We start from the raw sequence: 72,089 nt of genomic DNA on the forward strand, positions 1-72,089 counted from the left end.
AATTTAAAGATTAAAAACAGAGGTCTACCTCCTTGGGTGCATATTGAATGGATTGCTTTTGAAAGGACACATCTGTTCCTTGCTAGATAAGGGTGGATTTACCCATTGTATACAATCTAGGGTGGAAATTGTAATATTCCTTACTATCTCCTACAGCAACAGGCTGCACCACTGGGATGATGCATCTCCTCTCCTGCTCCCAAAGGCCACTGCATGCTTCAGCTACCCCAGCTGCTGCTAAGACAGCTCTGTCCTCTCCATATCTTCACCTTCTCCACAGTCTGGGCTTGGGCTTGACCTTTGCCTCCTGTTGTTCTAAGAGAGTTTAGGGTTAGGTGAACTCTGTTCCATCTTGTGTTACCCAGTGAGTCTCATAATTTGTCTGATATCAGATTCTGCTAGGTTTTCTTTATTCTTTGCTTGATGAGACACTCTTCCTGTAAAAAATACCTTATTTTAGCAAGGAAATGTATTTTTTAAGGTGTGGATACTTCTGTGTGTTTAATTATGGGGAGAATAAGACCAGAGAAAGGGCCATATATGTGGAGTAGGGAGTATTGAGGTACCCAGGATTTTACTCCTGGTCTTTGAGGAAATTTTTCCTACCCACCTACCTTTAACTCATAGCCTTTTATATTTCCTGGACTTAGGCAAAATTAATGCCTCAAAGGTAGTGGTCAAGACCTTGGGGCTGATTTGAGCCAATTTAAACACAGATAGAACTGATATCCTCCAAAATTCTTGTGCTACTTTGGGCTACAGACTGTTACTTAAAAGCTGAAGTTTTCATCTGAAAATAAGGGAAGGTTCTTGCACCTAAGCAGGGGTACAGAAAGGATTATTACTGAGTACTGTTTTCAGAGCACATGGCGAATCCAGCACAGCAGAGGCAGCGGCTTGGAAATCTTTAAAAGATGGTAATTACATGTCTGCAGATGACTCAGGATGCATAAATCTACCTTCTAGCTTGGCTACCTAATTATTACAGTTCCTCACTTTTAAGCCAGTGTTGTCCAAGCACTAGACAGCTGTGGTGGCAGTAGGTGCTCATATTTTGTATTGATACTTGGTGCCTTCTGTTACCCAGTGCTAGAGGCCAGCTTCTGTATTGAGCACAATATCCAGTGCAGTATAATACACAGATGTAGGGAAGATAGAGAAAATACTGATCCAAGGCAGGTGTTAAAGGGACATGCTCTTTGCTATTATTACTTAGTTCACTGAGGACTAAACTGAGAACTATTATTTAGTTCACTTGGGACTTTCACCAGTAAAACAGGGAAAATATAGTGAGAAGTTATTGTGAGAACACAATAATATGTCAGCTGTTGCAGGGGCAGAGCAAAGGAGAGCAGCAGGGTGTGAAGGATGGATATCTTTTCCTCTCCATTCTCATAGAGGTGGCTTTAACTTTGTGTCTTCCTTGAGACAAGTTTCAGAAAACCTAGAACGTTTTTTCTCTAGGCTTTCTGCAGAACAGGAGATTTCAAGCTGGGAAAATAACTGAGTAGGACCAGTGCATCTGGGATGGGTGTCTGGTCTTTAAAGGAAGAAGAGCTGGGTCCACTGAATGATGCATTAGCTATTTCAGTCTGAAATTTCACCAGTTGCTCATGACCCTTCTCACACTCCTGGAAAGGCATGGGTTATATTCACAAGTCTTGGTTTAAGGCTTATGGGTACGCAGTAGATCTGACATAAGCTGCTCTGCTATGCCTCAGATTTCATAATCGCAGAACAGTTGGATTCCTGACTGGCTGCTCTAGGCAGGAATTTTGGGTTCCAGTTTACGCCGGACGTGTCAAAGACGGGCTGGCACTTTGAGATGTTGATTTCATTACTGTCTCACATAAGGATTTCTGGTTCAGTTATTGTGTTTTGTAAGTGATCTATACAGCCCAGGATTAACTTTAATACCCACTAGAGTAATTATCAAAGCATGTGGTATCCTGATGACACACTTATAGCTTCACAAGGACGGGTAGATGCTCTGTTGACTGTAGGCCAGAAAGTTAAAATCCTCAGTCAGCCAGCTGTAAAGAAACTCCCTGTGTCTCCTCTCTTTGAGCATACACATAATTTTCAAGTTTTGACATTGGCCTGTTAGGAGAGCTTGGTAGAAACAAAATTTGGGGTTTTAGCCATAAAGCAGGCACATAATGCAAACCCTTCATCTTTCCACAAGTCCAGTCAGGAAGGTCTGAGACTCTTGAGCAGACTTCAGTGTTGTTTTCACAGAATTCAAACACCAACCCCTTGACTTCCATGACAGGAGGGTCGAGTCCAGGTGTTTGAGGACATTCATGGTCACTGAATCAAGGGAATCAACTGTCTTCAGCTCTTTGGAGCTGTTGGCACTGACCCATGAGGGGAAAGCTACAAGGGACAGTGTGCAGGAGTGGGACAGCTGGGGCCAGTGCTGTGGTGGGGATGATGCTTCATCGAGGTGGCTGAGTGTCTGGGACAAACCAGTGCCTTTGGAAACTTCCTGTTGGTTAAGAAATGTACACATTCTGCATGAGCTTTGCAAGCATGCAGGGAGATGTGAGAAAGGTGTATAAACATGTACTCTTCATGTGCCGTCCATGCACCTCAACCCTTGTGTTGACTATCTTGGTAGATTCCTCCTACCAGAGGCTTTCCAATTTTTGAACTTTTCTTTGTTGTGGGTCAAAACAACTCCATGCAAGGCTAAAGACTTGGGCAGTTGGAAAGCGGCCTGTTGGAAAAGGATCTGGGACTGCTGGCTGAGAGTGGCTGAGCATGAGCCAGGCTGTCCCCAGGTGGCCAAGAAAGCCAAAGGCACCGGGCCTGGATCAGCAATGGTGGGGCCAGCAGGGCCAGGGCAGTGATTGTGCCTCTGTACTCAGCACTGGTGAGGCCACATCTTGACCCCTGTCCAGTTCTGTCCCTCACTAAAAGGAAGACATTGAGGGGCTGGAGAGAGTCCAGAGAAGGACAACGGAGCTGGGGAAGGGTCTCTAGACCAAGTCTGGTGAGGAGCAGATGAGGGAGCTGGGGATGTTTAGCCTGGAGAAGAGGAGGCTCAAGGGAGACCTTGTCACTCAATAACTAACTGAAAGGAGGATGTAGTGAGGTGGGGGTCAGTCTCTCCTCCCAGATAACAAGGGGCAGGTTGAGATAAAATGGTCTCAAGCTGTACTAGAGGAGGTTTAGATTGGATGTTACAAAAAATTTCTTCACTGAGAGGGTGGTCAGAACAGGCCAGTGGAAGCGTTCAAAAAATGTCTAGTTGGGAAATAGTTTAGTGGTGGCCCTGGCACTGACAGGTTAATGGTTCACTGATAATATAGGGCTTTTCCAACCTTGATAATTCTATGATTCTGTGATTCTGTACAGTGCTCTGCAGGAACAAGAGCATTTTGTCATTAATCTTTCAGCATGAAAAGAGGAAGTATCAATGAGCTCATCTGAACACTGGGCTGTCATTTATTCCTTGTCTTCTTTTGGCACTTAAGGGTAGATAGAAATTTTCTTGTCCTTCCGATCTTGCTCTTAAGAGGTGAGGGGAGGCTTGATTCTGTCTGTTCTGTGGCCTGTGCATGTAAACCTGTATCTAGCAGGTTTGTGGGAGGTTGTCCCCATGGTGGCCTGTGAGGGCATGGAGTGTAGCTGGCACACGGAGGCACGCTCCCCTGGGAGCTCGGCGCAGTGTTTGACAGTAATGGCGATTGATGGCGTGTAAGTAATGCTGAGAGTTAACAGTGGGGCAAGGTCCAAAACAGTTTGGAAACCACTGCCTTGGAACGTGAACTGAAAAATGAGGAGCTGTGATTTATCATTTCCTTCAGAGAAAAAACATTTTAGGCAATTCTGACATGAAGCAGTTAGCTGTATCAGATACTTGTGAAGATAATCTAGTGTTTGCTGTCATATCTCTCTTCAGCAGATGGTAAAGGCCAGGTACTAATTAAGATGAAGCAGGAAAAAAAAAAGAAAGAAAAAGATTTAGGCTGACAAAATGCTACGTTGTGTAATAAATAGCTTCATATTTATTATTTCTGCTAACAATTATGGACTTGGAATAAGACCACTCATAAGGAGTAGATCATGCCTCCATCTGTCTACTGCTGTGCTATTACTCTTGCATTTATAGCAAGTAGTTCTGGACTTGTTAAAGACAGAGCAGGGAACATGATGGGTAGGACCAAACTTCAAGAGCCGTTCATGAGGATAATGGCTGCTCATGGGGCCAAAATACTCATCCATTGGCAACTTTTCTAGGTCCTCTTTAGAGACAGTGCTTCTTTTTTTTTTTTTCTTTCCTAGGAAAGACTCTGCAGCCCTCAACCAGATTTGAAAAATGAAAACTAAAATGAACTTCATGAATCAACAGATCAGAGATACCAAGTTTTTGCCAGAGAATATCTAAAAAATGAGCACATGAAGGAAGAATGTAAGTTAGTTAATCAGAAATATATTTCATTTGAGAGCTTAATTCAAAATTCTCTGAAATTTGTCAATACAAAAGCGTAAACACAGGTTTGACTTAACCTTTCACTACCCCTGCCTTTCTCCAGAGGGCAATCTAGGATGAGGGCATGATCTATGACTTTTGAGGTGTGGAAATACAGTGGTTCTGAGGTGCTGCAGAGCTCTTTGAGACGAGGTCCCTAAAATGGGACAGTGCAAAATTAGGTTTGTCTGCTTTGGGCTGCATTAAAGAAGAGAAATATAAATTAAATAATCTGCTGAAAACATCTCAGAAACTGAAAGGATATATTTTTCAATGGGAAAAATTAAGAAATGCCCCAAAAGTAAAGTTAGAACCACTTTTCAGTGTTTCTAGTGACCTACCCAACAGATATTCACATTTTGGAAGGTATAGGAGTAAATTTTGATTTAGCTCAATAAAATGCTAACAGATTTGCCTTGTCATTAAATACATTTTCTTTTTCTTGGATCTTGAGCCATGTTTTAAACAGGTTATTCTTCTCTTTATAAAGAATTGTTCTTGTTTTTTTTTTCCCTTCCTGGCTTCCAGAAACAAATCTGATTTTTAAATGGTATTTATGCACATTAATAACACTTAACATTGACTCATTTGGGAAAAACTTGATGTACTAAGAAATATTTATCAGATGTTATGCAGATCTAGATCAAATAAATATTTTCCCTTGTATAATAAATTGGTTTTGTTAGTATAAAATACATGTCTTTATTGCACACAGCTGGTCATCCTTTAGTTGTCCATTTCTGTGGGCAGTTTTGGTAGCCTCTTCAATGGGTTTCCGGTAGTTTCAGGCTGGAACATGTGGAATTTTTTAAACTGCACAATTATTGGATTATTTTATGTTGCTTAACTAAGCCATTGAAAATACCATGTGGTCTGTATTGATTAACAAAACACATGATCCCTTAGCTTCCCGTATATCTTAATTTATCTGTCTTAAAACATTGGCAAAGCACACAAGTTGTAGTTTCCACAGAGCAGCAGTTAGCTTTGACAGAGAAACCTAGGTCCAGAGTTGCTAGCAATACTAGCTCTGCAAGGAATCCCTAGCTGGCCGTGGTCCTCGTGTCCCGCCAGTCTCCTCATAGGCTTTAAAGGTATAAATAGAGAGACACTGGCATATCTCTCTTCCTGCCCTTCCAAGCTTCCAGAAGGCATGACTCCTACTATGCTTTGTTGCTATAGAAAGGTCTGGCTCAGGGTTTGACAGCTCAAAAGGCTGCATAGGAAAACATGTCTTTGGTAGGGATTAGAAATGACCGCCAGTCTCCCTACCCCAAAGAGATCAGAAACCTAATGGCATTGATAGACAAGACCTCGATGCCACAAGTGACTTTGGCTGGAGGTCCTAAACAAACTCTGAACACCAGATGCTTTTAGAAAAGACATGTCCTTTCTTCAGTGTTGTTACTGGCAGCCTCCTTCTTCCTGCCCTGTTACTAAGTATGGCATAAATTGCCACATTGCTGAAGTGTTAGTAAGGCCATGGAATGATAAAATTTTAAAGCTATCAGAGAGGAAAATGTTTCTATTTAGACTGAATCCTATTTGAAATTCTGCATTTTCTTCGCTGCGATTTTTGTCTTATAATTCTTCATCATCTTTTCATGCTGCACTACAGGGCTGGGATCAGTTTTCAGCCAATAATAACAAAGAGGAAGATGTTTACAGGGAAGTGTGTAAGGATCCTTCTGAAAACTCTTTCTTTACCACTTCCTTTGCTTTTTTTTTTCTCAAGACTTTCTCTGGCTTATCTGTGCATTTTCTCTTCCTCTTCCTCCTCCTGGCACAGATTCTCTTCTTCAACTTCAGGGAACAAGTAATTACTGGTAAAACCTCTGATTTGTTTTTGGTTTTTTTAATAAGAAGGCATCTTATAAAAGATATTTAATGCACTTCGCATTAAATCAAATGAAATTTTTGTTATATGAAGACCTGACAGTTTAGTACATCCACTTTTTGGTACTCTGTTTAGCAGGTCAAAAAGCTGTGAGTTTTCAGTCTTATTCCTCTTATTCCTGTATGAGAAGTTTCCTCCCTTTTGTGAGGGCTCTCATAGTCAGGGAGCTTTCTGTGATTATAAAAGCCCTTTACAGGCTAGAATCTGTTTAGTTAAACCATTGAATATTGTGTGAAGAGAAATGGATATTGTGAAAAGAAGAGATATCCTAATTTCTCAGTTCTACTGACCATCAGAGTAAGGCCCCCTTGTTGAAGAGGAATAGTATAAAAGTACAGAGGAGAAAATCTGGCTGCTCCTGGAGAGTGAAGAGGTGGCTAAGCCACAATCTCAGCACTTTGCTGTTGTCAGCTCTTGGTTGACATCACTAGCAAAGTAAATTTAAAGAAGGAATTTGAAAGACAACCGTGAGGCATCTTTGTAGCTGCTTTCAGGCAGCTGCTCCCAAGTGCAAGCACCAACTTGGTAAAAACAGAAGGTATTTGTTTGAAAATCTAGCAATAGATTATCACAGCTGGAAATGGGGCCATTGAAATCGCCCATCTCCTGTGTTTCATTTGTCCTCTCAAATATTAGGTGGGAGCTCCCAGGTAGGTTGTGCCAGTCAGTGACTGGCCTTGCGAGTGCAGATATGTATCTATAGTATATGTTCTATATATAGAACATATAGAGAACAATGTGCAGGTGATGTAGTCTATAAAGATGACAGGAAGGAAGCAGCAGAAGCTGCCAGTAACCATGGCTGCCTCCCATTTACTTATTTCTGCTTCTATTTTTTTCTTCTTTTCTGTGTGTCTGAAATTACTAAAGGTGATTCTGGGAAACAGGAGACTAGAGGTTTTTCTTTTAACATAGTGAGGCACTCATTATAATTGCATTAGTGTTTTTGATAAGTACAGGTGTTGATGACTTGGTACTTCCTCATTCTGGCAGCATGTTTAGCACATATGTTATCCTGCAGATGTCATTTTCCATCTTGGGGTTTTCTTTTTCTTGTGTGAAAGTGGTAGAATGGCTGTGGTTTCCCCAGTTTCCCCAGGCTTCTTTTCTGACTTTACGGTTAAAGCTAGATTATATCAGCACCCAGATGCTTTGCTGGCAACATTTTTCCAATGCATTCTAGGATGGACAATATAAAAGCCAATTTGTAGTCTTACTTGCTGCTTAATCATTCAGTATGGATAGCCCTGAACAGAATAATACAAATAGAAACTAATAGGGATAGCAAAAATGTCACCACCTGTGAAACTCAAAAAGGGGAGAAAGTAACTTTTATAACATTTACAGTAGTATGAATGAAGCGGTTCAACTTAAATATTTTCACCAAATTAGGGGTCTTCCAGATGTATACAGAAGCTTAAACAAAGTTCCTTACAATTAAATGATATAATAGAATATATAATAATATGATAAAATAAGATATATTATATAATATGATAAAAGTAATTGCAGACTCCCAGAAGTTTGGTGACCCCAGCAAGTGACTTCTTTGTGTTGCCAACGGTAAAACTGCCAACTGGAAGCTTGCCAGGCTACTACTGTGCAAGGGAATGACTTTTTTCTATTTAATTTTTTTTGATAAATATATATTCAGTAGTTGCCATAATAAAATTCTGTCGAAGTCCCAGTTGTAGCATCTGCTTAATGCAGTCTGTCCTGTGCCACCTGCTGTGCCTGCCTGATGGATGCCATGCTTCCATTCAGGAGTTCTCCCTCGTAACTACAAATGTGTGAACAGAAAAGCTTTTCCAAGTGCTCTTATTTACAGTCCTGGAAAATGGACTGAGATCAACACACAAGGTCATGAAGTGCCTAGGGAAAACAGTAGCACTTATTTCCAGAGACATCACGGTGGCATAGCTTCTTACTCACTCACAAGTTGCATGTGACATTGTCATTTAAAATGCTCTGGTCTAACCAGAGCTGGTTAGCAATTCAAGGTATGTGCCTTTAATGGAGCTGAGTTGTTCATGTGCTCTGTAGAGCATAGACTTCTGTTGGCTTGGAACAACACAGCATTTGGTAGTTGGTTTCTATTTCATAAAAAGATACACATGCCTGAAAGAGTTGACTAATTTTGTGGTTGAATGGAATGAGTGGAGTAAATAAATGTTCTCCTACTGAAGAAAATATAGCAGAAAACCAAGAGTCTAGGTTTTGTGGCTTTAGAAGAATAGATCTTACCCACAAAAATAATCGCACTGGCTTCATTGGGAGTAACAGAATGTCACTGAATTACTTCTAAAAGAGTAAGATAATCAGGACCAAAGGGCATACCTGCTAGTTTTGCTTAAGGAGGCATTCTCTAATGCAGCCACAGGAGGAGATAAAGCCCCTCACTTCCTAGAACAAATAATACCCCCTGAAGTTGCCTTATTCCAAATTCAAGAGTCTGACCTGAGAGACCGTTCTTGCAGGTTTAGAGAAGCCATGTGATCCCTGGCCATGGCTCTGTGTCCCTGTGGTGGATGACACATTACAACATACAGTGGGTCATGCACGTAATGTCTCAATCTCTGAGTGCACATAAATGATAAACACGTTGGACAAAATAGGTGTCTACACAACTCCTAATATGGAAGAAATTCTTAATGTGAAGGGAGTGTCATAGCACCAACACAGTTTGAACAGAGCTATATTAAGCCAAATGGTGCTGTAATAAGGAACCAGTGACTTCCCTGAAACGATGTTGTAGAGGTGTTGGAGCATGACTGGCTCAGAGCTTAGCTGCTGCTGCTCCAGAAAGGCTGTTCCTGCCAGTGGCAGATGTGGATCCTTCTGGACTGTGGTTTGGGTTGCTGTGGCAGTGATGTGAGGGTGCTGGCTGTGAGGAGAGAGCCTGACCACAGGCCAGTGGCTGCTCCTCTTGCTCTCAGATCTGCAGGTACAGACTAAAGTCACAAAAAGGCCATTCTTGTTCTGCTGGAGGGTGCAGTCAGCTGTCTGCTCTGCCTGTAGCTGGTGTCTGTGCTGTTCACTGGTGCCATAGGTGTGTGAAACAGATGATCAATGCACACAGTGTTTTGCACAGCCTGTTCTCTAACCAGTGCAGCATCCCTGGCTCTGTGGCAGGCTTATTTGTCTCTCTGGATCTCAGTCAGACAGATGCTTGTTTGCTAAATGGATAAACTCTCTGTCTGCAAAACTGGGAGGGAAGGATATTGTGGACCAAACAACCTGCCACCACTCTCTCCTATACAATGAGTAATGCTCCCTCGTCTTGTCTTGTGTTCAACACTCTATTCGTCTATGCTATGTGCATTCCTGTTGCTTAGTATCATTTGTTTTTATTTTGGTCTTTCTAGGAGAAGCTGTGTAGAGTTTGGGCCCAATCTGGCTTCCTCTAAAGTCTGAGAAAATATTGGCCTTGAACCAGCAAAGCACTTACAGTCCGATAATGCTCCTATAAAATTCAATAGCAAGACTCCCACTCACTTCAGTGGTGTAGCCCAAAGTGCTGGGATTACTCACTTGCTTGAAGTTATGTGTGTGCCTGAGTGTTCTGTTGCTCAGAATCTGAACCAATAAAAGCAGGTCTGAAAACAGGAATTTCCATGGTTATTTCATAGGTTTTATATCAGAAAAAAATGAATTGTGGGATATTTCAGGAAGTGAATAGAAATGGAAACTGGAAATTCTTTCCCAAACCAGAAATTAAAAATGAAATTGAATTCTTTGAAGAGAAGTTAGTGGAAATACTTGCAGGGCTCCAAAGACACAGCATGACTGTGGAGTCCTGTCTGCTGTACCTGACAGTATTCAGCTCTTTGGCTCCAATAGTATCAAGGTCTATAAAGAAAAGTAATTTTTCTTACTGTTTCCTGTTATTTTAACCTCCTCTCCCTTTCCCTTGGTCCACAGAGCAGATGCTTTTTTGGTGTGTTTATCAAAGCATCAGCCCAGCCTCATGGCTTGTCATGGCTACCACGGAAAGTCATGCAGAACTGTAAACTTCGGCATTGAAGAGGTTGGTGGAAAAGGCATTCACTGTGGGAAATGGAAACATAATAAGCTATGGATTGCTCCAGACCAGAGTCATTAAGGAAAAAGTGTGGCATGTGACTGAGAGAAGTTGATTGTTACATACTGCTGCTGTTTAAATCCTGCTTCATAACATTTTCACAGCGAGGAATGTTACATACAGAGGTGTCAATGAAGTTTTGCCAATTAATTCATCTGAGGTATGGTTCTGCTCACAATAGATAAGACTTCCACATAATCTAGTTTATGGGTGTTTTACAGTATAGTGTGACCACATTTATTAAAGAAGCTCTGTATAAAATTCTGGTTTTGCATAATCCAATGCACAAAAATGCATTATGTATACATAAGTGTCTACATCCACTACTCATATGTACAACAGGGTGAAATTTTGAACAGCGATACAACTATTGCATCTAACTGTGGTACCTCTGGCTCCATTTCTGATGAATGACTGCATGCCTCTCAAGGAGAGGCCCTTGACTCCTGCACTGTTGAAACTCATGCCCATAAAATCTGAGGCTCTCAAAAACTAGTGATTCAAAGAAAGTTCAGGATGTTCCAATAATCATCGTATTTTTTTCGGCAGCTGTTCTACTTTACATTTCGCCTACAGAAAATGTGTATTAATAAAAAAGGAGCGAGAAAGGTCAGCATAAACAAATATGCCTAATCTCTAATAACAGTACTAACGAAAATAAAAGTCTACCAATTCAGGTAAACTATAAAGAAAAAGGTTGCATGTTTGATGCTATCATTCACTTGCATAACACCACCATTATAAGCTGCATATACAGTCTGCTTTTTCAATGGAAATGCTGAACTTCAGCCCTCAGAAATTTAGCCTCAATGAGCTAGTAAGACACCCCATCAAGCTGGCAAGCAGGAACTCGTGGTTTTGGGTCCTAGCTGTATTTCTGACAGACCTGGCTGGGTTTGCTGAGAGGAGAAGTGGTGGGTTTGGCTGCAGCTCTTCCTCATTTACTTCCTTAATGTTTCCTCACCTGTTAGGATATAGCAGAACTCGGAGGAACCCATGGGACTTCTCTGCCCCAGGGGCTGTGCTCTTAAAGGCAAAGAAAGCCCCACACATAAATTATGTGTACTAATACACTGTTCATCCCACACTCCCCATGATGTCCATAATCACCCAGCAGGGCTCACTGTGTGTTTCAAACTAACATCAGCCACTGAGTCTAAATCAACCTGCCCAGTCGCTTTGCACTATCTCAATATTGACACTCAACCCATCGTGCTGCATGACAGTGAACAGCTGACAGAATAAATCAGGGATCTTGGATATGATAAGAACTCACTTGACCTTACTTGACTTGACCTATAATATCTTGTTGGCATGGCAGGAGTAGGCTTTCTCTAGTAAAGTAATCATATCCTCTCTAATTTTTCTTCATCCTATCCAGAGCACACTGTTGTGTGTGCATGGAGTGAAGGGATTTGTGAGGGAGGAAATACCTCTTCCTTTTTGAAGATTATTCTAGGAAACTGCAGTATCAATCTTTATTCAGTAGATTTTTTTTTTCTGTGAAAAATGTTAGTAGAAAAAAGAACATGTATAAATGGAATTGGAGAGAGAGTCAGAAAAGTCCTGTGCTTTATGCCTGAGTATGATCATTATTTTGTACTTAGGAGATTGGAGAGGTGTCATTAATTCCACAAATTATTAAAAAACATTAAATTTGCTACGATGAAAATAATAACAACCACGTAAGAGGACAAAAAAAAGAGACAAATTTCTCAAAATTGCCCAGTCCAGTCTGCCTTGTATTAGAAATCTGACTCAAAACCTGAAGACACATGAGGCCTTTGCTCATATAAACTTCCCTGTGCCAGAATGGAAGTTGTTGGGAGATCTGGTGAGCTAGACCATTAGGCATCTATTTCTGCACCTTCAACAGGCAGATATCAGATAGATGAAAGGGATGCTAATGAGTGTTGCTCAGATAGTATTCTTGCACATGAAAAAAGATAGTTTAAGTTCATTACGAGTTGATTTGTGTTTTCCCACACTGATTTGCTCTAAGTCAAGATTTAATATTTGCAATAGGGGCAACAATATATAATAAGTATGGATTAGGTGATCAGGTGTATGCAGAATTCTATGCCCTGGAAAACCCAAAATCTCACCTAACATAGAGTATATTTCAGTTTAGCCACTGCAGTTCTTCAAAGTCTATTCAGACTGAGACATCAAATATTTAATTTCTTTTAATAGAAGCTCCCATGAATGCTGAAAGAATTTATAATAATATAGCCAGAAATATAATTTTCCCACCCTGATTCACAGTGGATTATTAAATAATATATGCCATTAATCCTCACATTGAAATTTTTTACTGAGGTTCATGAGCTGCTGGACTTAATTCCAAATATTTGAAATTATGGTAGTTACATATTTTATATGTAAAACTTAGTATATATATAAAGTTTTATATTCTTCCTTTGTTTTTAAGCTTTGTATGCTTAGAGTCATGCAACAGGTTTTCCTTTGTATAATGAGTATATTTATCTATTTGCTATTTAGCAATCTTGCCAGCATATGTAATCATTTGACATACAATATTTAAGCTTGAGTTGCACAAGTGCTTACATTTTCTGGAAATAAGATGCAGGGTCAATGTACTTCAACACAAGATCTGTCCTCATTTATCTGAAGTGAGTCTTAGGTGCACAAGTGTGATTTTAACAAATTAGCCATACTGTCCTGAGAAATTCAACCCTACTTTTAAGAATTCAATCATTTAGTTCATCCAAAGTGAAAAAAGTATTGTTACCGTTAACAGTATTGTGACTTTAACAGGCGCAGAAACATTGCCTGTACCTTGTCTAAAACTTCTGGAGGTAAATGTAACATTCATTAAATAGATCACATCACAGTTACAATGAGAGCTTACACTTTCAGGTATCTGATTTTCTTTCAGGCACTTATTGATTCAACAGCTTTGCTTTCTGTGATTTTTTTTTTAAATCTATTTTTGGCTAAAGCAATTCAGGTGTCACCCTAGGATATCTATTTGGTGCAGTGGTAAAGAGAATGATAGACTCAAGTGAGTTTTCTGCTGGCAAGATTCCACGAGCTTCAGTGCAGCTATGCTTGTTTACATGCATTGAAAATTTGGCTCAGTGCCTGGATATGTGATAGAAGTTATCTACCTGCTCCTACTTTTTCAGATAGAAACATCCTGTGTGTATCTTGGCTTTCTTCTTTCATTCCACTTCAGTCAAAGGGGGCCTTCAGATAAGGAAAGTCTAGCAGACGTGAGTAGTGGAAAGCATTAAACTGATAGGACTTTAGCAGGAAGCTGCCTAGCAAAGAGGACTTGGATATATTTTCATAGTGGCATAAGGATTGAACAATCGCAAAACTGGCTCTTCTATTCTGGAAAACATGCTGGTTGTAATGGTTTCATTTGCTCCACTGTTATAAGCTTGTTTTTATGCCATTTCATGGAAAAAAACAAAATCTTTGCCTCCTGTCTCCTATCTTTCCCCGGCCACAGTGCCACATTTTGATGGCAGGGAACACTCTCTAGAAGGCTGCTCTGCCTAAAAGGTTGTTGTGTCCATGCCCCAGCAGTGTCTTTTCAGTGTGCTCCCAAGTTTTCAGGATTTTTCCAGCATTTTCCTTTTGGGTTTGCTATGGCAAATTGAACAACGATATCGTTCTTCACATTCTGCCTCTGGTTTTAATTTCACTTTTTTTTTTTCCCTTTTTGTTTAACAAGCAAGGGGTTGCAGTACCTCTCAATGAGAAGTAAGACTCTTCACTCGCAAGTAGCATGGAGTTTAGAGGAGCGTGCCCTCTCCTGTCACATGTCAGGGAACATATATTGCTAAATTCCCTTTCAATGCAATTTATTTTGGAATGATGCATCTGAGGTTTCTGTGGAACTTCTTGGACAACTCATTTATAGAAATGCTGCAGGGTGTAAATCATTACTAACTTTCCAGGATTTTTTTCCAGTGAAGCAACACTTAAAAAATTTAAGTAGTATTTTCAGATGCAAAAGAGGTCTCTCAGTAATCCACTTTCATGCCCTAAGACTTTAAAAGTCAACTTTTTTTGAATTACTTAGATCTAATGGGAGTTCTTATTTTCTGCCATGTAACCTGAATCTCAGTATTTTTCTTCTAAACCTAAATATAATTGTCTGTTATGTTACGTCAACTTCAGCTGGTTTCACAACAGGGAATTTGGGTGCAGGTGCTCAAAGCAAACGTAAAAAACAGAAGTATGATGTCACCATACATACATGTTGGAGTCACAATTCAGAGCTGTATTTTACCACTAATGTCTGTGGTCATCAATTCTGATAGACATGTAGTTCACTTTTTGCAAAAAGATGACCACGTCCTTTTATTATTTATTTCAGATTCAGAGATAATATTGATGAAAATTAATTTCACTGCTGTAAGAAACATTTCTTCACAAGAAGTGATATGTTTTAAGGACATACATTTAACAACAAATATCACTATAAAATACGTCTTTCTTTTTTTAACTCAGACCTTATGACAGGTTAGCTGTAACTCAACTCTGTTACATGTAGTAAAATATATTCCTGTTTAAAACCAGTGACAGTTATTGCACAGGTGTGTGTGTGTGCTGTGATCAAAAGGGAAAATTGTACAGCTGGCAAGAGAAAATTGAAAAGGATCACAATGTGTTTGGATAAATTGTCCCAAATCATCAATAAATGCTATTATTTTATGCAACAAAATTCAGAGAGAGGGCACTTGATTTCAAGCAGTTGAAACCTGCATTACAGGTAGAGAGCTCTTTTCAAGGATGGCATATCTGATATCTACAAGAATAAATAAATTTTGCAGTAGTCTTGGATAGTACAAGGGTAACTCTCTTATTGGATCTACCTACAATAATTTGACCTTGAAGACCACAGCTCCTATTAGATGGTGTAGGAAATGGAAAACTGCACAACCCCCTTGCATGCATTTTTAAAAAGGAAATCAGTCCTTGTGAAGTGCTAAAACTCCACCCATATGTATCATACACACCCAAAGTGCCAAGGCCTGCTACTAGAGTCCTCGTACAGGTTGGGATTTCCAGAGAACTCTGGAAGCGCAATTCACATCATCCGAGACACCAGCAGGAAAGCAGCTTTGCTGGGAGGCAGAAGATGTTCCCCAGCTGATGGAGGAGCCCATGCACTCCTGTGCCTCCCTCTGGTACCCTGCTACCAGCTCCAGGGCATGACATATGCAGGAGTGCCCACACTGCTTGAGCGTTCTGCCTGGGTTTTAGAAAGAAAACAGAACCCTGATGAGAGCTGCCTGCTGGTGGGAGGGAGCAGGGTCAGGCTCTATTTGGAGCTCTGACATGGGCGGATGCCGCAGCTCTGGAGAGGGTACAAGAATTCGGGCCACGGTCCTGCAATTAACATTTCCAGCTCCAAGTGGCTCCCGCTCTACATGTGCTTTCTTGGATGGCCCTTCTGAGAGGTCTAACTCTGCATGTGCCCAATGAAAGGAGGCTTAGCACCCAGCTCTGGGTTTTGAATTTCACAGAAGGAGCCAGATGCTAAGAGGCCAGGTATTTGATGCCTGATCTGCGGGGGTTAACTCTCTTATTGGATCTACCTACAATAATTTGACCTCGAGGATCACAGCTCTGGTTAGGTGGCGTAGGAAATGGAAAACTGCACAACCCCCTTGCATGCATTTTTAAATAGTTATGTATATAGGTCCACAGCAATTCTTTGTGCAGGCATGCATGGGGATTCCTGTGATAAGCCCTCAGCAAGCTGTATACATCAAGCAAAAGGTTTTGGTTTGGAACGCCACAGGCAAATTTAATGGTATGCTGCAAACTCCTCTTCACCGCTGGAAATATTTTCTTCATTTGTCCCTAATTCTGAACCAAGTAAGACTAAGAACTGTGTTGCATAGTGGAGAAGTAAATGCAGCTTAAATTAGCTCCCTTTTTAAACTTCACTAATGAGTTTTGCTTTGTGATTATCTGCTCTTTTATATTCTGAAAATGAAATTAATGAGACTTTTTCCCAAGAGCTGAGGGTTGGGCTGACAGAATGTGACTTTAATAGGGGGAAAAGAACAGCAAAATCTTCACATCACCACGTGGCTTTCTGCTCGTCCACCCACACCTGGAGGCAACTGTAGAAATGAGAGTCTGTCAAATTGCTCCTCATTTTTGCACTTGGCAGAGTGCTGTTTCCTCTCTGTTACTGGGGCTGATAGTTCTGGTTTTTCTGTAAGCCCCCTTCCAAAGTGAAGTTTGGAAGGGGGGTTGTGGTCTGAGGCCTTTTCCAAGGTTGATAGGAAACAGAAATAAAATTTCTGCTCCACTGCTGGGAGGAAGAGAGATGTAGGTTTTGCTGCAGGAAACCCGCATGCACATGGAGAATGGTCAAGAAGTCCCACTCCCATCAGGAAAGCATGCAACTATGTCGTGGCTTTTTAATACTCTTAGAGGCATTAGAAAATGTCCCGCTGATACTTCCCTTTGCAGGACCCCCCAGCCTCTCACTGGGGGCTGAGAGGACAGCGCCTGAGTGCTCTCTGGGGCCTGCAGCCAGCCTGTTCAGGTCACCCGAGGCCACTTACTGAATGCCCATCCAGGGCACCAGGGAATGCACAGCCTGCACCAGAGTGTCCTTGGCACAGGAGGCACACATAGACTGGGCAGGGCTGCACAGGCCCTCCTGTCACCATCACCACTCTGAGCTGCGCAAACCACCCCCCTGACACGTGTGCTGGGCTGGGAGGTGTGGTACTGACAAATGTGCAGGGCTCCATGCCAGGCACAGGGCCAGGCACGAGCTGATCTGGGCTACAGCACATCAAAAGTAAGGCTGTCCTCTGGAGGGGCACCATGGAACACTTGAGGATCATCTGGTATCAATGCAGACAGGGGGATGAATGTCTCAGGAGCTGCCCTGAGGAGATGAATGTGGGACTACTGGTGGATGAGGGGATATGAACTTGCAGTGTGAACTTGCTGTCTAGAAAGCCAAAATTGTCCTGGGCTGCTCCCCGAGCAGTGTTGAAGGAGGCGATTCTCCCATTCTGCTCTGCCCTTGTGAGACCCCACGTGGAGCACAGCATTGAGGACTGGTGTAGCTAACATGAGAAGGATGTGGTCCTTTTGCAGTGAGTCCAGAGGCTACAAAGATGATCAGGGGGCAGGAGCACCTCTTCTCTGGGGACACGCTGAGAGCACTGAGGTTGTTCTGCCTGGAGAAGAGAAGATTCTGGGGAAACTGGATAGCACCTTCCAGTACTTGAAGGGGACAATAAGAAAGACAAGGACAATATTTTAGCAGAGCCTGAGGTGTTAGGATAAAAAGTAAGGGCTTTAAACTGGTGGATCATCAATTTAAATTAGCTATTCATTAGAAGATTTTTACAATGAGTGTGGTAAAACCTGACACAGCTTGCCCACATATACAGTGGATGTCCTATCCCTGGAAATATCCTTTATCACTTGTGATGTTGATAAGTGTACACTTTGCTTGAGCATCTCATGTTCAATGCAAAATCTGCTGCCCAGGTCAGAACAGGCAGTTCTGGTGGCACTCTTGAACAATTTTTCCTTGGATGGGTCCAGAGGTGAAAGAGGAAATTTGAATTCCCAGGAGTTCTGTTCTTGGTAGACAGACAGGATCTTCACTTTTTCAACAGGGAACACTGAGATTTTCTGCCTAAGAGATTTGACTTGACAAATGTAGAGGTTGCCATTATTATTTCTATTTAAAACTTCGACATGGTGTCAATTTGCAGCATGTATTTTTCAAGGCGAGATGTTATGAAATTACTGAAGTGATTCACAAGTTTAGCTTAATGTAAAGCAGCATTTGGTTAAATGTTTGACATGTTCTGTGATTAAGGCCTTCTGGAAACAACTTTAAGGCTTGTAGATGTGATAAAATGGATGGTATGGGAGTCTCAGTTTGCGACCTTCCAACTCCAAACAAAGGAGGACTGTGAGAGGCTTTGTCAGACTGTGGGGCAATGAACTGTCTGATTTGTTTTGTTAGCCAGGTCACCTAGGTCTTATTAGCTGAACTCTAGGGCTATAAAATCCTGGGTATCTTTTTGAGCCAAAGACATAAATCTGTGAGACAGTACTCTAGCTAGGGGCATGTCATACTAAAATGTTACAGCATTACAATATACTCAGCATTATTTTCCACTCCTTTTTTTGTGTTTCCTAATATTATCTTTGGTTGGGTGAGTATTATTTGTGAAGTTCAGCACAATGATTTTCAGATTATAGCTGTACTGGACAAAGCAATAGGTACCCAGAGCTGCTTTGTCTACTGTGGTTTCTAATAAGCTATATATAACTGCACCAGAATAGGTTTTGTAACCCAGGCCTAATTATTTGGAACTGGTTTTGCACCATCAGGTTCTGCTTTGCACAGAACATACACACATAGCCAGTAGGCTTTTTAAAATACTATTTTCACTACATTTACCTCTTTCCTCCATTTTGCATTTTGTTGCTTTTAGCACCAGTGACAGGACTCAAGGGAATGGCATGAAACTGAATCAAGGCTGGTTTAGAGTGGATACCAGAAAAGGTTCTTCACCCAGAGGGTGTTTGGGAGCCCTTGGAACAGGCTCCCCACAGAAATGGTCACAGCTCTGACACTGTTTAAGAAGCATTTGGACAACAGTCTCAGGCACATGGTGTGATTGTTGGAGTGTCCCAGGGAGGATCAGGTGTTGAAATCTATGATCCTGATCAGTGCCTTTAAATTCAGTTATTCTATGATTCTGTGATTCTATTATATTAATACAAGTCCTTCAGTATCCTCAGATACAGGAGAACATGAATGCAGAATGGACAAAAGGAACTGGTTTTATCATTGAATCTTGACTTCCACAGGGCTGGGGAACCACATCTGAAATTATTAGCCCAGAAGATTTTTTTAGTCCATGTGTCTGTCTCTATCAGAGACCACAAGGCACACACCCTGTACTGAATTTAGATCTTGTAATAGTACAAAATCAATACCACATTCAAATGCCTTGGTCTATACTATTTTTTTGAAAGACTTAAGGGAAAAGAATAAATATGTCAAATTTCATAAAAAAGTGGAAGCTAGTACTTTCATGACCATTTCAGGCAACTAGAAGAAGCCTCAAATGAATGTCATTATATAAATATTCAGTATTACACAAAGATGATTTGAATTGAATTGAATTGAATTCTTTCTCTTCTTTTTGTTCTCCTCATAATCAGCATACCAACAAAGTAACTGCAAAAGGATTCACAACTGAAGCTTATAATTATTCTGCTGTTTTCCAAAATGAGTATCTATCTATATCTATCTATCTATCTATCTATCTATCTATCTATCTATCTATCTATCTATCTATCTATCTATCTATCTACATATCTATCTTCCATACTTTTTTTAATCTTTGCTAGAGCAATAACTTCAGCAGTTGTAGCACAGATGATAAGAAATAAAGAAGAGAGGGGGTTTTGATTTTCTTTTCAACCATTTGGGGAGCATGTCACAGAAGTTCCTTGACTTTTACTGAATTTTTTATTTAAGTGGGTAACTAATTTTTTTAGGTTTCACAAAATGGATACTGTCATGCAGAGTCTGAAATATTCACTCACTCTTCCAGCTCCTATGTTAGACCATTTATTCTTTATGTGGCATCTAAAAGATTATTTTTTACACATGGTCTTATTCACATCCTAAGCAGCAGTGGAATGTTTTCCATTAGAAACCAAATCTTCTGATTAGCTTAGAGCTTATGGTACAATTCATAATACAATATAATTATTGAGTTTGTATTTAGATTTATTTCCTGAAGTTGGATAATGATAGCTATCTAAACCTTTCTTCAGTAGGCTGAAGTGCATCATAGAAACAGTTGCATAAGCTGTTTTGCTAATCTTTTTTTTCTTGAACTGCAATTTCCCCTGTTTCTTTTAATTTTAAAAGATAGAGGATTTACAAGTTGGAAAACATGGATCTCACAAGTTTGTGGAAACTCAACCTGACCAATAAACACATTTGCTTGCATCATATTCAGTGATTATTGTGATGTTAAGGAATGCTTTAAATCTTGTTGCCAACATAAAATCATAAGAATTATACTTATTTGCAGCAGATTTATTGTTGGCCTATTGTGTAAAGATGAAATCTTAGTGCAAAAGCCACAGTAATGACACTGCTCCAGAAATAATGCAAAAAAGGAAAGAATCTCTTTAACTTCAGTGAGGTTTCGATTAGGATCTGTATCCATTCCAGTCTTTAGAAACAAACATAAAACCATCAGTAACAACCTCTGGACTACTGATCCATGGCAGTAGATGAGACATTTTGGTGAAAAAATCAGGAGATAACTCAGTTGCAACAGTTACAATGTATTTCTATAGAAGATGTATGTAAGATAGCAATAAACTCATTTAGAAAGATTTTTTCTCATATTAGCAGCCCTGGTTGTCAGAAGGTGTGCAGAATTTTGAGTTGGGTGCAGGATACGTGACAGCGTAAAGTTGCTTGTGTTGCAGAGCACTAATCTGCACTGTAATTTTGAGATTTTAATTCTGAGGCCTAATTCCAGATGATTTTGGAGTAAGTAGGAGGGAAGGATTTTGAATTCATCTTTGAAATGATACTGGTAAAAGAAGATGACAGGGCAGTAAAAATGAAAATTTCCATTTTTCTGATAGTCAGAAATTGATTAATGCTTTGAAATAAAATTTTAGATTAAAAAGGGGATCAGGATTCTGCACTCTACCTCTCTGAGCAGCTCCTTTCCTTACAGGGGTAAAACCACTACATAAGACCACAGGATCAGAATTAAAGGTTAACCTAAAGTGGAGGCAGCCTCAGAGAATCACTCTCTTGTTTACATAAAAATTCTAATTTATCCAAAGAAGAGACATAGCAGAGCTGAGTCTTATTTGTAGCAATCATGATGACCCATCAGCAAATGCCCACATTTTCTCCTTTCTCAGTGTTTGCAAAATGATTTTTTCTTGGTACAGCAGCAGCTGGTTCTGGATAACATCAGGTATATGGAAGAACTTTATACACCTCTGTTTTGTAGAGATCTGCAGCTACTGCAGGGACCCCCAGGAGCCAGCTCTGAGCTGGAAGCAGACAGACCACAATTACAGCCCTGGGTTAATGTGAACCCACGCTAGCATGTTATCCTGATGCTGCTGGAAGTCAGGGCTGGCTAGCTGTGGAGCAGCAGCACACTGGGGTGCTTGGACTGAGCTAGCATAACTGGTGCTGCACTTCCCTTTAGCCTATACCAATGTGGATCCATGGCAGATTTGTATTTCACTGCTGAGGATGGAGATTCCTAAAATCCACGAGGCTGTCATGTGAGGATGCTATCCCGCAGAGCCTCTCAAAATCTTTTTAACCTTAAAAGATAGAAAAGGACACAGATAGATTATTTCAAAGTAGAAGAAAGCTTTGTTTCCTTGGGATTATTTCCCCCTCAAGCTGTGGATGATAGAATTTTGTTGATAAGGATGACTGATAAGGAAATTTTCTGTTCAATAATCTTTCAAATCTGACATGTAATACCTTTCCACTTTGGGAAAAAGAACACACAAAATGGTTCTGTGGCTGGACCTGATGCTTCTGCTATTATTAAAACCTGATTTTGTTTCTGAAAGCAAAGAAAGATAAGCAGGTGAAGGAGGCAGAAAAGAGCATAGAAATAACAAACATGGACTCTTGATTTTCTGACTGAGAGGAACAGAGCTACAGTCACTACAGAACTTGGCAAACTCAATATTTCACTCAACACAGCTTTTATTTTCCTCTGAAGATACTGGATGAGGCCATCTAAATTGTTAAGACACACTCTGGGCTATCTAAATTGGACTTTTCCAAAGCAAATGGCTACAAAATGAAACATAGCAAAGGGTGTGAATCATAGCAAGGTGTGACGGAGAGGTAGTCAAGAGAGTGCTAGGCAGGGTAAATGTAACAACAGGAAAGAAAACATCATATCTAAGTTGAGGTCTAGGGTTTTTCTGTCACTGAAAGCTGTAATGCCCAGAGGTCCCTCTTCCTGCCATTTGAAGATTAAGGAAGTTATGTATTCTGGCAGTTCCAGTTATTCTTTGATGCCAAAGACTTTTCTTCTGGAAGGTTTCTAAAGAGATATGGTTTGAATAGTCAGTAATTTCATTCATCGTTAATTACTTCCAGTGCTCCCTTTTGGGCTTACTTATTTCTAGTCCAATTCCCATGTTTCTCTCCTAGCACTTTTTTTGATGCATCTCTTTGGTAGCATTTTCAGGCCAGTATATTAGATTAATTCAGTATTTCTCACTATTCCCAAACTTTATAAAGAGCATCCTGTAATTTAGTTAGGTTCTTATGGGATATGACTGAAGTTCACATGTAATCACCCAGCACTGCTGGTTTTTGAAAACAAGGAGTTTATTTGTGAGAATTATTTTGTATCCTGAGACTGTCTTGTCTCTAATGACCAATGTTATGCCTGACATCTTCTTGGACAAAATGAGATTTTTGGTGCTTTCTTTAGTTGAAGATGTGAACAGCATATTGCCTAAACTCTAGTAGCATATGCCTGTCTGGGCTGAAAACCCAAAATCTTGATGAGGATGTGTAGCTTGCTAGTGATCTTGTTTTCTACCATGGTGAACCTCAAGCATACTCATCTAATTTGATGCGCAGACTCTGTTCAGCTGTAGTGTCTTTGTTCATCATGTCTCTTGTTCAATAGCCATACCCACCTCATTCCAGTGTGAACAGTTTTGTTCAAATTGCAGGTCATACCAACATTGTTAAGGGTTATTTGTCAAAGGTTTTAATCTGTCTCCTAGAGCTTTGGACTTTGATCCTGGTGAAGGTCTGGTTTGTGTTACTGACCCAGCTTGTTTTCCTTTCTCCTTTCTCCTCTTGATTTGTCTGTATGAGTATTTTGTCCTTCAGTTTTACATCACCCCCAAACTCTTCAATCAGTTGGCCTTCTTTCCACACTTTGTTTCAGCAGACATCTTTCATGTTTGTTTTTATCTGCTAGTACTCCTTCCACGTTTTAAGCTTTGTTTCATAGTTAGCTTTCTCTGCCAGAAATAAATGAAAATTGATGAACACAGCAAATGCTTTAGAAGAGTCTGGACTCCAAAGCCTTTCTTTTGCTGGACCTCTCTGCTGGCAGATACAGAATGAAACACTATAAATGTTTTACAAAATTTCTTATTTTGAGGATGCTTTAAATTTGCGGTGATCATAATGAGAGGAGAGAGAAGCAGGAGGTGTGTTTAATTTATTAGCACTCAGTTATCTATCAGTGATTGCCAGAAATCTGCTTTATTCTATGTTCTGTGTCTGTACTTAAGGATAACAAGAGCTCCTCTGTTTGTGTTCCAGGCTGGACTGGAATGTAGAGATATGGAAGTGGCTTTGCATGTGTTAGCTCAGGTACTGGAAGGCACCAAATTTTGGGTTAATGAACCCACTTCCTGTTGATTTGTATAGAATAAAAAAAACTCATATTTTTTTCTCACTCACTGGTGTCCTTAAATACTACAGTTACAGAGAGAACAGCGAAATCTTAACAGAGGAAAAAAAGACAATGAAGAGAAGATAATGTGGGTTTGTTACAAATTACTCACGACCCATTAAATTATGTGTTTGGTGGTTATCTTATTCTTGCGTGAAGTTTTCCTCTGAAAAGCTCAGGTATATGGTGGAGCTATAGCTGCCATAATGAGACTCTAGTCTGTTCTGACTAAAGTTAGTTTAGACAAATATAGGCAGTAATTGCTATTTATTCATTGCCAGGATATGCTTATGTGTGAGGACTCTGTACTCACGGGGGTTTAAATGTTTCTCAGAGTCTTCATTATTACCTTTTCGAAAAAATAGTCTGAAGAGAGTCATGAATGCAGTAGAACAGCAGGTCAAAAATACTGCATCAAAGACCACAGTAGAAGCAGACTGAAATCAATCAAGTGAAGTTCTAAAAGCAAACAATAGCATGTTTCACATAAGAAAAGACAAATATAGAATCAGGGAAATCTTTTGGGATATGTATTTAGCCCATAGACGAGTATCTGGGGGTTATAGCGGATAGTGATTTGAATAGGTAAACAGTGCAGTACTAATGAGAAAAATAGCTACTCTTGTACTTCATTGAACTACCAAGAGTATTACATGTGAGGCAAGTGTTCCTAGCTTGCTGTAGTCAACATATGATTTATAATCCTGTGTTCAATTCTGGGCAACATGTTTTAAAAAAGCCCCAGACGAGCTGGAGAGAGATCAAAGGAGAACAGCTAATGTGATAGATGTTTTGGAAATGAAGACCTGTGTGGAAAAGAAGAGAGAATATGTAATGCAGAGACGACTGATGGGAACATGGGACCTGACTATCTCACATCAAAACAGTTTTACAAGTAGAAGCAGCATAATTGTTCATGTTAATCCATGAGGATGGTAGAAGTAATTATTGATGGAGCAGGAACGAAAATATAAATTGAGCAGGGAGGGTTTGTTAGAGGAATAGAACAAAAAAGACAGCTGCCAAGGGAGGGTATGAAACTGCTGTTGTGGGATGCATTTCCAGTCACAGCAACTGTCCATCCATCAAGGACAGCTTCTGGGTTTAGAACTATTGCTCCAAAGATGCAGGTGGCTAAGTTATACAGTTCCCAATTCCTTCCAGATCCTAAAACTGACTTGGCTTTCCCCCTTTTTTCTGTCATCTTCCATCCTTACCTCTCCTTTCAGCGTCAGTCCTGGTTCCAGCTGTTTTGTATCAGATTGTTGGAGTGACTTAAGTTCAAGGAGTGGCATTAGTAGAGGTCCTGGAACTACCCTTTACTTAAGCCTGGGTACATGGATCTGCTTAGAGATGTTGAGAAGCACTTGTAGAATCTTTTAAGTTCTGCCTCAGGCAGTGAACTGTGAAGCTTTGCAGTCAGATGCAATATGGCTGGCACAATGCAGCACATTTTGGCTATGAGCCTCACAGCCAGTCTAATTAGTATCAGGCCCATGATATGCTGAGGACATGTCTGGTTTGAGGGTCCAAGGTTTCTGCACAGCTTCGCTCCGTTCTGTGAATGCATGCTAGCACATTTGGCTCTAACTCTGAGCTCTCTGCCTCACTCTCTATGGTACCATGTGAATGTAATCCCCATTTTCCTGAATCGACCGAGAATTAAATGCCTAACTGTGTGTGGAATCTCTGCATGCTGGAGCTGTTCTCCCATCTGTTAGAGCCTGGTCTGGAAAGAGCAGGGCTCTCTCCCACTGATTCATAACAAGTTTTTGCACCATACAATAGGGCTTGCTGATGTGTAGTTATCTAAGTCTGCAGAGCAGCTCTATTATACTATTTACAAAATATAGCCTAAAAAGTAAAATCCACAGGCTCAGGAATTGGATTTCTGGAGGACTGTACTCTGTATTGAACGTGTCCTTTTGAAAATACATAAAATACTGATAGATTAATCCTTGCATCAGCTCAGTCAACCAGAGAAGAATTTTATCCCAGTTCTCCCAAGTGGAGACAGTGTGATGAAATGTTTTAAGGAATTGCCAGCTCTTCAGACAGTATTTTGGCTCCTGCACCTTGCATTTTTCCGGCAAACATTCTGATAAAAGGAAAATATGTAATAGGAAAAAAACCTGGAGGACAAATGATCATCTGATGCAAATCAGCACTGTGAAGGAACAATACTGGTGTTGCCTGTCCAGTATCTTGCTCTTCCCTGTCAGTATCTACAGAAATATGTTGTTTTTCCCTTTTATGAGACTTAAAACTTTTCTGTATCAGCATACCTTAGCCCTATGCTTCTGACTTTTATCTAATTTTAATGGAACTGTAAAAGTGGGGTTTTTTTTCAGATAAAACTTGTCCATCAGGAGCAGAGTGCAGGAAACACAAGGAAAACTCAAGGTATCTGAAAAAGTCAGTTTGATGATTTTAAGATAAAAGAGCACAAACAATAATAAAAGCTGAAGATATTTTACGAGCACTTCTCACTGATGTTACAACTTCAAAGCATTTTGTAGTATTTCATTATTTGAATTTCCAGGTCAGTGGTCAGGAAGGATGAATTATATTATGTATGATATATCAAAAAAGGAAAGAAAGGAATTATAATAAAACATTCAAAGTCGTTCATGTGCATGTGCAGATGTATTTCAATTTACCCAAGTTTTGAGTACCTTTTTGGCCTACTTAGACAATTTGTCAATGCCAGCACTGGTGTAGTCTAAACATCATAAATTGTCTTCTCTTCAGCTGCATTAAACTCACTTGACTACAGCTTTAACCTGTGTTTTTTGCTGCCAGTAATACTTTAGTTTCCTTTGCTGGGTTTCACGTATGCCTTCAGAGATATGTTCTTTTGCCAAACAATTATTCTAAAGTGTGTGGATTTCCTAAAGGTAAGTCCGACTTTACATTTGACTCTCTTTTCCCACTGATAGTACAGCAAATGCAAATAATCACTGGTATTACTGCTACCCTTTGTTTTTCTTGATTGCTGGGCTATCATCAGAGACAAGATACAGAGCAGGAGGAACTTTTGGCTAAAGTTGTGGCTGTTCCTTTGTTCAGAAAAAAAGTAGAGGAGGGTAAGGTGCCCAGGAGGAATGGTCATCCTGCACTAGACTATAAATTTATACTTGTCCATGTAAATTGAGGCTCTCCTTACTGTTCACAGAATTTGGCACATGTGGACTGCTGTGAGTCTTTGCGGATGGCTTTTGTCACTGGGTGGGCTCCACACATCTAGCAGCTCTGTTTGCCCTGTGAAGAAATGTGGTTTTGGCCACTCTTTTTTTTATTTCAACAGCATTGGCTTCTGTGGGAGCAGTAACAACATGGGATCTGCTCTCATCACGTCCCCTTTGCTCTGTGACGTGTTGACTTGTGCTGTAACCAGGCTGATCATGAGCTGGAGTGCCAGATATTTATCTTCCCCTACTGCCGTGGAAATGCTGCTCTGCCCAGTTGTGCAATATGAGGCATGGTCTGCTCATAAGTTTGATTTTTGGTTTAATCCTGTGTTGCTCCTGTTTCTTGATGTCCCTTGCCAGCTTGATATTTCCTAGTAAAGCTTTTGAATCAGCATTTGACCTCAACACTCTAGGTGGGTTTCTGTGGGAAGCCTAAAGCAGCAGGTTGCTGTAGCTGAAAGCTGTCGTGTTCAGGATCTGCAATTGCTAGAATGGCTTTATTGTGGCTGTGAGAACACAAGTGATAATTTCGATGCCTCCAAAGATGATCTGTTTACAAAGCCTGAGTCTGTGGTGACCACAAGGATATTTCACCTTTTCCATGCCCTCAATCCTGAGTTATGTTGATTTGTACTTCAGGCTCACGAAGCTCGGGGTGGCTTTGTGGTTACCTGTTTGGGAGATATACTCCTGTATTCTGGTACATGAAGCTGAGACAGATGCCTGAAACTTTAGATTTTAAGGATCTTTCTTAGAACAGCTTTATTTGTTTCAAGCCATTGTATTAGATGCAGTGGGAAAAATCCTATTGTACACACTGACACAGGCATTACAAAATCTTTTGTAGCTGCTTAAACCAAACAGATTTAGCCACAACCTTTACTGTATGAAGAAAGTTATCCATACAGAAATGAAATGCTAAGAATAACTGTACGCAGGGTTTTATTTTTCATTGTAGCCGCTGGTTGGTGAAACTGATCTGTGCTTCCCAAGAAGCATTTTATTCATTTTCTGGTTGCATTTTTGACAGCATCCCAGTTCAGCTTGGAGATTTTGTGCTGATGGTAATTAGTTTCAGCTCATACTTACTGGCAGGCATTGCTCCAAATCAGTGAAAGTAAACAGAAGTGTAACAGCATTTTTAAAAGGATGCAGTATTTTTACTTTCAGAAGACCATAAACCAAAATGCAAACACAAAAATATGTCAAGACATTAAATAAGTAAATTAAATACAGTAAACACCATAGGAATAATATTGCAGCTTTCAATCTCAACCAGCTCACTGCTAAGGATTATGTCTTTTCAGGGTAAAAAAATCCTGCCATAATAGGGACTGTAGCTGACAGCTTAAAGCATTTGCAGTGAAAACTGAGAGAAGTTCTGGATTTTAATAGAAGCTTTTACTGATAATGGTTTGAAGTTCATGAGCACTAGAAGTATGTTATTTCTGGTGTAAGGTTATAAAGAACATGATATGGTATTCATTAAACTATGAAGCCAAAAATAACATCTGTCTCTCATGAATAAAGGATAAGGTCTCATTTTCAATCTCCTCATATTTGAAAACAGTATTTTTTCTAGAAAATTAGTTTTTGTACTCTTCCAAATAGGCAACAACATTAAATATCATAATAATATTAATACACAATTTTAGCACAATATGGTAAAAACTTGGTTTTACTTTTCACACCTTAGGCATGATTCTCACTGCCCAAGCCAGCCTTTATTTGTTTTCTTCAGTGGCTCACATGGGTATTTGCCATGTTTCCTGAAAGGGAACTGGATATTTTAGTCACTGATCTATTTTTTGTGCTGTGGAACAGGTTCATCCATTGGGACACCAAGTTCAGGCTGCCACTGTAACAACCTGAGTCTGTACAGAACCAAATGCCTCTTGGGAGGTTCTCAACAGCTTTAGGATCCTATGGTGTAGTGCCTGGTGGCTTTTCACCATCACTGATTGTTGTTTATCAAATTAATGAATTTCAGTTTTCTGGAAATTATTTATGAATTTGTTTAGAATTCAACAATTTTTTAATATATAAAAAGAAGTATTTTAGAAAAAAAAAATTGAAATGCTGCAGTCTGGTATCTTTAAATGGAAAAAAAATCAGCAGTCAGGTGTATTTCTTTCAGTAATGTGCATAGGTTTACTGAAACCCTCTCTAATGTAGCTTTCCCTGCTCTTGGAAATGGAATGCATCACGTGAGAGACATTTTTGCTTGTTTTGCTGGATAAAAGTAGAAGGTTTTTCTCAGGGTGTTGGGGGTTTTGGTTTACTCATCTCTCCTGAGTCAGATATTCAGTCTGATCTATTCACTTTTGTCACAATTGTCACAGGCCCTGCTGCTGCACTCTGGGAAAGGCAGATGCATCCATCTGCACTGAAGCCCTGCTGCAGTAACACGCCACAGGGATGTGTGCATGCTGTCCTTGCAGAAGCAAGCATCATGTCATCTTGTTTTCATAGCTAAGTTTATCTTTCTCTAAGGTGCTCTAGGCTAGCTTTTACAGGGTATCTGCAGCCATTTCCAGGACCAGACTGAAAGCAAGTGAAAGTAAGTGAAAGCAAGCTCTGTTAAGGTGAATATGTAACTGGAAATGTCCTCTGGAAAATGAAAGACGGGTGCCCTCAGATGGGCAGCTTGGAGGCAGTCCATAGGCTGACAATGGGTCTGTGTTTGGATACACTTTAGAGACCCTGCAGTATCCTCCTGTTCCCTAACTGATCTTTAAAAGTGAGTGTAGAGGCATTGACTGTGGCTTGTGCAGTGCCTGGTCTGCTGAATGTGTGTGAAACAATGTGCAATAAAATTGATGGATAACAAATGTCATATTGCATTATAAATATGAATTTTTCATGGTTCAGGGCAAAAATGCATAAATCAATAGTGAACACATTTTCTGTTTGGAACACCTGTTACAATTAATTCTGGATAATCAGTTATATTTCTTTAATGAAAAACAACATCAATGTGAACATTACTTATTTTCAGCCTGATTTTAATTTTGATATCACACAAATCCTTTTGGTTTTGATTAAGGTCTTGCAAGATCTATAACAGGTCCATAACTTAGGTCAGAGATTTTGGCCAGCATAAGAAAAAGACAACTGTTAAAGAACAGGTTATCTTGATTCGTTAGTCTGTTTTTTATTTCCTATTATTTTTCCCTAATAGGAATTTAATTAGTGAAGGGTGGCTTGAATAAAAGTGTTGCAAAATAATTTTATGAGTGGATAGTAATTCCGTAATCTCAATGTCCATTTGGTAATAAACTATTCTAATTTAATAATGCCTAGCCAAAATGGAGCATTGGAGCCACATGTTAGAATTATTTAATATTACACACTTAGCTTTGTTCAGCACAAGTCTCAAATATGTCTGGAAGTCATCAAAATTTTCTCATTTGTGTGCATCACTCAAATAAAATAAGTTCAGAAATTTTCACTGGCGGGAAATCTCTGAGGGCAATGTCAACGTGTTTGGGTTTGGGTACAGGTTCCAGTCATTGTCAGTCACTGGGTTGAGTTTTCAGTCATTGTCCTGAATGGCAGAATTTTCAGTCAGTCCTGATGCAGGCAGCTAGGGATGTCTGCCTAGCACTGGGAAAGGACAGGAATCCTCTCTTGGGACACCAAGAAAGGGACTGACCTGAGAACCTGGGGATGTGGGAAACCTTTCATCCTACCCTGTCTCTCAAAGAGGCTCAGGCAGTCAATTCTGAAGGAAGGGACCTCTGTTTCTTCTTAGCATTGACAGCCATGAATCCTTCTCTGCAAGTAGGTGGGAGGCCAGGGCTTTCTCACATAAAGTGCAGCTGGAATGGGAGGAGGGGAAGGAACGTGTGGTGCATTTTCACTTCTGGCCAACAGCTCAGTCAGCACAGATCTGTCTGGAATAAAGAAGCGTTAAGTTCAAGCTCTTGCTCCAGAGATTATTTAATTATCTATGCAAAAATAGGTAATTAAATAGCTTTAGTCTGGTGGTCTTTCAGTTCAGTAAACCATCCCAAATTAGGTATTTGCACAGTTCTCACTTGTTTTGTATCACAACTTCAACAGGAGAGAGGACATTCCTTGAAAGGCTCAATGGCCTGGTAGCTAAAGCATCTTCTTGGAAGTCATCTTCAGATCTCTGCTCCAATTTGTACCTTACATGGCCTTGAATTTGGCTCATTTACATGCTTATTTACATGCTATTTCAGTTAGAGAGTGCTTTGGTCTAATGTAAATCCTTAGGCTTCCAAGAAAAAATAAGAAGGTGGCTCTGGCATGAAGTCTGCCATTTTGGGAATGGTGAACTGTGCTTACAGGAATTTTTCTTCCTTAAAATGCAGAAAGCATTTGATGAAACCTTAAACCATGGTTTAAGCCTGAGGCAGGAACTGAGCTGAACAGTACAGGTCATGATCTCTACAGCTTGGCGACCAGAAGCAAAAATGAATTTACCTAAGAGATATTTTGGTGAAAAAATTAAGGTTAAGCATACACAAGCCAGTACAGACATGCATCTCTCCTGTGCCCAGGCATGGTAGTTGATATGGCTAGTGCCCTAGTTGCAGCAACATGCTTTGTTTTTGAGCCAAAAGGAGACTACTTTCAGATGGTAAACAGAGGACTGAAGGCCTAAATTTTGCGTGTAGGTACCCATCTCTAAATCATTTGTGTGTGAACATGAATATGTTGTAATGTTGTGAGTTCCATGGTTGCGACACATTTCTTAGAGGACATCAGAGTAGGGTTTGGTGTTATTTTATGATTCTAGCTTCAAGAGCTAGAATCCCTAGTCAGTCAGCAAGGTTTTATTTTATTACATGCTGCAGAAGCAGGAAATAACTTCTCTGTACCAAAGAAACCTGAAATTTAAATAAAGAATGAAAACAAAGAACAAACTGGTAATTATGGTCCTAGAACACCAGTTACCCTAAGCCCTGTTATTATCAAACTTTTGGCAGAATATATAAAATATACAGTGAATTGAGGTAGGAAAAATGGGTTATTTGGCTGGTGCTTACAGTCTGTGTGAAATGTACTACTGGGGAAATCCCAAAGACATTAGAAATGTTAACAAAACATTCTGGCTGACAATATGAGCAATTTGGAGGTAGACACTGACGTGTTGATAGTGAAGGAGATGGTACTTTAGACATACTAAATGACATTTTTAGTATTGATCTCTTGTTCCATTTGCTCCAGTACAAAACCATTAAACACAAAATCAGAAGTAGTTGTATAGTATCTAAAGTGACTGTACGATAGATATTAAGTTATTCCATTAGTACATAACTTTTGAGACTTAAGATAGGATGCTTTAAAGTCAGCAGATTGTACAAGGAGTAAATAATGTAAAGTATATTACTTGCCTTGCTCCCAAAGGGAGTAGAAATCCCAGCTCTGGAGGAAAGGGCCTGTGCTTCCCACCACTTTATTAATACTTTAAATCACAGTCCTCTGTTCTAATCTATATCAGCTGTGCTCTGAACAGGCAAAGGTTCTGTCCTTCTGATAAGGCTCATGGCTGTAACCTGCATTCTGACTTGCATGGAAAGAAGGAAGAAGCTGGTCTCACTGCATGTTTTAGGTTTCATTTCACCCTGACACCTGGAAATCTTTCCATGGATATCAAAGAATAATTTCCTAGGAGAATGATGTGTTGAAAAGCACTGAGAAGAAAACATCAGCGTCAACTTCATATTTTCTTGGATTTCTGTGATTGTCACAGCTTTAGCATTAGCCAGGATAGCTTTTGTGTTGTCCATGACAGGAAAATTACTTTTACTCTTGGTATCAAATGTGGAATTACACCATGTTTAGCTATGTTTATACTGTATGGTTTGGTTTTTATTTAAAATTTAATTTAATAAAGATGGGTTAATTATATGGAGTTGAAGTTGCACAGAGAAATGTTCCTGAAATACAGGATCCTGCTTTCAATCTACCTCAAGACTGGTTTTTCATGTGTTTTTCAAAACTTAGACCAACAACATTTTTTAAGAGAAAAATAGTCAATACAGTGTTATTTCCATTTAATTAAATGAAATGTGTATAAATGTACAATGTGGATTACAGATTCTTTGAATTTACAGCATTAAAATCTGCTGAGATGCCAGAAAAAGTTAATTGTGGAAGAGATACGTTCTTAGAAAACACACAGTACTGTATCTGTGCTGTAAAAGACAAACCCATTTGTTGTCCTTATCTAGCACATATTAGATAAATTCCACAGGATGAAATCAGAGTATTTTGTGACATGGTTGCAGCAAAAAGACACAAGACTAGGCTGAGAAAAGGAAATAGGAATTATAAAGCACTTACAATTACCATACTCTGCTTATACAAGCAACTGTGAGGTGACATGAAAATGCTTGTCAAGCATTAAAGAGGCTTCCCAACAACTTCATGGAGTTGCCTATTACATTCATTTTACAGATGGATTAGAGCGAGAAGGCATGAAATTTAAATGTCATGGTCCCATGAGGAAGCACTGGCAGAGCTGAGAACAGAATCTCTCCCCAGCAACTGCTTCTAAGTAGTGACAAGAGCAACCATTTTAAAATAAAACCTTTGACCTAGGCTTACAAAATCATAAGTTTTCAAATAAAACCCTTCAAAAAACTTGAGAATAAATCCTCAGTGTTTCTATAATTAAAAAAATAATTTGTTTACATGTCCAGAAAATGAAGAGAAGGTATTATTAGTTGTAAAAAAGCAGGATTTCTAAGAAAATATAAGAAGCGAGTTTTTTGAAGCTGTTTTTGACCTTTATACTAGAATCTCTGGTTTCACTGAAACGACCAACTTTTTCCTGCGAACTTGGTTGTTGGTACATCTCAATTTATACAAAGGAAAACATGGGACATAGAAGGTCAGCCTACCCTTGAATTCAGAGTATACCAGCGAACCCACAGACTTGGTATGGTGCCAATGTAAACAGACTTACACCAAATATCCTATCAGGCATGATCATAACAAGTTGTTCCCTGGACAGAGAAACTGATGGTACCTGTGGATTCCTGATATGTCATCCTTACAATGCAGGCTGTCCTGCAGGACCCCTGTTTTCCTCTCCCTGCCACATCTGTTTCTCTCCTTCTCTGCTTTGTACAACATTACTGTCAGGCCCTCAGTTTTGCCCAGTTCCCCACTATCTCCTCCTTTAATACCCACAGCTCAGGCCCGTTACTTCTTTGAGCCCCCCTCAGATCCTCATCACAACCAATGTCCTCAGAAGCCTCTGCCATCTCCATCTTTATGGCCTGAGAGCCACCTCAGTGAGGGTCAGTGACCTTGTGTGCTGCCTGAGGGGCTCGTGCCTGCTTAGTGGCCCAGCCCACCCCGCCCAGCAGGACTGAGTGGATAAGGAATGAGAGCACCTTGTCTTACCATTAGCAGAGGCAGTAGTAGCAAATCTGTCCTTATTTCCCTCTCTGAACTTTCTGTTAAATTCAACTGAAATTGGTAAAGGGATTTGAGCACTGTTAGGGGGGATGTGGGAGATGCATAGCATCATGTTCATACAGATATATTGGCAACATAAACATAATTTCCCTATGGCCAAAATGCAGCACCATGTTATGAGCTATGTTATTCAGACATCTACTTGATTAGTAGTATAAATTTCTTGAATAAATGATAAAAATTATAACAATCAAAATCTACTGAACTTGTGATAATGATGGGATATGAAATAGAAATGGCAGGAGTAAATACAACCATGCCAAAAAAATTGAACACCCTTCATATAAAGATAGAAGAGAGGAGCCTGTCAGCAAAAATTTGAAGCCCTTTGTTATGCTGTGGACAGAGAAACATAGGTATTCATTTGCTGTCCAATAAATCAATGTTTGTGATATAGCAGAAGTATGATGTACTTCTGTAGAAAAGCCCCCTTTTCTCCTTGGGGTCTCATAGAGGTTTCAGAAATCCAAGAGAAAACTCCCAATCACCTCAGTAGCCTTTGAAAAAGTACAGAAAACCTTCTCTTACCTTTCTATGCACTGATGTTGGTATTCCCAGAGATTTTGCTGCAATGACAAACTGGATGGAGAAGGAGCTAATGCTAAAATGAAAACTAAACCCCAGTAGTGCTATTTTTAAAGGATGACTCTGCTGCCATGGACTTTTTCCAAGAAATTTTTGCCCATCTGCCCATAAACCAGTTTGCCCTGGCCATATTTCTCCACTCGCCATGAAAGACTTTTCACATCCATTTGAGTGTCATTAGCTGCCTTTACTGCACCCAAAGTTCTGATGTTTTCTCACCTCCCACGCTTGGGACAGAAAAAGATCCCATCAAAAACATTCAGAGACTTTAATGCCTCCCCTGCTTCCTTCCTTTTTATGTTCTACAATTATACAGGCAATGAAGCACAGCTGTAACTAAAAAGTAGAATAACCCTACCACCACTGCATAGTGATTTGACTTCTGAGGGAAATACTTATTTCAGGACTGTGAGATTGCAATAGGCTCCAGCGAGTTTTTTGCGTATTTTTCTTTTGTTTCCCATTGGGAATATTTCAGTGTATGATCTTCATATAGCTCTGGCTTGCAGATTACAACATCACTGCTGGAAAAAGATTTAAACCCAAAAATTACGTTTAATCTATTGTGCCGGTATTGTAACAGAGTTTTATTTGATCTTGGCAGTTTGAACATCTTTGGGGAACAGCTGAAAATGTCTTTCTACACTCATTATTGTTAGTCTAAAACAGTTCTCAAAAACTAAATTGCTGCAAGCCTCAGTTTAAGGCAGCTGTACATTTATTAGACAGAACATTGGACAGCAGAAGTACTGTGTCTTAGATAGCCAGACTGATAACATTTTATACTATTGTGATACAACTGAGATTATCTGATGTCTGCTAACAAGGCAATGAAATGCATTTCTAAGACAGACACAGATAAATATTATGGCCTTAGCAGAGCTGAGAAGCATTCTGAATTTTCTGTGATAGCACTAATGCATGCTGGTGGAAAGGGACAGATCTGTGAGAAATACCAAGTGTGGGCCAAAGGAAGGCAGAGAGCCAGTTGTGTCAATTCTCTCTCTGTCTAGTAACAGAAAAAAAATATTGAATGTGAAGGTTATTATTAAAGAAATTATCCATTGAAGTTAAGCTTGTTACACACTAGAAGTGAATCAGATGATGTGGCTGTGGTAATTCCCACGTACCTGTGAGATACAGAGCAGTGCAAGACCAAGTCCTCCAGTTAACCAAGTGTTCAAACACACTCAAGCTCAGTCTGAATATTTCTGGATTGAATATATACAGAATTGACTCACTTAAGGATAATTGTAGAAGGTCGGGGCTTTGTTACTTAAACAATCTTTGCTCAAAAGATATGAAGAACTGTAAGCATAGACATGATCCAGTCATGCTACTCAAGGAGGTCTAGAGAAAGCAGGAGGTTGAAATGTGCTGTGCTCAAACACATCTCAGAGGTGTTAGTCTCCCCTCTTTCACCTCACCTGGTGTACACATCACAGCCTAGGCTAGCAGCAGTGGTCAGGCCGTGCACGGAGGGGCATCTGTGTCCAGGGAATATCTGAATTTGGGGGAACACTGCACTGCTGGCATGATGATAACCCTGTCTGTAATGTTATCTCCTTTGCCTGGCAGGTCTGTCTGAGTTGACACCCGCTGGATCCCTCAGTGTCCTTGGCTTACTGGCAGGCTAGTCCTGAGACACCAAGGACGCTCATGCATGGTGCAGACAGCTGCATGTCTGCTCATGGCAAGGCAGAATTTATAGTCTGGACTCAGCTTTACACTGATGCTGTCACATGGCATCTGGATTGCAGCTGGTTATGGAGCAAGCTGGGAATGTGAGGAACTGTTTGTGGGATTATAGATGTGTTCCAACTCTGCATTGGAAGATGATCTTAGGGAGTTCTTCCACAGGGAAAACAAGGGCTAGAAATTTATCCAAAAGAAAACAAGAGTGACAAATATCAGTTATCTCTTTTCTTTGTTGGCTGCACTCCCAGAAGGTGAAAGAGATTTGTGGTCTTTATGTATTTGTTCCATGTCACCTAAGAAAAATGAAACATTATAAATTAATTGCACTGAAAAAATCTCCTTGAAGTTGGACAAGTTTCTCCATTGCATGGAAACTCATGGACTTCTGACTATTAGCACTGCCCTCTGACAAATTCAGGAAACTCTTGCTGTACATCACATATGTCTCCGGAGCAGAGGAGAAAAACATCCACAGTATAAATGTTCCTGAAAAGATTAGCTAACAAAATCATCATGGTAGAATTGACTCATGCACAGTTTGTTGTCCACCAGGACCTCCAGGTCCTTCTCTGCAGAGCTGCTTTCCAGCAGATTGGTCCCCAGTCTGTATGATGCCTGGAGTTATTCTCTTCCAGGTGCAGGACCCTGCATTTTCCCTTGTTGTATTTCAGCACATTCATCTCTGCCCATCTCTCCAGCCTTTCAAAATCCCTCTGAAGGCTTGCACAGCTCTCTGGGGTATTGGCCACTCCTCCCACCTTTGTGTTGTCAGTCAATGTGTCATTGATGAACAAATTAAACAGAACTGGGCCCAGAATTGAACCCTGGGTGACACCAATATTGACACGTCTTTAACTAGACCCTGTGCCACTGATTACACCCCTCTAGGGTATGACACTCAGCCATTCCTCAATCCATGTCACTGTCCACTCATCCAATCCACACTTCCGGAGTTTGCCTATGAGGACGTTGTGAGATACAGTGCAGAAAACCTTGCTGAAGTTAAAATAGACAACTGCTCTCTCCCCTGCTCTCTCCTCAGGTCCCAGTTCCCAGGCAGCTGTTTCATCATAGAAGGCAATCATGGAGGTCAGACATGGCTTACCTTTAGTGAATCCATGCCAACTACTCCCGATCAGCTTCTTGTTTTCCATGTGGACAGAGATGATCTCCAGAATGATGTGCTTCATCATCTTTCCAGGGATTTAAATGAAGCTGACTGACTGGTAGTTAACTGGGTCCTTCTTCTTGCCTGAAGACCAGGGTGACATTTGCTTTCTTCCAGTCCTCAGGCTCCTCTCCTGATCTCCATGGCCTCTCAAACCTGATCATGACTCCTCTGGCTATGGTGTCTGCCAGTTCCCTCAGCATTTCTGGATGCATCCTGTCAGGGCCCATTGACTTGTGGATGTCAGCTTTGTTTAGGTGTTCTCTGACCCAGTCCTTTACCACTGGAAAGTCTTCCTTCTCAGATTGCTTTACCCTGGTGTCCTGGGATGGAAATCACTGAGGGCAAGTCTTATCAGTGAAGACCAATGCAAAGAAGTCATCCAATAACTATGCCTTCTCTCTGTCCTCTGTTACCAGGGCTCCCTCTTCATTTGGCAATGAGCCCACATCATCCTTTGTTTTCCTTTTGTTATTGCTGTATTTTGTTGGTGGTGTTTTTTGCTATCCTTGACATCCTTGGCCAGATTTAATTCCAGGTGTACCGTGGCCTTTCTAGTCTTACTTCTGCTTACTCTGACAGCCTCTCTGTATTCACTAATTCTATATTGCTTGATTTTGTGTATGTAATAAATGGGTCATAATTAATAGAGAAAGTAGCATTTAATGCAGACATACATATAAATATCCCCTTTTCCTAAAATATGAGGCTCCAATTTCAAAGGGCAGATTTGTGTTCAGGCTGAAGCTGACTGGGGTGTCTTCTGTATCAACAGTGAGTTTCTTTGAGGGTGGGATGGCTTTTTAATTGGTTTATTCTGCTTGTTACAAGCTGAAGGGAGAAGTGGCAGAGGACTTGAAGGTGAAAATCCATCCACTGCTCACAGACCTCTTCCTGTGTCAGTGACAATCTTGAGCTTCTTAGGGAAGAAACAGGACAATGACAAATGTAGGAAGCTGATTTAAAACATGAGGCGCTTCCAGGGAAACCAAGCTATACAATAACCTAGAGATCCTGAGCTTGGCATGATTCTCTCCCACAGCAGGGCCTGTAGCATGTAAAAACAGGTCTCAAACATCCACACTGGTTTTCTTGCATCCTGCTTGTTGAGTGTCCTTTAAATAGGGGTCTGAATGACCCTTGGTCCATGCTGTAAAATGGCACTGAGAAAGGGGACTAAAGGGAGGAGAGAGGTTGTCTTCCATATTACAGCTGTCTTGAAATTATATTTGCTTTCTAAACCTCTGGAGGTGTTTATTGTTTGAATAAAAATAATCTTCTTTATTATCAGCTATGTTACCCTGAGCTGGAAGGAAATCTTGCACTGTCATTTCAGTTGGTGTAGAAAAGTGTGGTCAGTCAGCTTTGGTTTGGCTGCTGTCACTAGGTCTGGTTTTCCCATTAATTTCAGGGAGTTTGCTGGCATTCCACTGGCTTTAATATACTATAATGGATATGAATTCCATGTGTGCACTGTCTGGGCAGGGTTTGTTTGTTTGTTTCTGTTTTGATGGTTTGTTTGTCTTGGAGATTATTTTCAGGCAGGGCTTTTTGGCCAGGGCCTGTCCTCACCCTGTCCAAAGCAAAGACAAACCATAGCCTCATTGCCACAGTACAAGCACCTCATTTGAAGCTTCCTCCTCTGCCAGAACAGGCAGCCAAATTATACATAAAATCTGACAGCCGAAACTTCCTCAAGTTTCTGGGCTTAGTTTAATTAAATTAATTAATTTATTTATTATTAACCCACGTTTTGAAAATATGAATTTCCTACCATACGCAATCAATGGAGAATTAATTTAAGTGCTGCATGTTCAGGTCTGTGCAACTTGTATACATAACCTAAATCACAATAAGAATCATGGTATTTTCTACTTTCTTTATTGGAAGACCCTTTATAAACACAGCAGCATCAATTACACTGGGTGAACATTTTTCTATGTATCCAGTGCTTTGAACATGGAAAACAGGTGTTCCATTCTTTATACTATCTTCTTTATGAGCATGGGCCCTATTTCAAATGCAAGTGCTCACTACACAAGGCTGTTATAACACCCAGCCTTGTCAGCAGCTCTGCATATGTAACTTAGCAGTCCTTCATGCATTTGCAGTTACAGAGCTAGGAACCAGGATGAAAGTGAACCTTTCTGTGTTAGTAAGAAGGGAGTCATAGGAAGGCCTCTCTGGGACCTTTAACCTTGAGAATTAGGAGGGCTGTGCGTAAAATAAATGGTTTTTTTGTCTCCATATCAAGACTGGGGAGCTGAGGTGAAGGCAGTGTTACTTTACTTCACATTTTTGTGAACAGGAATTTATTTTATGGCTGGATCTGCTGCTATTAAACCTTGCTTTTTCATTCAGTGTCCTTTTCAGATGGATCTATTTCTGTTTTCAGGAATGTGCACTTCTCTACCTTAGGCTGCAAGGCCGTAGTGGTTTGACAGGGATGAAGAAGATTGTTCTGGGAGGCTTTGGAAAGCACCTGATGGACCACAGAGTCATCAGTCACAGCCAGCACCGCTTCTTGAGGGGAAATTCTGGCTTATCCAACCTGATTTCCTTTCAGACAAGGTAACCTACGTGGCTGATCTAGGAAAGCCAGCTGATGATACCTTCTTGCACTATAGCAGAGCTTTTGATTCTTTCTCTCATACACTCTTTTCAGACAAAACGTCCAGTCCTCAGCTGGACGTTTACACATCCTGTGATGGGTGAGCAGCTGGCTCATGGATGGCCTACAAAGAGTGGATGGGGTGACATCAGGCTGGTGACCTGCCACTAGTGGGGTTCCTGAGGGCTCTGTCCTCAGCTCTGAGCTCTCTTCAACATTTTCATAAATGACTTGGATGCAGGACAGGACAGGGCACTGAGTAAGTTCACAAAAGATACAAAACTGGGAGGAGCTGTTGGCTCCCTCAAAGACAGCAAGGCCCTGCAGTGACACCTTCACAAATTGGAGAGATGGGCAATCACCAACTGCATGAAGCTCAACAAGGGGAAGGGCTGGACTCTGCACCTGGGCCAGGACAGCCCTGGATGAACAGACAGACTGGGAAGGAGATGCTGGAGAGCAGTGCCATGGAAAGGGACCTGGGGCTCTGGTCAGTGGTGAGCTGAACACGAGCCAGCAGTGCCCTGGCAGCCAGGAGGGCCAACCCTGTCCTGGGGGCATCAGGGACAGCATCACCAGCCAGGCAAGGGAGGGGATTGTCCTGCTCTGCTCTGCTCTGGGACGGCCTCACCTTGAGTGCTGGGGCAGTTTTGGGGCCCACAATATATAAGAGATTTTAAACTATTAGAGAGCATCCAAAGGAGAGCACAAGCATGATAAAGGGCTTGGAAAGGAATCTGTTGAGGAGAGGTCGCTTGGTCGGTTCAGCCTGGAGGAGAGCAGACTAAAGGCAGAACTTACAAGTCACAGTCTACAACATCATGAAGGGAAGAGGAGAGGCAGGCACTGATCTCTGCTCTGTGGTGACGGTGGCAGGGCCCAAAGGAATGGTCTGAAGCTGCGTCAGGGGAGGTTTAGGCTGTATATCAAGAAAAAGTTCCTCATGCTGGTGGTTGGGGATTGAAGCAGGGTCCCCAGGAAAGCAGTCACAGCTCCAAGCCTGAGAGAGTTCAAGGGGTGTTTTGGACAATGCTCTGAGGCAGCTTCCTGGTGTGACTCCTGGGGATGGCTCTGTGCAGGGCCAGGAGCTGGACTTTGATGATCCTTATGGGTCCTTTCCAACTCAGGATATTCTGTGTTTCTGTGTTTCTGCAACTCTATGTGCTCTTTAAATAGAGAGCTAATAGCTGGACATTTGAGAACAAGATGGTTTTTTAGGACTTCCAACATCGCAGATTAATTGAACAATATGATCAGCTGTTTTCTGATAGAACTGAAAACAAATGCAAAGTATTTTGTTGCTGTTGTGAATTATACTAAACTAAATAATTTTTTAAATTTTTTAAAATAAAAACAGGCTTATTAGTTTACTTTGTCAATGAAACACATCCTGCCCAACAATTCCATCTGTTACAGAAACACAATGTACACCATTAGTTTGACCATTTCTATTAGCTGTGTTGACTAAGTAAGTTTTTAAGATTTTCAATCCTTTCCACTCTTGGGGAAAACAAAAAGTACCTATCACAAAACATACTGGTTTTGGATATTGTTACATAATTTCGTTGCTAATGTGTATAGTCAGTATTTCTTTCAGTGGAGAAAATTCATATGTGATGAGGTTCTAAAGCCTGCCATCAAAAGGTCATAGTTCTTCTCTGTAAATGTCAAGCCTTAATTAGCTTTACATCATTTTGATTTTTGATTCTTATCTTCAAGTACTGGTTGTATTGACTTTTGGTCTTCCATCTCATTGATTGCAGCTCCAGTCTTGGTGTTTAAATAGACATGAAGAGCACCAGGGACTGGGAAGGCATTTAGGACAGCCAGAAGGATACAGACATTGCTGGAAATGGGTGCAAGTGAAGCATGAGGATAGACTGTAAAACCCAACTGACCTTGTTCCCCTTTACTGTCTCTCTCTTTCCTAGACAAGCACACTGGAGCAGATTAACAGGAGCCAAAAACCTTGTTATGTGTCACAATACATTTTAATTTGTAGATAAGATCAAACAAAACAAATTCAAAACATTTTTGTTTAGATGTCCACCATTTTTTTTTGGCATTTGAAGAGAGGAGCAATGACTCTATTCTCTGCCCGAATTAAATGGTTATTTTCTAATGCTGTTCATTACAGCATAACTTGGTGTTGTTTGTCTGCTTTCAAAGGGTTTATCTGATGCAAAGCACAGCCTGGTGAAATATAGGTCAAATACAGTCTGAAATGTTAAAAAGCAAACCCTTATGTATTGTTAATTCAGATTGTGCTATGCCCTGAACTAGCAGAGCAGGAGGCAGACAGAGACAATTTACTGTCTAAAATTTGAGATGGGAGATGAGCAAATAGAAAAGCAAAACACCCCAGCAGAGATAAATATTATCCTATTTATATGAATTTTTAGTTTTTAAATTTTGTATTAATTTTATTTTTCTAATTTAAAAATCTGGTTATGGAGTGTTAGCCAGTGATTAAAAAAGAAGGCTGGGAATGCCAATTTGAAAATATCACTTCCTTTGAAACATGGTTTTTCAGCATGAACCTCAAAGAATTATCTATAACTGAAATGTAAACATTTAAGAGGTCCAAATGTACATTACCCTTTTTTTTTGTATTCTTCTCTCATTGTTCACTTCTGTTTCCTGATAGCAGTGTATGTATCTGGGTGTAGATTTCTATTCAAAAGGTGGCTGAGAAACCTCTGTGTCTTGTGGCACATTGGCCTTATCACCAGGTGTGCCCTGTGCAACATGATCCTTTGAAACTCAGTGAAAATCTCTGATAATGCTTTTTTCCTTGCAGAATCCCATTTCTTAGATCAAAACACATTCTCCCTGAGATTTTTGTATCCATTTATTTACAGATTGACATGCAAGCATCCACACTTTATACTCCAATTGCATCTTTATTGTCATAGTCTCAGACAACATCACATAACCATTGTGGTAACAAGCTAGGTAGTATTTTGTTTCATGTTTTCTGTCAAACTTTTGCATGACTTGGTTAGAGAGAGGAGTCCGTCCCAGAGGAGACAGCTGAACATCCACACAGCATTAGCCAGCTGCATTTGAAGATGGAATTAGGAATAGAATGAACTTCCAAAAGAACAATCCTAGTATGGAAGAGAGCCATAAAATGATTTAAAGTAGTGAAACAGCAAAGAGGAAGCACTGTGGGTTTCCTATGACAACTAATACTTTGTCTCTTCCTCTGACTCATGATATCTTCTAATGTTTTAATTTTTCTTTCTAAAACATTTGAAAGGACACAATGAACTGAACTTCTGTGTTCAAAATAGTGTGTTAAGGGTAGAGGTTATTTTGTTTCATGGTTTTTGTTTTCTTTGGTTGTTATATGGGTTTTTTGGTTAGTTTTTTTTTTGATACTCAGAAGCTGCAATTCTCATTGGTTCATATTCTCAGGAATAAATCAATAAGGTGTTAAAATCAATGTCAGTATCTTCATGGGAAAAAAAGGGATCTCAACAGTCCAAATTACCATGTTTTCTGGCTCTTCAGAAACTGAAGAACATCTGAATTGGAGAAAAGCTGCTGTCAACTGTGCTGCTTTTTTTTCTCAAGACAATAGGTTATGAGTTGAGACTTGTTTTGGCAGTAGAATTACTGCTCTTTGCCAAAACTGAAAGAGGGAATAGAAAACGGGGAAAACCCTGACTGCCATGAAAACCTCTGGGGTGCCATAAATAGACAGTATTTTGGGTGCATTCCTTACATATCCTCCCAGAACGTGAACATGATTTGCAGCCCTTCACGTACAAACTTTTTTTTTTGGTTGCTAAAGATTCCATCATTGCCATCATTGTTGCTTCTTTGTGAAGGACAGAATAGTGCCAGAGGTTTGAAAAGTTGTATTCTATGTACTAAAGTAGAATCAAATGCAGTAAAAGTGCAATTCTGGGGGGGCTTTCTCTCACCTTCAGTGTAGGGTTTCTACCTCAGGACCTTTTTTGTTTGGGTCACAACTTAGATCTTTGGTTTGGGACAAATCTTCTGTGCTCTGGAGATCACAATCAAGCAGGTAAATGCAGACAGCATTTGCAGGTGGACTGCACAGTGGTGCAGTTCACTAAATGAAGTAAAAGCACTTGAGTTTACCAGTACTGAGACCTTGGTGCAATAAGATGCCATCAGCCTTGGTTACAGTGCAAGTGTTTTACAATGTAAGGTAGCATTAGTTCCCTAAGTAGATCTTCATTAATGGCACAAAATCAAAGAGACGCAGGGAGGTTTGGAGCTTGAAGATGTCTAGAAATAGTATGTCTGGGATTTTTCCCTCTCAGGTTGAGATACAATTTGGAGGAAACATATCAGGAGTGAATCAAGCATTATTAGCAAATGTAAGGTCTCATCTGATTTTTATATTTTTCAATTAGATCTCTTCAAAATGCGAAGGAATGGCTCCAGCTGCATTAGACTTTCTACTGATGTTGATGGGGTTGATTTTGACTTTAAGAGGATTTTTGTCAGTAGTCAAATATAGTTTAGTGCAGTAAGTAATAACTCTGCAACACTAGTACTGCATTTGCACTCCTCTGAAACGATCTCTACAACGCTTAGCATTGTACAGAAATAAACTGCACTTAAATGGCCTTAACAGGAAAGGTTGCCTTTCCTACGCATACTGCGCAGCACCGTCAGTTGCTGAAGTGGTTAAAGGCAATGCAGGTGCCTTAAAACCCTGTGCATTGGCAAGGAAGTCTTACATTATAGTGAAACATTTTTGAAAGCAAAGTTAAAACAAGTTATGAAATTTTTATCTATTTGTGTAACCTACTATGTTAAATGATTGTTTGCAGCTAAGGAAATATATTTAGCTTTCTAGTATGTGCCAAAAATATTCCCCATATTTAATTTTCTCAGGAAGTTAATGTTCCTGGGATGCATTTCTTAGTGGTGAATGGATTGCCCTTGACTTCTGGGGACTTATCTATTCATGGATTGTGTTTGGGAAGTTTTTCTTCCAGTTCTCCAGAGCCTGCAGCTGATTTCATCTCTGGTTTGCTTCTCTAAAATAGATTCAAGTACTCACTGCTCATTGCCAACAGGCAGCATGATTCTGTGTTGTAGTGCTCATGATCTGGTATCTGGGGATATCTGTTACCACAGATCTCTGAAGTCTTTTCTATAATGATCATCTGGTGCATGGCAGCATAAGACATTGCCCAGTGCTAATGGGAAAAAACCCAACTAATCTGCACCCCCTTTTAAGCACTACATTATTTCTTTGCAGCAAACTCACACCCCTGTATGAGTTTGAATCAGGGCAGCAGTTGCTCCAGGACAGAGAGCCCACTGCCAGGTCCTCTATGTCTGAGCCAGGCTGTCCATGCCATGTGCATGGTTAGGTACTGCATTGTGGTGGCTGCACACGTGGTGGCCCAAGATCAGAAGCCTGACTGAGTGATCTCACTGCTGTTGAGGTCCCAGTTTCCAGTGTCATGTCCCTCCAAAGAAAGTCCAGTCAGTGAAACACTCTCGGATTTGTCTGTCTGCATGCCTGTAGCATTTTTTCTTTCTTTTTTTTTGCTTGCCAAGGAGCTGCCATTAAGAGTAAAAGAATTGGCAGGCTTTTAAGAATGGAACTTCTGGTCTCCCTTCTAGTGGGTCAGAGAAAGACCAGGACCTGCCAGCATCATTAATGAGACCTGGACTGAATCTTATAGTTTAACATCCCGGGTCCTTTTGCTTCAGCAATGTTCCAGCTCTAAAAGTGTGGTTATAAGTTCTCTGCATCTGACTGCCAAAAAGGAAAAAGGAACTGTACAAAATAGTTCTTGGGATATGTAGCTTAGCCAGGGCATATTGGTGGGGTGTTCTGGTTTGCCCTGGGCATCAAAGAAAGGACCAAGTCTCCATCACAGAAACTGGAAGCTTACATTCACAAATAGGGTTGGAGACTTGGAGGTCCTCCTTTGCTCTGGGTACTCACTTCATCTGGGTTGAAACCACAGAGCTTTTTGTTATCTCTAATCAGTGGGGCTCAGGCCAGGGAATGCACTAGTGGAGGTGGTACAGAAAATCAGATCTTACTCTGATAGTAAAACCAGAGTAATGACAATGAAGAGTTGATATTGCTACAGAAATTTGAGTAATAAAATAACAGTGGTATAGACTTAATATTTCTGTGAGATCTGACCATTGTTTTTTATAGAAGATTAAAAGAGTGCTGGGCACTGAACCTTGATCTTTTGCCTCTGTTATGTCTCCCAAACTCTGAGTGACTTGGCACCTTGTTCAAGAGCAAGCTAACTCCAATGTCAATCTGCAAGCAGTGTGAGTTTGATAGCAAACTTATTTGTGCCATTACATGTTAGCTGGTCTCAACTTTGAGCATGGAACTTTTAATTGCTCTTACAGATGTACAGATTGATCTAGCTGTGGTTCACCAGAGGAATTTCTGATGGAGCTGTTGTCTCATACCTGGACCAGGCAGGCAGCGGATTTTTGAGTACCAGGCATGTGGTGGTGAGAAAGATTTCAAGTGTCTGTGTCTTTGGTTTATTGTGAAGTTTATTAATATGTATCTCAATGGACAGACAGACAGACCAGTATGTAACATAAAATACATTAAAAGTTACTTTGAATGTCATATGTATGTAGGTACATGATGAATTTTAAATAACATTTTTCCCCTTTTAAATTTGTACTCCCCAGAATTCCCACACTTGAGAAAGTAGGGGAACTGTAGTTAACATATGTTTTTATTGTAATTTTCCACAGTCTAACTGAGCAGAGGAAATCTTAATAGCCCTGGAGGGAGTCCTAGAATATTGTTTTATTTGTATTAGAATATAATTTTTGTTCCTGCTATGCAATTTACAAACTGTGCTGCACAAATATGGGTAGTCTTGTGGGACTGTGAATGTGCTCAGGTTATCAAGGTGGCAACATTTCACAAATGATCTCTGGGGGATGTCGAACTGGAAATTTCAAGGGATCAGGGACTTAATTGTCTTTTGTCTTAGCTCCTCTGTCAGTTATTGAGAATTAACAGATGGTGACAGGTTAAAACAATTTTGCACCACAAGTCATTCTGAGCCGAGTCGGTTATTGGGACAGAGAGCACTTTAGTAGGACTGAGCTCCTCAGGAGCATAACTCTGCGGGAGTACAGGTGGAAATGGTAACAGGCTGCTTGTGATCAGCAGACTTGCAGTGGTTGGGATGCAGATAATTGACAAAGAATGTCCATCTCAGAAATGTTATGCATCCCCTGTGTCTCCCTTTAGTTTGAAGACCTGTATTGGCTGAACTACTCCAGTAGTCCTCACACTGTATGTGTTCTGCTGTAAATTAGTTGCTGTGGAGCAATGAGAATTTAGCTTGACCTGTGTTTTAAATCATGATAGGATCACCCAGACCCCAAGCTATTGTCCAAGCTATAGTCCAAGATCTTTTATTTTCAGTACAACTGCTTAATCCTCCATGGGATGATCACAAGTCAGCAAAACATTAGTCATTACAGGTTTAGAAGGTCTATTTACGCGGTTGTTTGATGCCAGGCTAAAAATCCAGATCCTCCCACTCACAGAAGTTCCTTCATTCAGAGATACCTTGATATCTGTCTCCCACTGATGATGATTGCCATGAACATAGCCCCAACCTTTTTGTTGAAAGGAACAATCTTGAGATGTGCAAATCTCTCTCTCTCTGAATACCAGGATGTGTCTTGATCTACAGTTTTCAATTTTCTTTGCGTTAATACTGATTTTCAGTACCATTCACAGCAGCTGTATGGCAGATTGGTTAGACACCACTTCAGCTAAAGCATCGTCATCATTGGCTGTGAATTCTTACATGCTCCTTAATGTATGGAATTTTATTTTTCTGAAAATCATCATATATGAGCTATTCTCTGTTTTTGAAACCTCCAGTTCTAGTTGTGCCTCTAACTGCATTTAGGAACTATGTGTGGCCTCATGTTCTCACCTAAGAGCTACACAGAAGTGAGGCATTCAGGCTTAGGCAGTAGTTAGGCTCCCTCTATAGTCACTAGCAGATACTTTCCTTAGGAGGAGATAATCATCTTTTAGATCTACCTGTTTAGCTACCTAGGTGAGTTGCCTGTATGACTACCATAGATTGAACGGAGGAAAAAGAGGCACCTAACTAAGTCCAGTAGCTCCAAAACATACAGTGTTAAGATAACTTACAGCTGGAAAATCCCAAGTGATGCTCGATACTCTTAACTTCTTTGGGATAGAAGGCAAAAATACCTTTCTGTTATGCATCTGAGTTCCTTTAAGAGATGCTGAAAAATAACTAGATGGCACTGCTGAAAGTCAGGAACAGAATATTTACAGTTTGACTGAAGTCTGGTGGCAAGTTTGTGAACAGTCAAGTTGTGGCCCAGACCTCCCTCCAATTCTTTTGGTCAGTAGCAGAGTCTGTGGGAGATGCTGGGCAGCTGTGAGCACATTGGAAGCTGGTGTACCAAATGCCAGAGCAGACAGTGGGATTGGGAAGCAGAAGCTGTAGACCATCAGATATGAATTGGGAACAGAAATATTCAAGAGAATAAAGTACTTCTGCTTTAGAAAAGCAAAGCACTCCAAGGTTTTATAAGAAGTGTACTGAAGCTGCTGATTTCTGTGAATGATTCTACTTGATACAATAGTCTGAATATTGAAATTCCTGGATGTGTTATGATGCTGAAAAAAAAGAAAGGCAAATTCCTAGCATGGGGGCCTTTAGATATGAAACTGATGGAATGGATGGGAAGGGAGGGCTACTGCATCTCCAGGAGGGCAGTAGATCAACATTAAATGGGAAGATACCACCTTTTGTTATCTCTAATGTAAAATTCCTTCTATAAAATACAGCAAGAGCATGTACTTAATTTGTCAGCCTGTTTATAGGCATACTTGGTTACAGCTTTTGCCACAGTTGTTTGAGGTTTTTTTAAAATTTGGATTATCTTGGTATGTCTCCTCTTGTTCTTTGGTTAGTTCTAGTTGTATAAGTAGTAAATTTATTTCTTCTGTCACTTCTGACTTGCACCTGCTCCTTTTGAATTTCTTCCATTGGCATCTCTCTTTTGCCTTAGTCTAAATTCCTTAATTTATACAGCATTTGACAGAACATTTCCAGAAGTCTGTTACCGTATTCTTCCCCTCCAGTGAACTCAGTACTTGTTTGTTCAGCAAGTATTGCATAAAGACTAAAAGATGTTGAATATAAAGGCTCCCTGGCTTCCGGAACAAATCCATATCTGTGTATCTAATCAGAGCTGTCTTTCTCACTCTGGGCTGGTAAAAACTGAATTGCCATAGAGCTCAGTAAAGACTGATTTTGCAGGTGCATCTTTTGTAGCTGTGCTTGTAAATCTGACTTCTGGGATGTTGGGAAGGCAGCCTCAAGCACCTCCAAAGAAGGAATGCATTATGAAGAGAAGAGATAAATGCAAATATTAAAGTTACCATTGACTGTTTAGAAGCCTCAATATTTGATAGCATTTGTGAGAAATTTTATGAGTGTCTGTACGGTACAAACTGCAGATTTTAAAATTGATACTTTTTTGGGGGGGGGAACTGAAATAAGTTTATATAATCTTTTAAAGTCTTCTGAGAACATAATACTGGGACCTAATATTTGCTTTCTTGGAATGAGAACATATTTAACTCTGGCCACACATTTTTATAAAATGCAGATACATAGGAGCAGAGAGGAGATTGCTTTTTAAGGAATTCAACTGACACCCAACAATGTGTGTTTGCAGCCCAGAAAGCTAGCTGAATTCTGGGCTGCATCCAAAGCAGTGTGACCACTAGGAAGGTGATCCTATCCCTCTGCTGTGCTCTGGTGAGATCCCATCTGGAGCACTGCATCCAGCTCTGGGATCCACAGCACGAGAAGGACACAGGGGAGGCCAAGAAGATGATCAGGACTGGAGCACTCCTCCTGTGAGGACAGGCTTAAAGTGTTGGAGCAGTTCAGCTGGGAGAAGACTCTGGGGAGATCACATTACACCTTCCAGTATCTGGAGGGGTCCTAAAAAATAGCTGGAGAGCAGCTTTTTACAAGGGCATGGTGGCGTAAGATTTCATGGAGGGGTAACAATTTCAAACAGAAAGAGGGTAGGTTTGTACTATATATTAGGAGGAAATTCTTCACTATAAGGGAGGTGAGGCACTGGCACAGTTGCAAAGAGAAGTAGCAGATGAAGTGTTCACGGCCAGGTTGAGTGGGCCATTGAGCAACCTGGTCTAGTGGAAGTTGTCCCTGCTTATGGCGGGGAAGTTGGAACAAGATGATCTTTATGTCCCTTTCAGCCTAAACCATTCTTTGATCCTATGACCAAATAGTTACAAAACATTCCCCAGTAACCAAACTGGAAAGGACGTCCTCTGCTTTTAGGATTTAGAAAACGTTATTCTGTCTTGACCTGAGAATCCTTTTGACTAATGTGGTTATTAATCTTTTTTTTTCGGTTTCTACAGAGAACCAAGCACAGCCATGTGGTTTGGACCACAGTCAGCACCTTTGACGCTCCTGCCTGAGTGACCAGTTCCTCAATAATTATGGGATGACTCTTATCCAAATTCAGTCCTATTCCTTAGGTCCTGCAGCAAGCTTGACTGTGTGTGAACATATGTGTAAACACATATGTATGTACGCATCTGCTTTTAGCGAAGACATCCTTTAAATTCCCTACAGAACTAGAAGTCAGCCTTGGTTTTAAATATTGTGAGGTTAAGCCCTCTTCCCCCTTTCACATCCCCTCCCCATGAAAAAACCTGTACATTGCTACATTACATCAGCATTCAGGATTTCTAGAAAATGAATAACAATTGTATCAGATTTTCTAAGTGCAGTTCATGCCAAATTCGTGCAATAATTAGAAATGTAAGCCCAAATAGTTTTGTCTTTCTAATATGAAAAAGTTGCAAATTCATGGGAGAGAAGTGCCTGCTTTAAACTTTGCTCTGCAAAACACTTTCAAAACTCTACCCACCAAGCATCCAATCTTGCTGGATTTTTAAGCACTTAATTAATCTCAGGAATGGGAATAAATAAATTGATTTTTGAAAATTGGTAGGTGAATTTGCTTTAAGGTTTTGCTAGAGGGAGCATCAGGGATCTGCAAGACAGAACTCTTTCTATTCTTCTGTCAGGTCTTTCAGTGAAGTTTTAAAGAACAACTTACTAAGTTCTACTCACTTATTCTGCATGTGAAAGCCCATGCAGAATGGGCACAAATTTGCAGAAACTTTAGCTGCAGAGCAGGTATGATGAGGATGCAGAGAAACCTGGTTTTTTCATGAGAAGTAATATTCTTTCAAAGTATTGAAACAAAACTCTCTGGTGGACATAGGATCAATTATTTAAGACGTGGTAGTTTGGCCAGTCTGGGGGTGTGGATATCCTTGAGCAGCCTTTGACAGCACTTCCAGCTGTTCTTTGAACAAGCAGAGAAGTGTGTCAGAGGCCTTCATTCTGTCATGTTGGGCTTCCTCTTATGGGCTTCTGAGTCAGTGGGGCTCCTGCTCTCTACACAGTGCAGTGATGTGATAGCACACTTGGGCCTCCAAAGGCACTCTCCCAGGAAGGAACTACACTTGTGGCAATCAATTTCTGGGTAGTAGAAGGAAAGACAAAATAATGGCCTAATGAATCAACCTGTGAGAAAACTCACAGTTGTGACTTTATACATATATATATATATGTAGCTAATGAGAAGGAAAGAAACAATACAAGCATCAAAAAAGGTGGGTATAGAATGTGTCAGATATGCTGAGCCTGATGTAGGAAGCAGTTTTAATTTGTTGACAAAACTCCACTGAGTTAGTTTATATCAAAATACTGGTCAGTATAAAATAGTAACACAGATTCCTTAGTTGTTTTGGGGTTTGGTGGTTTTGCTTCCGTTTTTATGTGTCCTTCAATCAGTCCCTGAAGCCAAATGACATGTCAAATTCATAAGAACAATCTATGACACTCAGAGAAATGTTGTCAAAAGATTTGTTTGCTCCTTACTGCTTTGATGAAGCAGAAAATAAGTATTGAATTGTGGACAGAAAAGGATTTGCTTTAAAAAGACTGATGCTGTCAGTTTGGGGGCGGGGGGAAAAGCAAAAGAGTAAATCACACTGAAGCTTTTAAGTGCTCTGCCTTTTCAATAAGGTAATGCAGTGTATTTTCTAACAATGGGCTGGTACTGTGCCAACCCAATCTAATGTTTTCGTTTCTCTATACATGCTTTATAGGTATCTGTGTGGTACAGTCCTACTGACCCCTTGGTCACGGGTCTGACACAAAAGACTCCAAACACATTATGGAGTTATGTAAATCAGGTGTAACATATTGCAGCTCAACTTAGAAAGCAATCTGTATCGTGTTGTTTAGCTCTGTTTTACAGACTTAGTTCAAATGAATTGCTGCTTATACATAATGTGCTAGGAAAGTACTGTTACAAATGTTTTTTACACTATATCAAATCAAAACATGTTGGAGTTCAGTACCATGTTGCCAGATTAAGATGCTAGTTAATCATGTTAGAGAATATTGATAGAGAATGTAATGAAGAGACCAAATCGCGCCAGTCCCACTACAGAATGCTGCTGACAAATGGAGCTTTATGTAGGTGACTCCCAGATACAGAGCTGGTGTTTCTATGTGGAAAAAAAATGGACCTTAAATTAAGGTTTGTCTGAGAAGACAATATGAAAATAAAATGACAGCAAATGCTAGCTACCTGCGTTTCACATAAAGAAATTCTAGCAATATAACCTTCCTATAGGAAGAGCATATAATATACCTCACAAGATTAAACAAGAGAAACCTGAAGTGAAAGCAAAATTCCAGGAACAGCCCTTTCAGTCAGAGATTACAATAAAATGTCAGCTGGCTTAATGGGTCAGGTCATCTACCTCTTCCAATAAACATCCTAATTCAATTTGTTGTCTACAGACAAGCATTCTTGTTTGGGGGTCACCAGAGGAAACTAGAAAATCTACCTGAATTGAATTCCTATTACTTAATTATATTGTTCTGGAAGGTGCATTTTTCTAAGTGAATATGTGGACTTCAGCGCACAGCTGTCACATAAATCACCTCAAGCACATATGAGAAATGATTTAAAAGCCTATAATACTCTTTTCTCATAGCCTAATGTTAGACTTCCTGGCTAGGATGTGGAGAGTATTGAACAATGCATCTGCAAATATGAGCTGTGATTTAAAAAATTGGTGGGGTTAAGTTATATTTTTCTACTGCTATATATATATTTTTAAAATTTATTTCCTGAAGATATACAAGTGAAAGAGTTTTGCTATAGCAAACAAGAATTTTAAACAGCATATTTTGAATTGCCTAGCGAGTAATAGTACTGGGTTCAAATGTTTCCCTGCTGGCTGCCATTTGCAATTTGTTTACTCATCTGATTTTAAGCCTTCTGTCTCTCAGCAACTTGTTCAAAGCCATCTAATTTCCACCAAGCATTTCCTCTTTTTCCCCCCATTCTTATTAGTCCTGCTCCTGGCCTTTGGGTCCTGTCTGTTCAGGTTAAAACATGTGCTACAAAGATATTGGATGGTAAAGCTGGAAGTATAGAGATGCTAGGGTGTAGCACGGGCTCATTTCCCCTTGTCTTTTAGATTGCTCTGGAGGTCCCCTAAGGACTGAATGTCACCTTGCTCTCTAGCAATATTGAGGTGAAATGTGTTGGATAACCAGTAATATAAACATGACAAAGGGTGCAGTTGCCATGGCAAGTCTAAGGCAGATCCTTAGGTGCCTAATGGCTATTTTTTAATTTAAAAGCAGTCCATAACCTGGGCAGTCCCATCATAGGTAACGCTGTGAACTAGCACCATGAAAAAGCTCTTTTGTCGGCCTCTTCTTCATGTTGCCTCTTATTCAGAGCTCTCCCCAAACAACCTGCCTTAGAATAGGTCCTGATGATCCATTTTGTCCCTTTAGCAGCAGTGGATAATTTCTTAATTGCCTGGACAACAGGAGCAGAACCTGAATCCTGTATTTGTAGAGCAGAACAGCTCAGCTGAAGGGTACCACAACTGCCCAGTGATGAGGCAGTCTGAGATGTGTGCTGGGGTCAGACTGCCAGTTGCTGTCTGACAGCTGAGCAGACCAGCTGAACAATTTGAAACAAACCAAAGCTCAGGGAGGAGGTTATTTGGGGGCTACTATCAAACGTGTGCATTGATTAACTGGTGCCTGGCTGCTCAGGGAGTGATGGTGATGCCTACTGACTTTGATGGGAAGTTGCTGATTCTTTCAGTCTGTTTGGAAAGCTGAGGATGGAGTTTGTGTTTGCTTGGTGAGTCTTATGCCAAGCAGCTGCTACCACTCTCCACAAACTGGAGTATTCAAGTAGATGTTTGGAGTCCCTGTTCTAGGAAGAGAAATTTGAAAAGGGCTGCTGGGCTGTCTAAGACTTCAAGTCCTGTTTTAGGTGGAATTCTTAAGCACCCTGAAGTCAGAGTTAAATGTAGGGAGCTTTTCTGCTCTTTTGCTTCTCTCATTGGTAAGATGCTTAATTTTTTCAGGGTGTGAGAGCAGAAAAAGTCATGTCCATGAGTTTGTGTGAATGTCAGCTTCCACCACTGCAAAGGTGGGTATTGAAATAGTATTGCTAAATTACAAGTTTGCTCAAAAGAAACAAAATTAGCATAGAACTGTTTGCTATAAACATTTTGCTCACTAAGTTGTATTGCTCTTTTCGTGAAGGTAATGCAACTATTCTGGTTAGTTCTAGGTAGGGCATTGCATATCATACCTCTAAGGAAGCAAAGTGAGAAATGTCTCCTCTCTTCTGTAGAGTTCAAACAATGAAGACACATAACATCCTTTCCTCTTTTATGTGGGTTGGGAGTTCTGTGACACTTAAAACCAGTTCCAAAGTAACTCAAAGCCTGAAGTTAAATAAATAAATAAAAAAAAATCATGTATGTTTACAAAATTTAAGGACATAGCCAAGACTGTCTGCGGGTTATTGGCAATATGTACCTCAAATATGATTGTGTCATGATGTTCTTGACTGTGTTTTCCTAAAACCTGCAGACATTCTCGAGTCTAGTTCTAACTGACCTGGGGTTTTTTCAGCTTTAATAACTGTCTACTTTGAAATAAAACTAAGTGATTACTTCATAGTTTGAAAAAGTGGGCTTTGGAGTCCTGGTATGCTTTGGCCTAGCTGGGTGGACACCCATGTATCATTTTCCACTCATAATTCAAAAACAGTGAAGAAAAAAGTATTTTGAATGTTTGGATGCCAAAATGGAAATTTTTATTTCTGCCAAGTTTTGATTTGGCTGAATTTGGATGGCTGAATAGTTAATACTCCACTGGGAAACTCACAGGTATTATCAGAGATCAAAAACAACCTTCACTGCAGCAGCAGCCATTAGCAATTCTGTAGCTGCTCATAAAGAACCTTAAAGAGCCAATTGCCACATTCCACAGGGTCTCATCCTGCTGACTTGTCCTCTGTTACCCTTTTGCTGTGTTCCTCCTGAGTGGGAAGGGCTATTGCTGTTGGCTGCCCTGTGCAGCACATTTCCCCACTGATGTGGAAGACAGACATACTCTACAGCTTTTTTTTTTGCCTCCTCCTTCCCACTAGAACCAACGGGGGAATTAAAAACCAGAAAGCCCTGGTGAATGGGTTGTGTTAGCATTTCTGGTTTGCTTGTACCATCCTCTCCCCATCCCAGGCAGACTGGCTCCCAAACTGCAGAGCCCAAGACTTGCTTCTCATACTTCCTGTCACAGGCAGCAGTTGCTCATCTCCAGCCTCTCAGGACAGGCTCCCTTGCTCTCCCCTGATCCAGTCACATATGTAACGTTTTTGTAATTTAGAATTTAGTACTATATGTGGCTTGTCATCAGGCATCAAACAAGGAGAGCTAATGCAGGAATCTGTTGTTAATTCTTTTCTTTCTGCTTTTCATATAGTACTTTTAAGTCCACTTTTGTTCATTTGAGTTTTCTAGATGTTGCTTTCATCGTCCCCAAGGGGTTTAAGGTTTTAATGCTGTCTTGCTGAATGTTTGACATGTTTCTCTTAGTTGGCAAATGCCCCAACAACATTTGCCAAGTTGAAGGAAGACCCTGATCTTTTAATGTATAATTCAATGTATTCATGGCAAACACAGTTATTTAAGAACTTTTCTCAGAGTTACAGTAATAATGCCTGTTAACTGGCAGTGGAATTTGTTTACAGCAGAATGAACTTGGATGGCTTTCTGGCATGGTAGTGAAGTTTAACCCTTAGTTAAACAGCATTTTTTTTACATGCAACCCTTAGTCAAACAGTATTTTTTTACATGCTAAGTAAGAAGCATTATTTAGAAATGAAGCAATGCCCATTTTTGTTAGCTAAGGCTCTTTCCTGCTGCTGTAAATTATTATACGTAAATAAACTCTAATGCAATTAAGTAAACATAACTTCTGCAGATTTTGGTGTGGTGCTTTTTTGTCACATGCTTTGAATTTAGGGGTGGAGATGACAAGGCTTGGGTTTATGTGTTTGCTTTTGTAGACTCTGTCCCAACATAAAGTTCCACCAATATGTCTGCTTCATACAAGCATTCCTTGTCACTTCAGAGAGCAAAACCATTACTGTACAACTTAAATAAATAAATCAATTGGTTCCAGCACCCTCCTTATTTGTGAAAGAAACAAATCTTGTGTAACTGTTTCCCATTTTACAATTTGGTGACAAGAAGGGGAATGCAAGTGCCAAAAGGCCATAAGGTTTTCCCCTCCCTCCTTCCTTGTCCAAATTCTGTGGTCATTAACCAGGGATGGGGAGGAACCTTCCTCCAGAGAAACGACTGCAGATGTTCTTGCTTGCTTTGCACAACACTTTGTGAATAGGCTTTGCTTTCCCTTCCACCTCTTCTGAAATCAGCAGGACAGATTACTAGTTGTGGAACAGCGAGAAGCACTGGGCAGGCTGGAGGGGTGAGTGTGCTATATTCCCTTCTTGGCTGTGGGGAGAGCCCCAGTGCTGGTGAACACAGCCCTGTCCTCCTAAGGGGTGGCCAAAGAGTCTGGGGTGGTCCCAGGGTCTGTGTGCTGCCACTGACATGCACAGGCTCTCACACTGCTCACCCCAGCCCAGAGCCAGCCCCTCACCTTTTCCCACATTTGGGCCTTGCACCCCACAGCACTTTCAAAGGTACCAGAAGTCACAAACACAAGTTTGAGTGGGATGATGCTACGTGTGAGAAACATCATCATAATTTTGCAAGAAGTCATAACTGAAAGTAGAAAACTGTTTTTAGAAAGTTAAGTTTTGTATTGGAGAAACAGTAAATAAAAGGCTCCCATCTGCCCACTTGGGAGAGCTGGGTACAGTTCTCCTACTGTTTACAGCAGGAAATTAAGCTGCCAGAAGCACCCCTGCCAGCCAGCACAGAAACATAAACACATTCATTTTTTTGCTCAAAATATTTTCTACAGTATGTATTTTTGTATTTTACTTTTGCTCTCCCCCTATGATTAAGGCAATTTTTTTTTATTACAGGAGGGGTTTTCCAGTACTTTGGTAGGACTAATTATAAATTTCAACCCCTAAAATAAGTTATAGAGAAAATCTGTTAGGGATTCCATAAAATTATCTTTCTCTGTAAAGTCATTCCTTACTTCATCTGGCTTGTCCTAATTCTGTCATTGCTGCATCTGGATGGCTCTGTCAACATTTGTGATAGAGTTTGTCTCCTGATAAGACTTCTTTAGGTTCATTCTGTTTTTAACACATGTTTGAAGCTAGTTAAACTAATTTTACCTAGTAAAAGCATTTTAGCAAAATATGCAGCAAAATATCAGGTCACAGTAATTAGCTTTGATCTCTTGAAAATTTATATTTGCAATAAAAAATATATGGCAGATACTGTTACAGTTTTCTGATGAGAATAAAGAATAAGTTGAGTGACAATTCTGGAAGTGTTCAAGGCCAGGCTGCAGGGACCTCTGAGCAACCTGGTCTAGTGAAAATTGTCCCTGAACATGACAGCAGGGTAGGAACGAGACCAACCCAGGCCATTCTGTGGTTCCATTTCTAGTCCTTGTGTTTACTTTTGCTGTACTAGTTCAGACGAGTTGAGTATCCTCTGAATTCTCGTCTGAAAAGAGAAGGTAAAAATGAAGGATTTCTTGAGCTCTGTTCTAGTATTTACAGAAAAAGGCAGCTCAGCTGAATTTAAGAGATTATTTTAAATCTTTCAATGAAATCACCATCAGTATGCAGTCATGAATTCTACACTAGGGAATAAAAATCCTAGCTGTTGTCTTGTCAACAACATCAATTGTGAGCACAAGCAGGTCTATTTAATTTCTTAATTTTCAAATGAAAATGAGTAAGAATATTGAAATGCTCTGCTTATAAATCCAGCTACCTAGCTCCCTCTTGAGTCAAGATCCCTATGCTCAGGATAGAAATGCTTCTCACTGCTTTTGAGAATATTTTAAAATTTTGCTAGATTTATTTTACATCTACTTAATGCATAAATCACATCAAAATCTATATCCTGTTACTCTGTAAGCCACAAAGTTATGCAGAATGCATACATTTAGATTTCAAGCTTTTGTATTTACATATCCTGGGCTGAAATACAGACGGTGTCATATATTCTTATAGTCTTTACTTATTCAGATACTGTTACATAAAAGCAATTCTCTGAAACTCAAAATCATGGGCCTGGATGTTCAAAATCACAACAAATCATATGAAATGTGGTAAAAGTATCCTTTGCAGAGTGCCCTCTATTCTTGTAATAAAGTGTTCATATTTTAGTGACTGATCTGCTTGCTGATTATCTGCTAATGGGATGTGCCTGGGCTCATAAGAACTACAGTGTATGAGTTTCCCACTGGGTCTGGGGTTGGAAGGAGGTAATTCATGCTGTGTGACTGCTGTTTCTCTATGCAGGGGACAAAGCTCAGCAGAAATTAAAATCACACCTTGATTGTCTAATGGGGGCTAATGCATGCAAGGGGAAAGAAGAGCCTATTACTTCCCTGCTAGGAAGAGTGGAAGATTAGTTGAATGAAGAGCACCTCCTGGGTGCAAGAAAGACTGAGGAAAGTTGAGGAATGGCCTCTGACTTGCTGGCTTCCCCTCACAGTGCCATCAGGGTGCAGAACGTGTATCTGCATTTCTTTGTTCACTCTGAGTAGAGACTAAACCTTAAATTTAGGCTTTGAGGACTTCTAAGGTGTGTCTTTTTATGCTTTGCAGAGCTTTGCTTTGTCTCTTACTCTCTGATCCCATCTAGTTCTGGAAACCTGCAAGAGTCTGTGAAGGGCTGCTCTGGTATGGCCACTGAACCAGGAGACTTTGCTGCCTCTGGAGCCCATGTGAGATGCAGCACTCCTCTCCCCAGGAAGCGGAATGTAACAACTCCTTATGGCTGACATTTCCCACACTTGCTGAAAGATGAGGAGAGACTTGAGAGGTGGAACAGAAAGATACCGCCCTTCTACTAGATCACTGTCACCTTTTTGGTGTTCAGCCCTGACTAATCTTCTTAGGAAGAAGCCTGGGGTTAATTATCTGATGTGCCTGGATCCCTTTCCAGTCTTGCTCGAGACTGTCAGTATTTTGTTCCTGAGAAGAAATGCCCTGTTAAGAAGGGACTGGGCTCAGTCTATTTTGCAGACAGGGAAAACCACTATTTTTCTGTGTTGTTATTCTGTATTTTTCTATATTGCTTATTTAAGTTTCTTGCTGTAAATATTTTTCCCCAAGGAAAAGGCTATTTTTTCCTCACCTTAAATCTTATCACCAGCTGCTGATCTGCCCCATAAATGTGATTTTTATATAAAATAAAAAGAGGACTGAACAGGGCAGGCACTTCAGTGTTTTAGCCTAGTAATACAAGTGACCTAATGTCTTTTAAGGGGGTTGCACTGTAGTTGTACCTACATCAATATTTTCCCCATTCATTTTACAGCACAGACATAATGAGGACTGTTAACATGAGATATACCACTGGCGAGGTTTTTATTCAGCTTTAATTGTTCTGAAATTTGAGATTTGAAATGGCCTTTGCTCCTCTGTTAGTATGATGATGCTCCTACAAGTGGTAGGAGTAAAGTTGGTTGGTTCTGCAGAGTCCTGATGGTTTCCTTGCTAATTATCTTATTCTCTGTTACCACCTTGTCAAGAAATTGCTGTGAATTACTTTTGTCTGCATTTAAGGCAATGTCAACTGCATGCATTTAACTGCATGCATACACAGGAGTCGGGATAGCAAAAGGCTGGATAGTTTTCACTTCCTAGGTGTATTATGTATTTAATATAAGCAGAAATATATTAAAGAACACAGTTCAAAAGGATATGAAAAGCAAAACTTTGGACAGTTGAAAGAAAATGGATCTGAGTAGCTTAGATTTTTAATTTCCTTTCCTTGGAATATTTATCTTTGTATGTTCATATGGGTGGATCAAATGCTGTAAGTTACTTTTTCAGCATAAAAATTTTCTGGGATACCATAATCTGGATACCCAAAATTTTCTGGGTATCCAAATAACTATTGAATCTAGCAGAAGGAGAGCAAAAAAATTGCACACAGTTTCTAAATCCTGCTGTAATAACAGAAGAAAATAATCATAGATATGGTGAGTGTGTATAAATACACACGAGAAGTCAACATAAATGGGTACAATTTATTCTGAAAATGTTAATTTTCTCAGAAGAAGCTTTTGAGTATTCTGCTAAATGAAAATAGTCTGAGGGTCATCACTTGTATTTTGCGGTGCCATAAATTTTCAGTTGTCAGGAATTAGTTTCCAGCTTTTATTGTTTCTTATCTGTGGCAGTCAGCCTGCTGTTCTGAAATTATTTTTATTTGCTTCCTATATTACATTTTGTTGCCAGTTTGTTAGATTTTTCATTTCTAAGTAAAGCTTTCAGTCCCATGCTTTCAGCAAATAAATTTTTTAAGTATATTGGCTTTAATGATCTCATTCACTTTGTGACTTGTTATTTGTGTTCTAGAAATGAATTGTGTGGTCTAGCTGAACTGATATAACTATATTTAATTCTAACTTGATTAGCTCTCTGCTCTTTTCTAGATAGAGCATACACTCAAATATCCCCATATGCTTCCCATGACTCCATATGCTCCCATTGACTATGGCAGGATTTGCAAGCAATATATCTAATTGCACTTTTCATTATATAGTCAATAGGCATATAAGTTGATTGCACAGTTTTGCTTTCACTTTAGGTATACGATAAAAATTGATTTTCCTTCCTTCTGACATTTACTAACTGGCCAGCACAAAACAGCCTCAACACTACTGAAGGTCCAGTGCTCTCAGTAACTGGCATTCCTACTGCTTTAATGATGGATCTGACTTTTGGCATGATGTATCAGTACATTAGGTGATGTACTTGCAGATACAGATTCATATTCTTCCCTCTTTGAAGCACACTCTTAGTAAAGATGTGGATTTGTTCAATACATGTTTTGCACGTTGCTGTTCTTTTTTCCCCTTCTTTTCCTTCCTCATCTGGAAAGGCCCAGAACAGCTGGCAATATCAGGTGCAACAGAAAGGAAGCGCATTTGGCCCCATAGGAACCTTTTCACCTGATTGATACAAACATACACCAGAACGTTTCTCAGAAACTGCTTTTGTATTCCCTGACAACTATCAGGGTAAAAGCACAGATTGTTCATTACAAAATCTCACATAACCCATGAAGAAGTGGGTATTTTATGTCTTTCTGGCTCTTACTTCCTTTATTCCTTTGACCCACTTACTCTTAGCCATACAAGGTCTTCCTCTATTGGCCCACCTTCCTCAACTCTTCAGTGTTTTTATTTTCTCTGAGTTTGGCCAGTCAGCTTCAGTTTCCCTGTGGCAACCAGTCTCCAGCCATCATAGCCAAAGCTGACATATTCTGTGTGTTTCTATATCTGTGTGTCAGGAGGTATAAATTGTCAAGATGATTTTTGCTTTCACCATATTTTATGAAGATATGGAAATTAGATCCTTCCAGCAAATTATGTGAATATTGGCCACTTGTGATTTGGGTACTCTTTCCAACTTCTTATTTGTTGATTTTTTGATGCAACACAGTAGGGGGTAATTCAACCTACCCACTTTAGCTGGGAGTTGTGCTAAAAATTATGTTCATATATAGATCTTTAAGATTTCTGTCAAATTTAGGGGTGATTGCTTCCCCATTTGTTTTTCCTGCTAATTTCCTGGAGATACTTGCCCACTGGAGTAAGGTGAGCAAAAGGGCAATCAAATACCTGTAACTGTAGGGATTCTGAGTTATTCCAATAAAACTACGTATTTGCAGCAGGGGAAGTACTATGGGTCCTTGGAAAAAGAAAGAACAGGGAATGGCCTGGGAGCAAAATTAAATATTCTTCCGATTTCCAATTGGCTTGCTGGGGGTTTTCCAAATGGCTGTGCTAGGAACAGACAGGCTCTGATCTTCTAGTTAATGGAAGGTTTGGCGATGTTTTTAATAAATGTTTAACCACTGAAGACTGTAAGAGAGGCTTGAATGCCATTAATAACATTCACCTTAAGACCTTAAGCTTATGATAAAGCAACAAGAATCAAACCCAGGTTTTCTTGTGCCTGTGTAGATCTCTCCAAGCTAGCAGAAGAAATAATGTGAAAACCATTAGCAGTCTTCCCTGAAACCTCCAAATAGGTGATTGATTGCATTTATGGCTGCAGGATGGCCTATGGTGGCTGAAGATGACAGGCATCCAAATATTTGCAGTTCCAGTCATAAAGTATTTTGTTCCAGCACCTCCTGGTTTAGGGCCATTTTTCCTGGCATGCACCTAGCAGCTGGATAAAGGGCAACCAAGGTGTGGGACCAACTGCAGAGGAGGAGTCAGTGTGTGCAATTGAAGGAGGTAGCTATGGTGATGTCTTGGTTTGAAGAGACAGGTGTCTGCTAAGGAAGGCAGGAGCCTCTATTGAAATGGAAAATGTAAACCCCCTCCCTCTGAATTATTATAATTTTGAAATTAAGGGGTTCTCAGGCAAAAATATGGGAGTAGGAATAACAGTTCTTTATTAGGAAAAATAAAAATAAAAATGCAGCAATACAAAACAACACTGACAGAGTCACAATATGACCTGACACCCTGCGGGTCAGGGTGTGGTAGCAGTCCCATTAAATGGTGGCTGCAGCCCTCCTGGAATGACAGGTGTTGAAAGTTCTGTTGAAGCAGTGATCCTGGAGAAGGGTGTCATTTTCCTCTGAAGGTCCAGAGGTGGTGTAGATGGGCCTGGTCTTCCTCTGGGAATCCACTGGAAAAGAAAGCTGCTCCTCTGGGAATCCAGGGGAAAAAGACTGCCTGTGGTGTTCCAAAGCTCAGATTATATCCAGGTGGGAATGCTTGGCTCCTCCCCCTGGCCAGAGCATCTCCCAGTGGGATGATGTAATTTTATCAGTCATGCAGTGAGACTCAATGGCCCAAGAACAGAAGAAATCTCCTGGAGGGAGGATGGGTGTGGAAGAGATAAAGAAAAATGCCCCACCTGGTTTTAACAGGTGACCCAATTAACAGAAGACAACAGTCCGACCTCTATCAGATGGCAATAGAATACACACCCCTGGCCACATCTTGCATTTCCTACCTAAGACAGATGACTAATTAATGGCACTTTCCCCTTAGAGTTAAGTAAAATTAAAACTGTGTCATTTTAGGTAAATGTGGGTACAAGCAGAAGATAATCACTTGAATATTGTGTTTGGATAAGCTTCTTTTGGTGCTGGCAATGAGTGGAAACTGAAATCATATCTTTAAAGACTTTCAAGGCTGGGGTTTGGGATTGTGCATCTGCTTGGTTGAAGATCATTACTAAGTTTCAAGAGATAATGTGACTAAAACAATGATAAAATACAGTGTCAGGTATTCTTAGTGATCTTTGCGGTTTTTTCAGCCCTGTAGTCCTTGATGACCACACTGCTGTTTAAAACCACCTGTTCTCATGTTAGTAGTAGCCAAGATGTGTTATTTTGTTGTCCTTATTTTGTGAAGTGGTTGTGTGGGCTGTGTGGATGAATGGGCGAAAGCATAGCCAGAGTCATTGCTGAAGAAAATCCCAACTGTTTTATCCAAAGGAAAGCTTGGGTGGAGCAAACTGGGTTTAAAAATCTCTCTTTTTTCCACAAGGAAAAAAAAAAACTTGCATGATCTACAGCTGGGAATTTGCTGATTTTTATCTCAAAATATTCACAAAATCATGAAATGGTTTGAGTTGGAAGGGACTTTAAAGATCATTCAGTTCCAATTCCCTTCTCAAAGGCAGGGACACCTTGACACCTTTACAAGATCACATCGCTCAAAGACTCACCCAGCCTTGTCTTGAACACTTCCAAGGATGGGGCATCCACAACATCTCTGGGCAGCCTGTGCCAGTGTCTCAGTACTCTCACAGAGGTGAGATTGGCTTCCTAATATCTAATCTAAACCTAGTCTCTTTCACTTTGAAGCCATTCTGCCTTGTCCAATCACTCCATGCCCTTGTAAATAGTCCCTCTCCAGCTTTCTTATAGCCTTTCTTCAAGTACTAGAAGGGGTCCTAGGGTCACTCTGGAGCTTACTTTTCTCCCAGCTGAACAGCCTCAACTCTCTCAACCTATGCTCCAGCCCTCTGATAATCTTCATGGCCTCCTCTGGACTTCCTCCAGCAGGTCCATGTCCTTCTTGTATTGGGGAGCCCAGGACTCAACTCAGTGTTTCTGAACCAATGCTTGGTAAAAAGTCATGGCAGACGTACTGACATTTTCAGACTAGCTCATGTGGAATAAGTGAGGGTAAAAGGATAAACAGTGTTAGAATCTGTGATGGGCTGTTTGCTACAAATTCTTGCTAGCATGCATTGGGGTGATGCCATTAATCATAAACAGTAGACTTACATTTGAGTTGTATTGATAGCCAAATGAGTGGCAAAAACATTACTGCCGCATGCTCTCATATTTTAGGAAAGCTGAGTAAGTCCCACCCATGAGCTGGAGAGTCCTGTGACAATCTGCGCTTTTGAAGTGGTTTGGTGTATGCTAATAGCAAGTTGTTTACATTACCTTTAAAAGGTATAATCTTAAAATTAAAAGAAAGCTCCAACAAACCCAAAACAATAATCTGTTTCTCCTCAAAATGTGACCTACTAAGTCCAAATCATATCCATGTATGGCAAACAATAATGTTTTAGAAAAGGGGACTTTGACACTCATTACAACTAGAGATGGAAACAATATGCAGTCAAAGATTCAAGAGGGCACAATTCCAATAGTATTAAAGTACTTGTTCCTAGACACAGTAGATCATGAGATATTGAATCTTAATCTCCTGGCATTCCTATACGCAAGGATGCTATTTTAAGACATATTATAAAGCTTTGAGAATGTTTTAATGATTGTTCTCCTTTCTCTGACATTAGTTCTGGCTGATTTCTTAAAAGCACTCTCAGGCAGTTGTTTAAATAGTTGTCCTTCAGCGTGAGTGCATATGTTAAACACTGGCAGGGCTTTTGACGAGACTTAACCTGCCAGTGCAGATACCATGACTAAAAGGTAGCCTCTTCCCTTGTTCTGCTGGTTTAAATCCCTCTTTTCATGCCTGCTCACCATTGGTGTCTCCATGGCTGCCTAAAACACATCTCTTCTGCAGCTAGCGTGCCTGCTTGAGCTTAACAGTGGCATTGGGCTGATGCCAGGCATGCCCAGGTCGTGGTGATGCTCTGGGCCTTGTACTCCCTAGGAGGTGGCTGGAGGGTCAGGAGCACCACTAAAAAGTCTCTCCTAAGTATAAAACTTGGAATTGGCATTATTGCCCATAGTATTATCAGTGTATTCACTGTAGGTGTGAGTACTCTAATAACCACTGTGAGTACAGCTGTTTTCCAGCAGAAGAAGAATTAGTAAGATTTGTGTATGCTGCCTTCCAGAAGCCTGTGGGCTTGCATGGCTGTTCTGAGCTACCAGCAAAACTCGCATGTAAATACGAAAGACTTGTCCTGCTATAGCTTAACTTCTGTGTGTGCTCACACTACCAGCCTGGGTGTTTTTGTCAGATCACTGCTTCAGACTGCAAGAGAGATATGGCAGTGCTTAAAAACTGCAAACACACAGTAGTGTAGTTGTCCTTGCCTCCAGCTTTTACAGGGCTGCTCACTGCTCAGGACATTTTTCTCAGCCAGCACAGATGATTTAAACAGATCTGGCAGCCAGTCAACACTGAAATACCTGAAGTCAAATTTTATTTTCCCTTGAGAGGGATTTTATGAATAAAAGACAACTGATGGAGCAATGGAAGTCCCTCTAAGGAAGACGCATGCTCCCCTTTGGGAGATGCATCCTATTAACAGATCACTTTCCTATTTCTAGGCCAGGATACTTCAGAGGTGCAAGCTGTTTTCAGATTTTATAGTTTAGTTCATAACTAACACTATCTCAATTTTTAAAGAATTGTTTTCAAGTTCATTTGGGTGAATAAAACTTAAGTATGTGATGAAATTACCCCAAGTTATCAAGTTTAGCTAATCCACGCTTACTTGCTAATGTCAGAATCATACTGTTAGCTTTGTTTACAATGATGTCAGAGCACCTGTGCTGGCTAAAGGAGCTGGCAGAAACAGTGACAAGGCTGTCTGCACAGGGCAGACCAGAGGTACCTTAGAAACCGCTGTTGTATGTCTGAAGATGAGTAAGAGATCTTCATGGTTTCATAAGTGTCTATACATCTGGTCACACCTGTGAGTGAGCTAAGATTTTGGGGAAAATAAGTTTAACAATCTGATCAGGCTCCACAGGCATACCTTGCCGGTGAATTGTTCTGAAAACTGAACTGCAACACCTGTGAGGCCAAACCATGGTGGGACAGGGTAGTTTTGACTCTGGCAAGGCTCTTGTACAGGTCTTGTGTCCAGGAAATGGCAGCTGGCATTTGAAAATGACCTGTTGTTCCCTGAGCTCAGGTACCATCAGCTTTAACAAATGCCAGTCTGGGAAGGAGGATGTCAGTAATTTAAAATCATACACAGGGTGCCTAACCTAGGTTTACCACAGTGACAGTGACTTCTGTGAGATGGAAAATGCACTTCCTCACTTCCAGTGGTTCTGGTGCCCTAAACCACTGAGGAATTTAAATCAGAGTAGTATGGAGTTTTGTTGTTGGGGGTTTTTGTGTTTTGTTTTGTTTTTCTTTGCTTGCTTGTTTGGTTGTTGCTTGGGGTATTTGTTTGTTTGCTTGTTGGTTTGTTTTGTTTGTTTATTTTCTTGTGAGGTTTACTTGTTTATTTGTGGTGGATTTAGTTTGTTTTGCCTTTTTAATTTTTGTTGGTTATTTGTTGGGGGGTTCTGTTGTTCGTTTGTTTTTAATGGAATGATCCCAAGAGGTTTGCAGGCACAGTTTTGGTGTGGTTGTCCTCAAATATGTGGTAGCAAATCCTGCTCTTCCAACCTTTCCATGAGCTGGAGGGTTGTGCCTGCTTCTGGAAGACACAGAGCAGAGTGACTACATCCAGCTGCCTTTGTATTTTTCTAGGATAATACAAACAGGAAATTTCACAATACCCTAAATTAATCAATCTGAAGTTCATTTCACTATGTTTTAAAGACTGTGAAATTGCCAGGCATTATTTAAACATATGTGATACTTCAGAATAGTGCAGATCCTGCTATATTAATGGTATATTAACTGTTATATTAATGGTAACTTCCAAAGCAAGGTTTAGATCAGGCGTGTGAAAGTGCAGAACCATTGTCTATTAGATGAGGTCTTCGTTTTATACACTCAATTTTATTTTTTTTCCATGAAAATACAATATACACAAAATTCCTGTACAATAGTTCTGAAATTTTTCTTTTCTATTTTGTATTGCCTGCTGCCAGGCCATACAATATAGAAAAGAATATTTTCTTTAGGTTTTTAAATGCAAGATACATTTTAATGAAATTAATAATTTAACCATATTTTAGTTTAAATCAACTGACTGGAAAGCATTCAGTTTCCATGTGTCTCTTTCCTTAATCCTGGTACATAAATGGATACTCGTTTTTTTGCAGTTCAGTGATAGAAAACTTGTATTCAGCCATCTATGGTCTACATTTGAATGTGCATAAATTCTTGCAGTATGTTGCGGTTCTGACTGAGACCTACCAAATATACAAAATCAAGAGACAGACTCTGTTCTAAAGAGTGCATAAAGAATTCTGTACAACTAGATTTAGTTTTCATTTTTCATTGCATATGTTTCAGATTCTATTGTGCTATGAAAAATATTTTTGTTTTTAAAGGGTTACTATAGGCTCATTCGCCTAGATTTGATTCTAGGCCTTGTATGTTTTTCATAGAAGAAACCTTTCCACAGTCAGGTCTGCAGAAGAATTGAAAGGTGCTTTCTTCTTTTCTTTCAAAATGAGATGTTTTTTCATGTGATTAGGGAGACAGTATTTGAAATGGCACTCTTGGGGTCAAAACTGAGAACCCAAGATTCATCAACACCAACTGCAGTTTTAAAACATAACTTGTAATTTCTGAATGTTTAATGTTTGTGGTGCTTTAGAACTATGCAATGGAAGTTTAAACTGCTATCTTGAAAATGAGCTATGTTAGAAACCTAAAAGAAACCATCAAACAGAAACCTCGAATAGTAATTTAATATAATTTCTTTGCAATATTAGGGGAACTTCCCAGGCTGGCCATTCCCGAGGCCGGGGCAGCCTCATCCCCGGGGTCAGGGACTTTCCCTGCTGGGACCGCAGCCCCTCCACCGTGGGCGGCTCCGAGGGGTCCCTGCTGGGCTCCTGCCCACCCCTCAGTCAGACCCGGCTCCCTCACAGGCTCCACCCTGCATTTCCCCGGGCAGAGTCTCGGATGTCTCATTCCATACACATCTATTCACAGCACAGTGACACAGAAACAGCTCAGGCTGAGGGGCTGCTGAGGAAGGACCCCCAGCAAAGGAACACCTGGGCTTTTACCCACTCACTGTCCAGGCCAGGTGCAAGTCTTGCTCCTTCTCCTTAATCCTACTCTCCTACTGTGTCCCCAAGTGTCCCTTCACCTGGCTGGCCACTGGTTCTTATGCCCTTTGTTGAACATCTTTGTTGGCAGCTCACGGCCTCTTGTCTCAGACTCCCATCCAGAGCTCAATCTGCATCTCAAACTTCAGCTTGCAAACTCAGCTACCCACGCCAGACATATTCCTCAACACCAATATCTATCACCTCTGTTATAAACAAATTGTTGAAGCTGACAGTCTCTTGGGCATTAGGGGGCCGTGGAAATCCCCCTGCTCTGTGCATGCAGTCCTTGTGGATCTTGTAATCCTGCAGTTTATTTTGGGAAAGTGCAGAAAGGCGACAAAACATTAGGGACACCTAATATGAAAGAATGGTTTCTCAAGTGCAATGGATATTTTGTAGTTCCAGTTTTATCCCTGCAAGGTTCAGAATTGCTGGGACTCCTGTGTAGCAACATGATTACATGTCCTTTAATCTGCCCTGTCTCTTGTGAGAGCTTTGAAGGGAGGTGGAGTAAACAGAGCGGATAACTTTAAGCTTACTTTGTGCCTCTTGATGCCATCTGAGGAAAAGGTATTGCTCTACATGAGACTATGTTCCAGAAAAAAAAGATCATACCTATTTATAGAAACAAATAATGAAAGAGAATATCAACTCTAGTTGGCAATGTAATATCTTCTCTGTTATTCTAAGAGTTATTTAACTTCCAGGATTTGTGAAAATACAGCTCCAACAAGAAAACGTAATTTTAAACTGTCAGGCTCCAAGAGCTGTTGCAGAAAAGAAGGAATACACAATAGCAGTGTCTATGCTCAGTTGAATTCAGGCTTTGAACTGGCATTCCGCCCTTGCAGATACAATGAAGATAAGAACAAAAAAATCATTAGTTAATTAATTCCTTGACATATAAGATTACTGATCTTGACTTTTCATCAAACTTTTAGGTATCTCCTTATTTCTAGGGACCACATAAATTGTACCTAAAATACTTTAATTCTTGCCTCCTCTCCATTAAATGCCTTTATGAGGCACAGAGGGTTATTCCAAAGTGCAGAAGCAGCTCCCTGTGCGTTACTTATTCATCACAGAGAGCTATGACTTCTTGGTTTAGCTTCACAAGGATTGGAAGCTGGTCACACACACAAGTATTGCAAGACATTTTCTTCCACACAAGTGTTTTCTAACCCCCTGAACCCCCAAGCTCCAGAGGAGTCTGATACATACTGCTTGTTAATAACGTGCTCTAGCCACTGCTTTCTGAGCTAGGAGCAGGAGATGATATCAGCATTGTGGTGATGCAAGAGACCACACACAAGTAAAGAATGCAGGTGCAGCTGGGGAGGGGAATTGAACCTTTTGCAGCGGGCCTGAGTGAAAATCTGTGTGTACAACAAGAGGAAAAGTGCATTGATACTGAACTGCACTGTTGCAAAAAAGGGTTATTTTAAACTGCCTGGAACTGGTTTCCTCCCTTTCCACATCCAGGCCCTTGCTGAGAAAACGCAATTTATAAATGCATAAGAAACTTGATTTGAAATATTTGTGCATTCAGCTCTTGCAAACCTGTCTTTCCTTTGTTTCTTTGCTCTGCTATTTTCTCTGCCTTGCTTATTCTGATTTCTGGGTCCACAGGGTCAGGTAGAGATACCAGAGCTGACTTTAACGATCTGGGAATTCTACTGAAAGCAGTGTCGGGAGCCCAGTGCTCCAGACTGGCTCCCTCATCTTGCTAGGAGAAAAAGCCCTGTTCTTTACCTCCAAACAAGTGTTGATAACATAAAGCCTGAGGGACATGATCTGTCTCTGCAGGGTTCCCAGATCAGGCTCTACTTGGTCTCTCACTTCCTCAACCACGTCCGCTCCCGGTCTCACATGCTCGCACCTTCTTTTTTTGTCTCTTTGGGGACATGCATGACAGTAGGGCTAAGAATACTTTTGGCCGAGAGCTTCAAAGCTTCCGCAGGAGACAGATGCATCATTCTCATTGAAGTTCATGAGAGCTGCGTTCTAAATTCTCCATGCTGCTTGGGGAGTTTTTTGCAGCGGCTGATGTACCAATACCACTGGAGTACTGTAATCCAAATAACATGCGCAATCGACGTTATCAAACTGATGAGCTGATGATATTACCCTGGATGCTTGCTTGACTTCTGCTTTGGGCTGCCCTGGGTAGCCTGGTGTGGCCTGGCTTTGTGCTGTCCTCTGCCCTTCCTGTCCCCTGCCTCACCTGAGCTGCCCTCTCTGCCTGCCTGCTTGCCAGCTTCCGCTCTTTGAGATCCGCCCTCTGCTCAGCCAAGCCCTGTGCAAAACTGCTGTGCAAGGGGAGATCTATGGGGTCAGAGTATCCAGGGAATGGAAATGTTTTCTTGAGGTGATCGCATGTCCTTGAGATCGAGGGGGAATATCAGACCTTCTTATGCTGCAGTCGCTGTCACTGTGT

This window comes from Geospiza fortis, unplaced genomic scaffold (assembly GCF_000277835.1).
Source record: "Geospiza fortis unplaced genomic scaffold, GeoFor_1.0 scaffold163, whole genome shotgun sequence".
In the NCBI taxonomy this organism is placed as follows: domain Eukaryota; kingdom Metazoa; phylum Chordata; class Aves; order Passeriformes; family Thraupidae; genus Geospiza; species Geospiza fortis.